Source organism: Azolla caroliniana, unplaced genomic scaffold, assembly GCF_043228905.1.
Source record: "Azolla caroliniana isolate FFs.n. ecotype wild unplaced genomic scaffold, voAzoCaro1.0.p SCAF_15, whole genome shotgun sequence".
NCBI classification, from domain to species: domain Eukaryota; kingdom Viridiplantae; phylum Streptophyta; class Polypodiopsida; order Salviniales; family Salviniaceae; genus Azolla; species Azolla caroliniana.
In genome coordinates this window covers 10476003-10548091 of record NW_028230450.1, presented here as the reverse complement: position 1 = coordinate 10548091, position 72089 = coordinate 10476003, and the positions used below count along the sequence as shown (strand labels likewise).

The 72089-nt window shown below is 42.2% G+C and overlaps 1 protein-coding gene across 3 annotated transcripts; it reads right to left on the bottom strand.

The window, feature by feature from the left end:
• Positions 1 to 26987: 26987 nt before the first annotated feature.
• On the bottom strand, positions 26988 to 53268 carry LOC147854583 (uncharacterized). 3 transcript variants are annotated; one of them, XM_087331081.1, is made up of 12 exons: positions 53173 to 53268; positions 52997 to 53097; positions 52341 to 52406; positions 47481 to 47642; positions 44966 to 45970; positions 41456 to 41680; positions 38886 to 39083; positions 33954 to 34073; positions 33742 to 33825; positions 28745 to 28951; positions 28551 to 28660; positions 26988 to 28440 (listed from the first exon to the last, which is right to left on the bottom strand). In XM_087331081.1, exons 2-12 carry the CDS (start codon positions 53075 to 53077, stop codon positions 27243 to 27245), a joined length of 3456 nt encoding a protein of 1151 aa, XP_087187207.1. In that variant the 5' UTR covers positions 53078 to 53097; positions 53173 to 53268; the 3' UTR covers positions 26988 to 27242. The 3 variants fall into 3 exon arrangements, with proteins under 3 accessions (XP_087187207.1, XP_087187208.1, XP_087187209.1); XM_087331082.1 differs by lacking the exon at positions 53173 to 53268 and having other exon boundaries at positions 52997 to 53147; XM_087331083.1 differs by lacking the exons at positions 52341 to 52406; positions 52997 to 53097; positions 53173 to 53268 and adding an exon at positions 48985 to 49107.
• Between the last annotated feature and the right edge of the window lie 18821 nt (positions 53269 to 72089).

Sequence of the window (72089 nt, the reverse complement as noted above, 5' to 3'; positions counted from 1 at the left end):
AGGTCAAAATCTAGAAGTAGGAAAGACTTCAAGAAAGATTTCTCATGTCGTTATTGTGGTGGTCCAAATCACTACAAAAGAGATTGTAGGAAGAAGAAGAGGGACTAGAAGAATGGAACCACTAACGACAAGAAAAATGACCTTATAACAGCCACATGTGATGGCTATATTATTATTGTTTGAGATGATCCTTGTGATAGTTTAGCATGTCAACAAACCGATTGGGTCATTGACTCGGGAGCCTCGTATCACATTACCCTATATCGGGAGATGTTTGAGTCATATACCGGTGGTGACTTTGGTAAGGTCAAAATGGCCAACCAGGGTGTGACAGAGGCTGTTGGCATAGGGGATGTAGTCTTGGTGTTGAGAGACAAGCTCAACATGAGCCAGATCGGCTAAAGGCCGATGGGTTGAAGAAGTCTATATTCCTAGTCTTAGTATTAGGAATATTTTAGGGAGTTAGTGTCGTAGGCTCTTTATGAGCATTCAAGTACTGACGATACTTGTGTCAACCCGTTGTGAGGGCTTGTATAAAAGTGCTCTCTGAGCACACTTGTGTATATAGAGAGTATTATTTTGAATCTAAGTTTTTTATCTTCTGCTCTCTTTGTCTCTCCCGTTCTCGCTTACTGTATTTCTGCTTTTCTTTGTGTTTTACCTAACTATGACTAAGCCGACTGTGTTGTTCATAAGCTTCTGCATACGAAACTCTTTACATGGTATCAGAGGACGAGGGTTGAATATCCTCTGTTGTCGACAAGCGTTTTCAACACAGACAAGCCTTTAATCTCCGGACAAGATTCACAGGAACATGGATAGAGGAATTGGTAGCTCACTGCCGTCAGAAAAGCTAGATAGGAGCAACTATGAATCTTGGTCGTATAAGATGCATTAGTACCTACTAGGCCATGGTTATTGGAGTTACGTGGAAGGAGTAAACGAGGTACCACCAAAGCCGACACACGGAGACTTCCCAACTTGGCAGCAAGCAACAAGTCGAGTCTCATATTGCTTTGCCTTGTGTGTTCACGATCAAATGCTCGGGTATATAAGCACTTTCAGACCCCTCATTTTCATTTGTGCTAAGAGCACTTTGGCCACTTTGTCTTGATGTATGATGGTGGTTAAGTTCCCAAAAACCGGAAACTGGCCGGAAACTAAAAATAGATGTAACTAAAATTAGAGGCCATGCAACAAAAAGTGGAGATGCATATGATCAACAGGAGAACTCCATATAATTTTTCCATTTTTTTTTACACTCATACTCTCTCTCCATAATTTTTATTTTATTTTCCTTCTTAGCTCTCTTATCTCATCGAAGCCATATCTCTCAAAAACCCTAATTTCCTTACGGAAACCAAAAACACTAATTTTCCCTACGGAAGCCAAAAAACCCTAATTTTCCCTACGGAAGCCAAAAACCCTAATTTTCCATACGGAAACTATTGAACTGGTAAACCATAATCTCTTAGAGAAGCCAAAGACCCAAAATTTCTATTGAATCCATATTTAGTTTCTTCTAATCTATTAATCTAGTAATCTCCATAAGCTAAACTTTTATAATTCCGATCTTGGGATTAATTGTAATCTTTTTTTTCTATTTATTAATGAAATTTGTCAATCTTTCTCATTTTCCATTAATTGTTTAATATAAACATACGTATTTGATATCTTCCGGTCGGAGGCCTCAGGGTCTTGCCTCAAAGTTCACGTATCCTCGTCGTATTTTCGCGACAACGGAACATTGCCGATGTGCCGAATCGGGTGCATAGTGTCGTCTCCGGTTTCAACATAGCCGGGTCGGTCCGACTCTCGAAGTTCTCTGAACAATTCTTGATGCGATGTCATATGGTTCAAGGCACCGGAATCGACGAACCATACGTCTTCCGGACCGGAGGCATTAGTTGAGGTAGAGGCGGACATAGAGTTTGCTCTATGTTTCATCATGAACATTCCACCACGGTCGGAGTTGTGTGCATACATTCCGCCACGATCTTCGTAGTCGGAGTTGTGCCCGTACATTCCGCTATACTCTTCGTAGTCGGAATTGTGCGCATAATTTGTGAGTTGTCGGCTTGTGGAAGCTGATTCACGCATCTTCTTTTGACACTCTTCTTCGTGGTGGCCGAGCTTTCCGCAATATCCGCATTCGGTTGCGTTTTGACGGCTTAGGCCGGAGTGGAAGCTCCCCCTTCTTGCGAAGGTTCCTCGTTGGCTTCCGTTTTGCGGCCGAAATTGGGACTTGTTGTCGTAGGTCGGACCTCGTCCGCCTTGTCCTTGGCCGAATCGGCCTCTCGCTCGTTCGCGTCCTCTTCCTCCGTTCGAGTGCGTGTAGAGAATGTGGCCTTCCGACTCATTGCTCCTTGTACGCATGTGGTTTTCTTCGACCAATAGCATTGATTGGAGCTTGAAGAAGGAGGGAGATTTCTCCCTTGTTAGAACGGCGGTTTGCATCGCGCCGAACCGTGGTGCGAGGCCGCCGAGGCATATTTGCACCATCTCATCATCATCTATACTTACGCTTATCGAGCCGAGCGAGTCACAAAGCTCCTTGATCTTCAAGGTGTATGTCGTGATGGTCATGTCACTTTGTTGAATGTTGTTCAACTCTTGGCGGAGTTGAAGCCTTCTTGCGGTTGTGTTCACCGCGAAAATCTTTCGTAGATTTTCCCATGCCTCCTTCGGCGTCTTGGCTTCGCGAATGTAGCTGAGCATGTGATCGTGAACACATGTCGCCAAGCAATACATCACGCGGCTTGTGGCTTGCTCCCATGTCGCGTATCTGGGAGCCGCTTCGGCGGGTCGGTCTTCGTGCTCTCCTTTGATGTAGCTCCAATAGCCTTGTCCGACAAGGTATTGGTGCATCTTGTACTCCCAAGATGCGAAGTTGTTTCGATCCAACTTCTCGGTCGGGAGAGCGCTCCCCATTTGAGTATTCATTATGTCGATTCTTCTTCTTCTTCTTCTTCTCTTCGAATGGGAGCTATGTAGCAAAGCTACGATAGCGATGAGCCGGTTCTTGGTCGTCGACGTAGAGCACAACACACGATCACGATGAGGCGAATGGGCTAGATCGAGCTACCAAATCGCTCTGATACCATGTAAAGAATCAGGTATGATTCTTGTGTAGTGGAATAGGTGTGAACTGTGTGTGTATGAGAGAGAGAGAGAGAGAGTGAGAGAGACAAGGAGTAAGACACAGACAAAGTATACGCAAGGTAGATTATATTAACAAAGGAGAAAGACTCAACTAAATACAAGGTGGGAGGAGAACTAAATACAAGGTGGGAGGAGGGTGCTTTATATAGTCACCCTCTCTCTTCATTAACTACAAGACTCATGGAGCATGGGGAATGTGAAAGCTCATAAGTTATGTGTCATAGAATATGATTCTATGACTCATACTAAATGCTAGAATACAAGGAGGTGACATAATGGTGACTCTTGACCGTTGGAGTGTCTATTCACTCTCAAGGTGAGTTCACACACTAGACCAAGTTGAGCTTGATTCTCAACAAAGACTTTTCTTAGTGTGTACAAGTTTTGTTTAATTTGCTATGAGTGTGAGCACTTGTACAATGTTCATTGGCCCATTGAGCAATAATAGTTTGCTATTTGGTATTGCCCTGTTGTTCAATGTGATTGGCTTGTTCACATGTGGTTTTAATGTGAGTAAGTTGGCTTTCTTAGTTCCGACTCAATGTGGTTGCATTGAAGTGGCCAAAGTTGTTAGTCTGAGGTCATTTCTTGTAGATTTGAGTTGGCATGTGAGATCTGCATTCTACATGTGCATCTCTTGTATGAGTGTTGATGTTTCATGTAGGCGTAAACTAGGGTGTCTAGCTTATGTTGGAGCGATGTAACCACTTTGTTGATTGCATTGACAATAGGCAAGATTGCAAGAGCTTATGTATGGATTGGAGCGATGTAACCACTTTGTTGATTGCATTGACAATAGGCAAGATTGCAAGAGCTTATGTATGGATTGGTAAAGGGGTGGCCAATAGTACTATTATCATATCAGTAGCGTGTGTTGTGGTATCCTAAGCCAGTTGTGTTTAAGTGGGGGAATGAGGAATGGTGCTTCAACATTGGAGCATCTTGTGAAGACATGTCAAGGTAGTGTCATCAATTATGAGTCTTGGCAATGAAGCATGGGTTTTGGTGGCAATGGTTGAGGCGACGATGAGTGGAGATGTAGGGTGTGTGGCAATACCTGGACTAACATCAATATCATCACACAACATAACTTCAATGTGGGTGGCGGGTGGCGGGGGTCTGAGTTCCATGAACGGAGTGGGCATAGGTTCTTCGTGGGTGCCATGATATCATGATGGTCATGTCCTTGTTTGGACTGGCATGCAACACTCAACACTCGACATCCAATATAAAGTCTATGATACAAACCCATTCAATAGGAACCTATAATGATTGATCAACACCCATCCACAAAAAATGTACAAGAGTGAGAACTAAACTATTCACTAAAGACTAGTGTTGAACTAGAATGTTTCTAACAATACAATATGTCTTGTTTAATATACGAGTAGCATTTGCCCATTGGAAATTTATAGCCCATCATGATACCCTTTGGATATTTGTAGGGTCACAATATCAAAGTTACAATAAAGTAAATTATAATATTTTTATGTATAATATGAATATCTCTCTTAGGAGGGTATGGGTTCAAGTCACCCATAACCTCCTTATCAGGAAGCTTATTGACCTATATTGAGATTGTTAATAAGGAGAGACGTAGATGGTGTTGTGCAATGGAAGCGAGCTATGTGTGGGTGTGTGAGTGCACATAAGGCAAGACCGAGTGAGAGAGTGAGAGAGAGAGCTTGAGCAAGAAGACATATTCATAAAAGGATAGATTACATCCAACAGGAACTAAGTTACAAAGAGTTGGTTTAAATACCAACTAGTCTACAAGAAGTGCCCTTTCTACTAATTACAAATCTAGCCTAGTATGATGTCCACTGGCTAGTGTGAACATTGTCTCTATGGGAAGTTGAGTTCGATTCTCAACAAACCCCTCGAACACAACTTCTGGATGTTGAAACGTTGGTTCGGTTCGATCTTCAAAAAACCTTCGATTCGGCTGAATCGGCTTCGACTTTCGAGTTGTTTCGGTGTTCGGCTTTCAACTACTCGATTACTTCGTGCTCCTTGTTCGGCGCTCGGCTTGATTGTTATCATACTTTGACTCCTTTGGTTGGCTTCGATTGACTGATCGACTGTTGTTCGACATCGAAAATTACTATTGTTTTTCGGTACTCCCCCTCAAGTGCAGCTGGTCAGTGATCGAGAGGCCAAGGTTTGTTGCTAACTGTCGCAGCTTGTCGACCCCTAGGGTTTTTGTGAAGATGTTGGCTACCTAAAGATTCAAGCTGATGTGTTGTAAATCAACATCTCCAGCCTGAACGTGCTCTCGGTTGAAGGGATAGTGCACTTCAATATGCTGAGTGTGTGCGTGTTGTTGCAGTAGAGGAGAATCAGATCCTTGATGAGAATGCCTAGATGCTTCAATATGTGCTTTAGCCAGACGGCCTCGCATGCGGCGACTGCCGTACCCCTGTATTCTGCCTCTATACTCGAAAGTGCGACTGTCGGTTGCTTTTTGCTGCTCTAGGAGATCTCTACACTGCCAAGGGAGAAGACGAATCCAAAAGTCGATCGTCTATCGGCCTTATAGTCGGCCCAGTCTACGTTCGTGTACGCTTCGAGCTGAGTGATCGTCCATCGTCCCACAGACGTACCTAAGTACCCTCTTAGCGCAATCGAGATCAACATTTCGAGGATTCTGCATGAATTGGCTAAGTAGGCCAACCAAATAGCTGAGGTCGGGTCTTGTGATGGTTAGATAGATGAGGCCACCGATCAGTTGACGATACTGAGTCGACTCACACTCTTCTATTCCCGAATCGGCATTGAGTTTGAGCTTTCGATCGAGAGGGGTAGACACAGGTTTGCACTCTGTCAATCCGAACTTGTAGAATAAGTTGAGGATGTAGTGCTATTGAGAGATCAATATCCCGATTGGTGTTCGAATTACTTTGATATCGAGGAAGAAATGGAGCTCGTGCATATCTGTCATTTCAAATCTGCCGGTTAGGAATGATTTGACCTTATTGATCTCGGCGAGATCCTTTCCTCTGATGACCATATCATCTAGCACGTACAAACTGATGACCATCGAGTTGTGTGACTCATTTCGGATGTATAGGGAGTTGTTTGATTTTGACATTTGGAAGCCGATTTGGTGCTGATACTGGGTGATCTTCGAATGCCAAGCACGCGGGGCTTGCTTGAGGTTGTATAAAGGCTTCTTGAGTTGGCTGACTGCTTTCAGGTGTTTACTCGATTCAAAACCTAGTGGTTGAATCATGAAGACTTCCTCTTCTAATTCGCCTTGCAGGAAGGCATTCTTCACATCCATTTGGTGGAGATGCCACCCTTGTGCAGCTGCAAGAGCGATGACCATCGAACAGTCATCATCTTTGCCACTAGGGCAAAGGTCTCCTCATAATTGATTCTGTGCGTTTGAGTGTATCCCTTAGCTACGAGTCGTGCCTTGTAGCAATTTACCGAGACGTCGGCATTGTATTTTACCTTATATATCCATATTCAACCGATCACTTTCTTGTCTGTAGAATGGGGAACAAGATCCCATGTCTCGTTTTTGTTTAAAGCCTACATTTCTTCATTCATCGCTTTTGTTGGCCGGTGGCTAGAGTATGAAAAGTAGTTAGGGGGAGAGCCGGTTTCGTAATTATTAAAAATTAGTATTTAAGGATAATAGGAATGGGCAAACCCGGAAAGGATGTATCGATCCGGATCCGGATCGGTTTGTAGCTGGTTGCCGGTTTGGCACCGTTTTGTAAACATAATCGGATACCTATAAAAGGATCCGAAGAACGATGTATATGGGAGTGGAACTAGTATAAGAGAGGTTTGTTACTATTGTGTATCTGTCAATTCTGTGTTGTGCTTATTGTCTTTATCTTACGTGTGTAATCAACCATATGTGATTGTCTATTCGGAATCGATCTGGAAGTGCCGGTTACGATCAAATCGGAGTCGAATCCTTACCCCGCAACCACCCCTTTGGTGAAGTGATCCGGAAGGACACCCTGTGTTAGTGGCTAGTCCAGCCCAGGAGTAACAACTTTGATCCATCGCGGATCCTTGGCTGCCTCGGAAAAGGTTTCTGGTTCTCGGACAGTCGCCACCTTCATCATAAAGGCATAGTGGTATGCCATATATACTCATCGTAGCCGAATCAGATAACTGGGTTGTAGAGTCTAAGGCTTCTTGTTTGTAGAGTCTAAGGCTTTCTTCGCTCCATTCGTCCGGATGATTGGGATGTCTAGGCCTTCGAACTCATTGTCAGGGAGTGAGTTGACTCGTTGTCGATTGGATCTTCGTATTCCGACATCTTGGCCTTCCTTTTGTCGAGTTTCAGACTTAGCTGAGATGTGCTTTGGTCACTCAGGGGCTCATGTGGTCCATGTCGAATACGAGTGTATAATGGCCGTATTCACACTGTCCCTTTGGACAACCCAAGTTTGGGCTATTTCTGTAAATAGCATAAAGGGCAGTTGCCCTAAGATAGTCATTATATAAAGTGACTTTGTAACCTTTAGTTGAGGTTGGTTGTCATTCTTTGTAACTGTTGCTATTGGAATATAACATTGGTTTGTGTGTGTGTGTGTGTCTCTCTCTCTCTCTCTCTATGTGTCTATCTTGTTTTATGCGCATACCCAGGTTCTTCTTCATCACGAATGTTGCTTGCACTTCCGCATTGACGGCCTTGTCCCCAACATTTGGCATCACAACGTTGGAGGTTCTTCAACCCATTGCCGGCCGTCATAGTACACCACACAACATTCCATTTTCGTTTTCTTTGAAGAATAGAGAAGGGAGAAGAAAAACAAAAAGCTCGCATCTCACTGTATTAAATCACAATTTGGAGTAAGCCAGTCGGCTGTACTCTGTTCCTGTGATTGTAACCGCTTGAGGGGATCTCCTTGAGCAACAACCAACCCAATCGTGCTTCATTCGGTTAAACAACATCCGAATAGGTCACCGGACGCTATTCACCCGCTTGCTGTAACCACCCGCTGCAGATTGGTCTCCAAGTAACAACCAAATTCGTGCTTCACTCGGCTGATCGACATTCGGGAGGATCAGTTGGATCCGTCCCTCTCATCGCTACAGTCATCCGAAGCAGAATCGGCCCAAACGATCAGTTTTTTGTAATCGGTATTCGGCATACAATCAGAAGCTAACCGGGCTCACTCCGACTCGGCAACATTCGGGAAGACCAACAGCCGGTTCTGTCCCTCAAGTTATCGGAGTCACTTCGAGCAAGTTCAGCAACAAGTATCCGAAACCAAACCAACTCGGGTTCAAAACCGACTAGAACGATATCGGGTGAGCCGACCAGCTGCACCCCACTAAGGTTCGTAGTCAACTCCGAACCGAGTCTTACCAACCGAAACCGAAGCAGATGGCATCAACATTGGGCTCATCAGAGATGAGTCTAAGGAGGTTCGACGGTTCGAACTTCAACTTCTGGAATGAACAAATGTAGGACTATCTCATAGTCAAGGGTTAGATAGACCCGATTGAGAATGAAAATCCTCCAGAAGCATACAAGGCAAACAAGTGGCTAAAGCTGGACAGAATTGTCCACGCCACGATTCGGATGCACTTGTCGGAGTCAGTGTACTCCACAGTGCAATCATGCATGACAACTTTTGAACTTTGGAAAACAATGTCGGAAACGTATGAAAAGAAGGTCGCGGTGCAACGAAGATGTATCTAATCTGGCACCTCTACAACTTGCGGATGAAAGAATCCGATTCGGTTCAGGCACACCTCAATGAGTATGAAAGCATAAGCTCCCAAATCTCGTCTCAGGGGACGGTAATCGAGGATGAACTCAGACCAATGATACTCATGAGTAGTCTCCTCTCTTCATGGGAAACTTTCGTTACAACCATGTGCAATGCTTCAACAACTACCATTAAGTACTCCGAAGTCACGAGCGCAATCCTGACTGAAGCAGCTTGGAGAAAGTCTTTTGCCAAAGACTCGGCAAATGAAGCTTACGTAGTACAAGGTTTGACCGACCGATCGAACAACCGGGGAAGAAGTTCTTCCTGACCGCCGAACAATCAGTGAAGCCGGAGCAAGTCCCGAGACAACCGAATCTGCAACTACTGCAAGAAACCGGGACACATCAAAGCCGACTGCCGGGCACTCAAAGCAAAAACCGACAAAGCTCAAAGAGCGGATAAGAAGAGTAGCCGGCATGAGGAGGTCAACTACATCGGCTCTTCAGCCAAAATTTTGACGACCGACCCGAACATATTGTCCATAGAGAACCGACTCGAATCAGAAGTTCTGCTTACGACCGAGGAATCGAGCACATGGATCCTGGACTCGGGCGCATCATATCATGTGACACCTCACCGATCTCAGTTTTGGCAATACTCGGACCGGCACTCCGACTCAGTTCGAGTCGGAAACTCGCAACACTGTGCTATAATCGGGATTGGCATCGTAGAGCTCAACCTTCCAGGCGGCTCTACACTCGTACTACACAACGTCCGACACGTTCCTGACCTCTCAAGACCCTTGATCTCAGTCGGACAACTTGACGAAGGCGGCATCCGTGCCGTATTCTCATCAGGAGGGTGGACACTCCACAAAGGGAACCTCCTGCTTCCTCGAGGACCAAAGGTACATTCCTTGTATCCTTTATATGTCACACTCAAAGAGGGTGACTTATTTTTGGTTGATATCCCCGTGTCATCGTTATGGCACAGACGACTTGGACACCTCAGCAAGGTCGGCATAACGCACCTATCCAGAGCCGGTTACATCCCCAAACTCTCCTTCTTGGATCACCAATTCTACGAGCATTGCCAGTACGGCAAACAGGTAGCCACATCACACCTGACATCAACACCAAGAGAATCGAGTCCCCTCGATTTGGTCCATTCAGACGTCTGTGGCCCGATGCCACATCAGTCTCTTGATGGTGCTTCGTACTTCGTCAGTTTTATTGACGACTCGACTCGGAAGGTGTGGGCTTACCCCATCAGAACCAAAGATCGGGTGTTCTCGATCTTCTCTAAATGGTTTGCAATGGTAAAAAATCAGACCGGTCGGAAACTGAAATGTCTCCGAACCGACAACAGAGGGGAATTCAAATCTGAAGAATTCGTCAAATTTTGTCGGGATCGCGGCATTCGACGTGAATATACGGCACCCTATAGTCCGGAGCAGAATGGAATTGCTAAACGCTGAATCAGACGATTCAAGAACGCATAGTATCCATGCTCCAACACTCTGGACTGTCGGATGGCTTTTGGGCGGAGGCTCTACTTAGGGTAGTACACATAATAAATATGTCCCCAAGTAGACCTCTTGGATATGGATCTGATGGCGAGATCAGATACCGACTCTGGGACCCCGAGCATAGACAAATCGTCCAAAGTTCGGACGTCGTGTTCAACGAGTCGGCTATGCATAAAACGGCCGAAAAGCCTATTGAAGTCCGAAGGGTAATATTTTCCGAAGTGCCAACCCTTCATGACAACCCAACCCACAACATGAGATCGGTTTCACGGGTAACCCACAACTCTCGCACCGAATCCACCGATTCGGCACAGTTGAATGGCTCGGCTCCCAACCATCCGACATCAACACCTGGTGCAACTAGTCCAGTCATACCTCGTAGATCCGAGAGACTGTCGCAACCTTCGGAGAGGTGCTCTCCCGGAATTTTCTTTACCGACGCTGGCGAACCAACATCTTACGAAGGAGCATCAACATCTGCCGATTTAGCCACATGGCATCTGGCGATGGAGTTGGAAATGCACTCCATTCGGGCAAACAAGACTTGGGACTTGGTCGAATTACCGACGAATCGACGTGCTCTTCCATGTAAATGGGTCTATCGACTAAAAGAGACGTCTGACTCGACCACCCCAAAGTACAAGGCCAGATTAGTTGCGACGGGATTTTGACAAGAATATGGCGTTGACTTCGACGAAATCTTTTCACCAGTGGTGAAAATGACAACCCTTTGTTTGATGCTCAGCGTCGTGGGCGCTGACAACTTGGAGCTGGTTCAGCTAGATGTAAAAGCGACATTCCTCTACGGTGACCTACAGGAGGAAATCTATATGGAGCAACCGAAAGGCTTTGTGGCATCCGGTTAGGAACATCTAGTCTGCCGACTCAGGAAGAGTCTATACGGCCTGAAACAGGCACCCCGACAGTGGTACAAGAAGTTCGACGACTTCATCTAGTCAGTTGGCTTCTCCAAGAGCGATGAGGACCACTGTCTCTTCACCAAAACAACTCAAGACGGGTCTCCCGTCTTCCTCATCATTTACGTGGACGACATGCTACTCTCCGGTCGATATGCCGGCGAGCTCACCGGACTCGTTCGGAGACTGTGGTTGAAGTTTGCCATGAAGGACCTCGGTCTGGCAAGACACATACTTGGTATGAAGATTAGTCGACATCGCGATAAACGACAACTTTTCTTGTCTCAAACTGACTACATCAGACGTGTCTTTGAACGCTTCAACATGCACTTGGCCAAGTCTGCTTCGACCCCACTCCCCATTAACCTTCGGCTGACTTAGCGAGACTGCCCGACATCCAGTCCGGAGGGGGAAGATATGAAGTCGGTACCGTGTGCACCGACAGTCGGCTCCCTTATGTACGCGATGGTCGCGACATGGCCTGATATTTCTCACGCCGTAGGAGTCATCAACAGATTCATGCACAACCCAGGCCGATCACACTGGAACACAGTCAAGGATGTGTTCCGATATCTAGTTGGCACAAAAGACCACGTCATTCTTTTTGGCCCGAACTCAACCCCAGGCGTAGTCGGTTACACTGACTTGGACTTCGCCAACTACGTGGACAGTCGGAAATCAACAACCAGATATTGCTTCAAATTCAACAATGGAGCAATCTCGTGGAAGTCGAAACTCTAGGAGTGCACAACCACCTCAACGACCGAAGTAGAATATGTAGCTGCGTCCGACGTGGCAAAAGAAGCCTTGTGGCTCGGTTGGCTGGCGCACACGTTTCGACAAGTCGACTCCGACTCGGCTCCAATTGTCTACAGCAACAATCAGGGTGTTGTTGCTTTGTCAAAGAATCTGGTTCACCACAACGCCTCCAAGCATATCTACGTTCGATATCACTTCGTTCGGGACTGCGTCATTTTAGGGAAAATCGGTCTAGAGAAGATATCCACAACCGATAATGTCGCAGATGGAATGACCAAGTGTCTTTCGACGGATCGTTTCCGGTCCCTTCGGCACCAGATGGGTGTAACGAAAAATTATTCTGGTTAAAGTCAGACACACAACACAGGATGGTTTCTGACCACCGACATCGGTTCTTTGAGGATCGGCTTCAGCTCTTCCGACCCGACCGGTTCGGTCTTTTGTCTTCAGATCTTGCCGACTCTAACAAAACCAATCTGTCTGATAAACCTTGTATATACCTGTAATTTTTTAGATAACCCATGTATACGCCCATTACGGGGGAGTGTCAAATACGAGTGTATAATGGCTGTATTCACACTGTCCCTTTGGACAACCCAAGTTTGGGCTATTTCTGTAAATAACATATATAAAGTGACCCTAAGATAGTCACCATATAAAGTGACTTTGTAACCTTTAGTTAAGGTTGGTTGTCATTCTTTGTAACTGTTGCTATTGGAATATAACATTGGTTTGTGCCTCTCCCTCTCTCTCTCTCTTTCTTTGTGTGTCTATTTTGTTTTATGTGCATACACAAGTTCTTCTTCATCACGAATGTTGCTTGCACTTCCACATTGACGGCCTTGTCCCCAACAGTCCACTAAGCCATGCCGTAATCATACTTTCTTCAAACATGTGTTCGAGTCGAAATTCATCTTCAACCGATTCCGGGTCGGCTAGAGTCAAAATCAGAGTCGTCTCTAGGTCATACCAGGATGCTGACTAGTTGAAAATGACGTCTCGATTTACTCGAACTTTTTGGGTAGAAGGATTGTAACATTTGTACCCCTGTTGTTCGAGTGAGTACCCTATGAGGATACATTTCTCTGACTTTGGGTCGAGCTTTTGTCGCTTCTCCTCGGGAATATGCACGTATGTGATCGAGCCGAATATCCAGATATGTGATAGATCCGGCTTCTTTCCGAAGAACTTCTCATGAGGGGTTACGTCGTGTACCCCAGAGGTTGTACATTTGTTCATGAGATAGACGATTGTGTAAGCCGCTTCTGCCCAATACAATTTCGGTAGGTTCTTCTCATTCATCATGGCCCTTGCCACCTCTATTATGTGCCGATTCTTTCTTTTGGCTATTCCGTTTTGCTGAGGTGTGTGTCGGCATGAGAATTCTCGTCGAATTCCTTCCTTTCGGAGGTTCACCGTAAAATTGTCCGAGAAATACTCCTTTTCTCCATCGGATGGAAGGCATCAGACATGTCAACTTATGCCTTTTTCAACTTCGTTTTTAAACCTTTCACTTTTTTGTCGCATCGGATAGATCCAGACCTACCTTCAGAAGTCGTCGATAAACGTGACATAGTATGTATTGGTCCCCATAGATCTAAATGTATGACATCTAGGATCCCTTTGCTCACATTACCTTCTTTTGGGAATGGTTGTCGGTGTTGTTTGCCGAATTGGCAGGCTTCACATACACCCGTAATCTCCTTCTTGGTAAATGTTGGAAGTCCGATTATGACTCCTTTCGACTGCATCCTTTTAAGATTTTGGAGATTAATGTGGCCGTTTCGCTTGTGCCATAGTTTCAAGTCGGTTCGACTTTGATGGTGTTTGCGAACATGGTAGACTTCACATCGCTCGACTCGAGACTTGAGGATGAACATTTGGCCTTCTCGACGACCATGCGCTATGATTTGATCGTCTTTTTCAATGAAGCACCCTTCATTATTGAACCACACTTGCATGCCTTCTTCTACTATCTGGCCGACCGATTTTTCGTGATGGTTGGGATATGCAAGACATTTTTGAGGTAAGTTTGTTTGCCATAGTTCCCGAATGGGACATTTTCGATCTGCCAAATCAAGTGAGTTGTGTCATCTCCTGTTTTGATATAGCCAGGCCGATCGGGCTTTCGTAATTCTCGGAACCAATCTTCGTGGGACGTCATATGATTGGATGCTCCCGAGTCGACAAACCATACATTATCTGAAGGAGAGGTTCTTGTCTCACCTTGTGTCGACATTGAATGTTCGTTGTGCCTCATCATGAACATTCCGCCACGATCGTCGTAGTCGGAATTCGAAGCATAGTTAGTGAGTTGTCGACTAGTCGAGGCCGATTCTCGTCGCTTCTTTTGGAACTCCTCTTCATAGTGTCCAAGTTTTCCATAGTACCCGCATTCAATCAGGTTATTGTGATGGCTCGGTATGGCAGGATGGATCCCCTTTTTGCCGAACTCTTTAGGATTGCTCCTACCATCTTGCCATTGGTAGGAGTTGCATTCTCGGGTCGGCTGACTATGTCATTCTCAGTAAAATCGACCTCTATTTCCTCGGCTGAGTCCTCTTCTATCATCCGACTGGGAGTAGAGCATTTGACCATCTGGTGCATTGCTCCTTTGTTTGGCATGATTTTCCTCCACCAATAGTATCGACTGAAGGTCGAAAAAGGAAGGTGGATTCTCCCTTGCTAGAATGGCCGATCTAATCGTGCTGAATCGAGGTGCCAAGCCGCCGAGGCATATTTGCACCATCTCGTCATCATCGATGATGACGTTGATCGATTCGAGGGTGTCACATAGCTCCTTGATCTTCAAGGTATAGTTGGTGATCGACATATCCCTCTATTGCATGTTATTCAACTCCTATCGGAGTTGGAGCTTTCGTGCATTTGTATTGACCGCAAAGATCTTCTTGAGATTGCCCCAAGCTTCTTTCGGCTTTTTCGATTCTCGAATATAGCCGAGCATGTGATCATGTACGTATATTGCAAGGCAATACAATACACGGCTTGCTCCCACGCTGGGTAGTCAACGTGTTGGGTTGGGTTGCGTTTCATGAGCTCCTTAGATATCGCTCTAGTAACCTTGTCCTACAAGGTATTGATGCATCTTGTATTCCCAAGATGCAAAGTTTGTCCTATCGAGCTTCTTCATAGGAAGAGCGCTTCCCATTTGAGTATTCATTATGGCAATTTCTTTCTCTGTTGCTTGAATCGGTTCTGTTGATCGTCGGTGTTGTGATCACAACACAGTTGAGCGAGATTGATCAAACAATCACACGCTCTAATACCATGTTAATAAGGAGAGACGTAGATGGTGTTGTGCAATGGAAGTGAGCTATGCGTGGGTGTTTGAGTGCACATAAGGCAAGACAGAGAGAGAGCTTGAGCAAGAAGCTATATTCATAAAAAGATAGATTACATCCAATAGTAACTAAGTTACAAAGAGTTGGTTTAAATACCAACAAGTCTAGGGTGTGAAGAATGGAGCTTTGCCACAATCGAGCCTTACACTCTATGAAAGAACAAAATAGAAATGGAGGTTCGTATGCTTACGCAGAAGAGATGACACGGGATGTTTACGTGGAAACCCCTAATTGGGCAAAACCACGGGAGCCCACAGTCTCCAACTATCACTACAAGAAGAGGGGGTACAATAGGAGACTCAGAGGCAACGACCTCGAGCTCTATGTCTTCGTCAACCGACGGTTACATCAGAAAACTCTCTCTATATATACAACAAAATGATAATAACTAACAACCACAACTCATAAGAGTGATTGACCTAAATCATATTTATACTTATATGACTTTAAGACTATTTACAAATATAGCCTTTATAGGCACACCAGAAAACAGATTTGCAGATTTGCTGGACCCAAATCTTCATTGAGAAGGTTCGATTCAAGGCCTTCTTCATATTTCCGATTTTGGTTTGTTCTGGTTTGACAATCAGCATGTCATCCACATATAGCAGGAGTATCAGGAAGTCTCCTCCGTCGAAATTCTTCACGAATATGCAGTGGTTAGCTTGGGTCTTGTGGTACGCTTGGTCGGTCATGAAGGAGTCAAACTTCCGGTACCATTGCTAGGGAGCTTACTTTAGTCCGTATAGGCTTTTCTTAACTACCGGGGCAAAGATCTCTTCTTAACTACTGGGGCAAAGATCTTGTTAAAATCCACTCCTTTCTTCTATTGAAAACCCTTCACCACGAACCGAGTCTTGTACCTCGGTGGATTTTCGGCGTCTCTCGGTTTCGGCTTTTACACTCACTTGTCCTGGAGTGCCCTCTTTCCTTTCGGCAACTTCGTCAGTTCATATGCGTGGTTCTCATGCAGGAAATCCATCTCGTCCTGCATGGCACTCAACCACTTGTGGCTGTGGGTGTCTTTCTTTGCTTCTTCGAAGCTTCCCGGCTCCCCTTCATCGGTTAGCAACACATGCTCTGCATCCGAAAATCTTCGGGGGGCTCTTGTCTCTCTGAGAGGATATCTTCTTCCTTGGTTCTCGACTACCGGTTCCTCCGTTTGTTCTTCATCCGAATTTGATTCAGGATCTTCTCCGGTTCCGGTGTCCTAATCTTCTTCTTCTTCGATCGGTTCGGTCTCTTGTCCGACTCCGGCCGGTTCTTCGAGCATTGTCCGGCTTCCGGCCGGATGAGTTCTTGTGTCTTTCGACCGATCTCTGTTGGTCAATCCGGATTCCGCTATCGTCTTCTATAATCTTGTGTTCCATGAAGACTATGTCTCGACTATGGAACACCTTCTTGTCGACCAAATCCCACACTCGGTAGCCGGATTCATCATCACCCTATCCAATGAATATGCATGGCCGGGACTTCGGATCCAACTTTCCTCTCGTCCTTTGCAACATGCACATAGGCGAGACACCCGAACACCTTTAGATGCCGATAAGACACGTTTGGCACCGTTTTGTAAACAGAACCGGATACCTATAAAAGGATCTGAAGAATGATGTATATGGGGGCGGAATTAATATAAGAGAGTTTTGTTGCTATTGTGTATCTGTCAATTCCGTGTTGTGCTTATTCTCTTTATCTTACGCGTGTAATCAACCATATGTGATTGTCTATTTGGAATCGATCCGGAAGTGCCGGTTACGATCAAATCGGAGTCGGATCCTTACCCCATAACCACCCCTTTGGTGAAGTGATCCGAAAGGACACCTTGTGTTAGCGGCTAGTCCAGCCCAAGAGTAACAACTTTGATCCATTGCGGATCCTTGGCTGTCTCGGAAAAGGTTTTTAGTTCTCGGACAATCGCCACCTTCATCATAAAGGCATAGTGGTATGCCATATACTCATCGTAGCCGAATCGGCTAACCGGGTTTTTCTCTCGGGTGGAGCGACGGAGCTTCTTGTTTGTAGAGTCTAAGGCATTCTTCGCTCCATTCGTCCAGATGATTGGGATGTCCAGGCCGGTTCCTCCGTTTGTTCTTCATCCGTATCCGATGCGGGGTCTTGTCCGGTTCTGGTGTCCGGTTCTTCTTCTTCGATCGGTTCGGTCTCTTGTCCGACTCCGACCGGTTCTTCGAGTGTCGTCCGACTTCCGGCCTGATGAGTCCTTGTGTCTTTCGATTGATCTCTGTTAGTCAATCTGGAGTCTGCTATCTTCTTCTCTGACTCCCAGTCGGCAATAGTCTTGTGTTCCATGAAGACTATGTCTTAACTACGGAACACCTTCTTGTCAACCAAGTCCCACACTCAGTAGCCGAATTCATCATCATTGTATCTAAGGAATATACATGGCCGGGAGTTCGGATCCAACTTTGCTCTCTTGTCCTCTGCAACATGCACATAGGCGAGACACCCGAACACCTTCAAATGCCGATAAGACACGTCTTTACCGGTTCATACTCTCTGTGGTGTGTCTCCTTCCAAGGGTGCTGAAGGTGATATGTTAATCACGTACGTTGTCGTCATCAACGCCTCAGCCTAGAACGTCTTGGAGAACTTTGCATGTGCTAGCATTCTTCAAATCTCTCCATTATGGTTCGGTTCATCCGTTTAGCCAGTCCATTTAGTTCTGACGTCTTTAGCACAATGAATTCGAGCCGGATCCCCTTCGACCGGCAGTACTCCTCGAACTACCCCCGTCATTCGCCTCCGTTATCTGCTCAAACCGCCTTTAGTTTCCAACCGGTTTCCCTTTCTACTCTCACGTGGAAGTCCTTGAAGATGGAGAGTACCGGGTCCTTCGTCTTCAACAATGAGACCCACAACTTCTGGCTGTGGTCGTCTATGAACGTCACGAAGTACTACAATCCGGCATGTGACTTCGTGTCCACTTGACACGCATCGGTATGCACCAGATCCGGTGGTGCATTTCGTCTCATCGGGGGTCTTGACCGGAAGGAGGTTTGGTTTTGCTTGCCGGCCAAGCAATCAGTGCACTTCTCAAGATGCACGTGTTTCACCTCCGGAATGAGGTTATATTCAGCAAGTCTTTTCATCCCCTTCTGGCTTGTATGGCACAGTCTCTTATGCCACAGCTCACCGGCAGTGTTGGATGCTACGTTTACTTCTTCCCGGCATATCCGGGCATGCATCAGCTACAGGGTGTTGATCTTCTGGGCTCTAGCCACTATTAGGATTTCTTTGCTGAATTTCATGACTCCCTTCCGGATGCTACCCGTGTAGCCTTCATCATCTAGTCGACCGGTTGATATCAGGTTCAACCGAACCTCCGCAACGTGTTAGACATCCTTCAATAGCAACTTGCATCCGGTTGATGTCGTCAACAACACATCTCCTATGTCGACAATTCGGCATGTACCTTCATTCCCCATCCGGACACAACCGAGATCTTTGACTGTGTAGGATGAGAAGCATTTCCGGTCCGGTGTTCGGTGGAACGATGCTCCAGAATCGACAACCCATGTTGTCTTGTCACCGACAAGGTTTAACTCATTCTCCTTGGTGATGAGCAACAGTTCTTCTTCACTCGTTGCGATCGCCGACATTCCTTTCTGTTGAGAGGCAAGCTCAACCGGATCCGGATCGACTGAATAAGCCTGAGCCGAATTGGCATCCAGAAGGATGAGCCGGATCAGTGAGCCGGTGAGTAAGTGAGCCGGTGAGCTGGATCAAGCAGTAACCAGAGGCCAAGTAAAAGCTAGTCTACTAGGGATTTAATATCTCGTAGTTAGTGTCAGACGCTCGTGTGAGCATTGAAGTACACTGTACTTCTGTCAATCCATATGGACTTGTATAAAAGTGTTCACTGAACATAGACTGTGTACAGATTGAGTAGTATTTTTTGAATTAGGTTTCTCTGTGCTCTCTCTCTCTTTGTCTCTCCCGCGTACTGTTAAGCTCTCCATTAAACCTGTTCTCTGTTTTCTGTTTTCTATTGCTTCCGCACGCTATTTGTTCTACATGGTATCAGAGCGCGAGGGTTGAGAACCTTTGCAGCCGACATTCGCTTTCGCAAGAAGAAAACCTAACCTTTGTAAAGAACAAAAATAAAATAAAATAGATAGAGGAATGGCTAGTTCGCTTCCGGTGGAGAAGCTCGATAGATCCAACTACGCATCTTGGTCATACAAGATGCACCAGTACCTGCTTGGGCATGGTTACTGGAGCTATGTCGACGGAGCTAACGACACAACACCTGATGTGGCACACAAGGACTTCCTGGTGTGGGAACAATCAACAAGTAGAGTGATGTACTGCTTGCGTCTAGTGTCGGAGACCAGTTGCTGAGCCACATCCGAGATGCCAAGACGCCGAAAGAGGCTTGCAGAAACCTGAAGAAGGTGTTCACCACAAGCACTACAACCCCGAAGCTGCAACTCCGACAGGAGTTGAGCAATGTCCGACAGAAGGACATGTCGGTGGCTGATTACACGGCCCGAATCAAAGAGACCTGTGACTCGCTTGCCTCTATCAATGTCACAGTAGAGGAAGAGGAGATGGTACAGGTTTGTCTTGGAGGCCTGATGTCTAAATTCCGAGCTTTTCGGATAGCAATATGTACGAGGGAGAATACACCATCATTTTTCGACTTACAGTCGATGCTCCTTGTAGAGGAGAACCACGTCGGTGCGTCAACAAGTGCACCCACTGACAACCGGATGTTGTATACAGAGGCGGATCGGCCCCGTGGGACGAGGCGGGTCGGCATGCAATGGAGGTGGCCGACAAGGGCAAGATTGATGGCACAGAGATCGTGCCGACAGCAGTTCTGGGACCTCCACAACCAGGGGGAGTCAAGGCGGCGCCGGAAGCCGGCAAGACAAATCCGCCACGGAATGTTGGTACTGTGGTAAAAAGGGCCATAGAGAAAGCGAGTGCTGGAAGAAGTGCGCCGATTCGGACAAATCCAGATCTGGCAGAAAGAACTGGCAATACTCGCACTACACAGAAGGATCCAAAACCGGAAAAGCCGGTAAAGGGCCAACCTTGGTGATGAAACACGAGGCTTACTCGATGAAGAAGACCACTTCCAAATCAAAGGAAGTGTGGTACGTTGATTCCGGTGCGTCGAACCACATGACGAGCCATAAAGAGTGGTTCTCCTTCTTGGAGAAACTGGAACAACCAGGAGTTGTCGAAACCGGAGACGACACTCCACACCCAATCGTGCATATCGGAGAAGTCCCTTTGAGCCATGTTGGACAGAGGGGGAAGCTGATGAACGTATAACACGTTCCAACTATCACGAAGAACCTAGTGTCAGTCGGACAGATCGTGGACTAGGGAATGCAGGTGCAGTTTACGCACCTCGGGTGCTTCATCGAGGAAGAGGGCCAGGCCAGATTATCGCGCAAGGGCGTAGAGATGGGAGGATGTTCATCCTCGACACCAATGACGTCGGCACCGCCTTGTTCGCCAAAGGACAGAAGGTCGAATCAGACATCGACCTCTGGCACAAACGGATCGACCACGTCAATTACCGGAGGCTTCAAGACTTGCAAACGAAACAAGTTGTTTTCAGTTTGCCGAAGTTTAGTGGCCGGAAGGCCCAAGTATGTGAAGCCTGCCAACTCGGGAAGCAACACCGGCTTCCATTCCCCATCGAACGAAACCGTAGCCGTAACAAGCTTGACCTTATTCATTCGGATGTACTATGGGGACTGGCACAAAACGTGAGTCTTGGCGGGAGTCGATACTTCGTCTCCTTCATCAACGACTATAGCTGACACACATGGATCTACCTCATTGAGAGGAAGAGCGAAGTCTTCGACTGTTTCCGGAACCTCCAAAGCATGGTGGAACGGGAATCGGAGAGGAAGATCAAGTGCCCGTGGTCAGATGGCGGAAAGAATATTTTTCCGGCCAATTCAACAGTTATCTGTAGCAAATAGGAATTCAGAGAGAGTTCATTTGCAGATACACACTGGAGCAAAATGGTGTGGCCGAAAGGAAGAACCGGTCACTTGTCGACGCGGCAAGGGCAATGCTGGAAGAGAAGAGCATGCCCCACTTCTACTAGGTGGAGGCGGTCCGAACGACCGTCTACATCCAAAACCGGATCGGTGACAAGGTGTCTGCGCATGAGTTGTACTTCGGGCGCAAGCCGAATTTGAGACACCTTCAGATTTTTGGCAGCATAACATATGTGCATGTGCCGGAAGAGAAGTGGAGGAAGCTGGATGCAAAATCGGAGAAGTGCATCCTCGTCGGCTACTCACATGAGCAAAAGAGGTATAAGTGTTATAACCCCCGGACGAAGCAGGTCTGAGTTAGCCGCGATGTTGAGTTTGATGAGACGGCATCATGGTATGCCTTACCAGCTCTGACTTCTGACCTCGACCTAATACCGTAGGATGAGGCTAGTGAGCCTGAACCGGTCCAAATAGAAGATGATGAATCCGGGACTCAAGAAGAGAGTCCGAAATCCTTTCGGTTGAGTGGGCCGAATGAGAGACTGGGTCAATTCGACCAATTAGAAGAGGAACCGGTGGGTACTGAAGACTCTGTCGTGCTCTCCCCGCGCAAGGAATCGAGGAGACGACTCACGCGCAAAGAGAAAGGGAAGAAGAAGATGCCGGATTATGAAACTGGTAATGATGAGTCAGGTCAGAGCGGATCCGACTCTAGAAAGGAAAATGACGGTTCTTCGGCACTGAAGACCGAACCGGCCAAGAAGGGCCTCAAACCGGGTAACGGTGGGTTACACCGGTCAACCCGCCAAAAGGAACCTGTTAAGCGGTACAGGTACAATGAGTACATGGCGCATCACTATGCGTACATGACCAAGGTGGCGGAAGTGCGTGAGCCGGAGAGCTACGCAGAAGCAGCAAAGGACGCACATTGGCGTGCCGCTATGGAAGAAGAGATGCGGGCACTTGATGCCAACGAGACATGGGACCTGGTTGACCCTCCCCGTCACTATAAACCGATCGTATGCAAGTGGGTGTACAAGGTAAAGTACAATGCCTGGTTCAGTTAACCGGTACAAGGCCCGGTTAATGGCGAAGGGATACACCCAGACCCACGGAATCGACCACGACGAGACCTTCGCTTCAGTAGCAAAGATGACGACAGTTCGTGTGGTGCTGGCGGTTGTTGTGGCAAGGGAGTGGCATCTTCACCAGATGGACGTGAAGAATGCATTTCTTCAAGGCGATCTAGAAGAAGAGGTCTTTATGACCCAGCCTCCCGATTTCCAGACAGAGATGATCAAGTTGGCGGTATGCCGGTTGAAGAAGTCACTTTATGGCTTCAAGCAAGCCTCCCGAGCTTGGAATGCGAAGATCACACACCGGTTGCGTAAGATGGGGTTTGTGGTCTCCAAATCCGACTCTTCACTGTTCATCCGGCAAGGTCCGGACGGTCCGGTTTGTATCTTGTTGTATGTTGATGATCTAGTCATCACCAGACCCGGACTCGATGAAATCAGCCGAGTCAAGTCCTAGTTGTCGGACGCATTTGAGATGAAGGACCTGGGGGACCTTCACTATTTCCTTGGGATCGAGGTGATCTGAACCCCCGACAGCATATTGCTCTCACAAAGACACTATGTGTTGAATATGTTGTACAAGTTTGGCATGACAGAATGCCGACCTATCTCTACACCCTTGGACCGGAAACAGAAGCTATGTCCCAACTCCGGACCGGCCTGCGATGAGAAACGGTTCCGACAAATTGTCGGAAGCCTTATATATTTGACCATCACCCGACCCGACATCAGATATTCGGTCGGTGTGATTAGCCAATTCATGCAGAAGCTGACTGTAGAGCATCTTCAATGCGTGCACCGAATACTGTGGTATGTGAGAGGCACGAAGGACTGAGGATTGTTATACCGGCATGGTATAACCGAAGAGCTAGTCGGCTACACCGATGCCGACTGGGCCGACGATGTATCGGATCGCCGATCCACCTCCGGATATATGTTTTCCCTTGGTAGCGCAACTGTTGCGTGGAACAGAAAAAAGCAGCCAACAATGGCTCTATCGAGCATTGAGGTTGAGTATCGGGGTGCTACCGTTGCCACTTGTGAAGCCATTTGGCTTCGGCGTTTGCTGCAGGACCTGCGGATCGAGGTGCCAACCCCGATCCTAATCTACTGTGACAACATCAAGAACCCTGTATTCCATGCTTGCACAAAGCACATAGAAGTGCACTACCACTTCGTGCGTGAGCGTGTCCTGAGCGGTGCAGTTGAACTTCGGTATGTTCATACGGATCGGCAAGTTGCCGACATCTTCACCAAACCACTCGGATCAGACAAGTTGTAGCACTTCACCGAAATGCTTGGTGTTCAGCATCTCGACATGCCACACTTGAGGGGGAGAACGGGTAAAGACGTCGGAACAGGCAAAGGCAAAGAGACTGCCGATTGTGCCGGTGAGGGAAGAACCGATAAAGGGAGAGACAAGAAGAAGAAAGGAGCCGAGTCGACAAAGGAAGTTGACACATCCGAACAAGTCGGAACAAGTGGCAGCGGAGGCAGAATCAACAAGGATAGAGCCGACCGGAAGAAGAAGGCCAAGACCTGGACATGGTCAGATATGGAGAAGGGTCTGGAATCGGAAGAAGAATCGGGAGCAACTGATTCGGACAAGAGCTGGAACGAATCGGAAGCAGCCGATTCGTTTCTATAGAAGGATTCGGAAGAACCAGATCAAGTCAAGGCCAAGAGGACGAGATGGCAACAAAAGTCGACGCCAACATGAAGGAATCGGCGGGTCGACAAGCGCCGAAGTCGGGGTAGCGAGGGAGCTGAATTGGGCATGTTGAGTAGACAAGTTGACCAAGGAAGTCGAGGTGCGCAGGAACAGAAGGGTCGCAGCAAACGGGATGGGACCGGACGAGGAGCGCGAATAAGGCGGAGTGACGCCAAAAGGAGCCGGGTGGATGGACCGGCTGCCATGGAGACTGACACTACGATCCGAACTCAAGTTGAGCTTGAGGAGGAGTGTTGAGCGGCAAGCTCAACCGGATCCGGATCGGCATCCAGAAGGATCAGCCGGATCGGTGAGCCGGTGAGCTGGGGAGTCGGTTAGCTGGATCAAGCAGTAACCGGAGGCCAAGTAACAGCTAGTCTACTAGGGAGTTAATATCTCGTAGTTAGTGTCAGACGCTCGTGTGAGCATTGAAGTACACCGTACTTCTGTCAGTCCGTATGGACTTGTATAAAAGTGTTCACTGAACAGACTGTGTACAGACTGAGTAGTATTTTTTGAATTAAGTTTCTGTGCTCTCTCTCTCTTTGTCTCTCCCGCGTACTGTTAAGTTCTCCATTAAACCTGTTTTCTGTTTTCTGTTTTCTATTGCTTCCGCACGCTATTTGTTTCTACACTTTCCAATCCGGAACTCTCTTGTTCGAACCATTTCAGTCCGAACTCTTCTTCAAATCAGTGGTGTCGCCCCCTTTTTCTTTCCGAAAATGTCGATAGTTCTTCTGGAAGTGCCCCGACTTCCCACAGTAGAAGCAAGTAGGCCTCCCCCTTGACTTTGACCTTGTCCTGGCTTCCCCCTGGCTTATCCTAGTATTGGGGACTCTGATTTCGGCCTCTTCCCCGATTTTGGTCATCTTCCGTGACCAAGGCTTTCGGATCGGTTCCGGACTCCTGGTCCTTTCGGCAAGCTTCTTCATTCAGCAAACTTGATTTTACCCTTGCTAGGGACAATTGCTTCCTTCCAGCCCAGCGTTGCCCAAAGTGACAACTAGCGTCTCCCAACTATCCAGGAGGGAACCGAGAAGGAGTAATGCAAGTACCTCATCGGCCAGAGGTACTTCAAGCGAAGTTGTTTGATTTATGAGTCCCTGGAATGAATTCATTTGCTTTGCCATGCTAGATCCGTCCTGGTACCGGAGTCTCACTAACTTCCAGAATATCGAAACCCGATTGACGACGTTTTTACTCTCTAGCATGGTGCCGATTTTCTCCCAGAGCACATGATCCTTACTTTCTTCATTAAAGTTGTTGTACAACCTCATGTCGATGAAGCACTGAATGTATGCCGTTGTCTTCATGTGCATCATCTCCCATGTCGTGGCATCGATCTTGTTTGATTTCTTATCCCCGAATTGTACCGGTAGGCAGAGATCGTTGACCACGAGCATGTCCCTCATTTTCGACTTCCACACTGGGTAGTTGGAGCCGATGAGCTTGAACATGCTTCCGAATGACTCTTCCATTTTCTTGTTCGCTTTGATACCAGATTGTGAAGAATGGAGTTCGGCCACAACCGAGCCTTACACTCTATGAAAGAACAAAACAGAAATGGAGGTTCGTACGCTTACGCTGAAGAGACGACAAAGGATGTTTACGTGGAAAACCCTAATAGGGCAAAACCACGAGAGCCCATAATCTCCAACTATCACTACAAGAAGAGGGGGTACAATATGAGACTTAGAGGCAATGACCTCGAGCTCTATGTCTTCGCCAACTGGCGGTTACAACAGAAAATTCTCTCTCTCTATATATATACAACAAAATGATAATAACTGACAACCACACCTCATAAGAGTGATTGCCCTAAGTCATATTTATACTTATATGACTTTAAGACTATTTACAAATATAAAGGCTTTATAGGCACACCAGAAACATATTTGTAGATTTGTCCCTGGAAGAAATTTCATTATTCTTATTTATTAGTTAGCCTCTAATTATTGGTATTAGAATATACTTTTTTTTTCATGTTTTCTGTTATCTCTCTTCATATCTTTTCTTTAATTATGAGTTACAATTACATGTGTACTACCCAAGCTCAAATTTTCGTTCCTTTGTGTGTCATGTGTTGGCATTTACGTTTGGTGTGGTTGTATTTCTATGGATTCATCATGGCATCTTTATGGAACGTGTCACCATCTTAACATGTACTTTTGTGTTGTTTTATAGGTGACATCGTGGTGCAACACCATAATGTATTATAGGCATATGGGTGCAATCATACATGAGCTTCTGTATTCTTGTCGTGATGCGACATCTCTATACAACGCCATTATGTGCTACTAACATATATGTAGTTGTGTGTGCATGTATGTGCTCTAAACATAGAAACCATTATATGTATCTCTTGAGAGCAAAACCGTTTACATTTACTTGTAGGAATTGACAATCATTTGGCCAAATCGGTTTGCTAGTGCTCAAGCCAAACTGAACCAGGCTCAAATAGGTTAATGAAGCTCATGCCTGAACTGAGTTGAGTTGAACAGTCAAACTCAATTCTAGCTTGAGTTGGGCCGATGCTGACTCCTACTTGGCCAGTCAAAAAGTGTGATCACTCGATAACTTCTTTTGTTACGAGAACGTATATCAGAAATGATTTCATATACATATCATAGTGAACCATTTGATTTTTCTCTAGATAGTTACATAGATACATATCCATCTTGATGTAATAGTTCACAAGGTTCTTGGTCAGAATTTGTAGTTACAATCACATGGGCTTAAACCGTAGCAAAATATGGGTACATGTCTCCAACTTATCACATTTGTATAAATTTAGGGTCCTCAAACCACCATATTAAACATATAAAGAAACACTTAATACATCATGATGTGTAGTTAGTAGCAAGTGACAAAAAACTGAAGACCAAATACTCTAATGTTGGTTATACATAGAAGACAGAGATGATGGCCAAAGAAATTCAATAATATACAAGCTATTTAAACAAGTTTACAATAAGAAGCGGAGGTGGTGTTTATAGCGTTTATAGCGATACCCTTTTAGGACAATGTATCCAACAAATCCAGTGTCACATAGAAAATCAGCTGTTTGGGTGCTTATGATTAGAAGGCGGGCTAACAAGGCGATCAAAGACGGTGCGTTTGATAGGAGTACTGAAGCATGAAGATGATTGAGAATTAATGCTTATCTTCTCTAATTGAGACTGCATGTCCTTTTCCCACTCTGCCCTTAACGTTTGCTGCTCTTCCATTTTGCATAGAAGCTCAACCTTGTCTACAAGAATGACTTCAGAATCTGGAAGCACAGCTCGGTAAGTTTCTTTTAGCTCATTGGTGAGCTCCTCTTCCATCTGCTCCATCATAATCAAACGATCCGTTAGAGTATCCAAGGCTTGCTGAACATCTGAAACTATACACCCTCCTGAAGGTAATGTCTGAATCAAATTATTTGCCCTTTGCAGTCTGCTCCTGCTTACTTCCCTTGCATTCAGAAGGCTTTGCATCATGCTTTCGAGCCTCGTACGATTTGAGGTAGCATCTTCATAAGCTTCATAATTAGTGTACATACTGTCATTATGCTCCTTCATGTCTTTTAAATATGTGTTTTCACTCCCATAGAGGAACACATCCATTTGTTCATCAGAAACTTGTCCATAAAAGTCATCGCATGATTCTTGACATGGTGATTCCAAAGCTTCCGAACGATGATGATTACCCGTATATAGACTGTATCTATCATTTCCAGCCCTGCAATCTGAAAAACCTGTAAGCTCTAATTCGTTAGATAAGTTCTTTATTCCTGATGTCTTCATTTCATCTTGACGCTGGTTATGCTGCCTGCTTATCTCATCCATTATCATCTTTTCTTCTCTCTCTATTTTGGCACACTCCTTGTCTCTCCATAGAGAGATCATTTCCAGACCTGACGGAACCTTTGAATGGTGTACACCTGTGCTTAGATTTTGGCGTACTTTTAAACATTGCTCACTCAAAGGATGATTATATTCTCTCCCATGCATTGCTTTAGCTACATCCAGACGTTCTGGATAGGTTGCTCCGTTCCCGTTCCTTTCTACAGTGTCTACAAGCTTTTTCATGTGCTCAGCTTTATAGATAGTTTTCAAAGCATGTTCTCGCTCTTTCTCCAGGAAATGTTTTTCTTTCTCAAGATTTCTCTCTTCCATGGAAAGTTTTGCTTCACGAGCTGCCAATACAGCCTCGATTTCTTTCTGAGCATTTCCTAGGCGCCTCCTTTCTTGTTCTAATGCCTCTCGTTCTCTGTGTGGTGCAATTGCGAACGCATTAGCAAGTTTCTCACTGTTCTCATTGGAAAGCAATTTAGCACACATAAATGAGTGGAGTATTAAGATATACTGTCAATAATCCACCTGGAAGCTCTTTGTGCTGTGATTGATGCATCGACTACCATCTCTTTTGTAGCCCTCAATTGAGCAGCTAATGTCAATTTGGCATCCTGAACTTCATACTTTGTCTGTTCCTGAGGTAAGAAAAAACACAGATTTACAACATTATGCATTTCATGTCAGGATTTGTACTCTCACACAGCCAGTGCTTCTCTTACCAGTTCAAGCTGTTGTACTTTAAGATTATCCCTTTCTTTGATGATTCGTGCAAACTCCTGTTGAAGCATTTCTATTGTTAATATTTCTGCTGAGCTTTCTGTCTTAGAGTTTTTCTTTCTCTCGAATCGAGGTTCAGTAGCCAGATTGCAAGTGTGTCCCGTAGTCTGTCTATTGAGAAATTCTGCATCATTACTACAATTTCCATGCTGCAAGAAATCAATTGTTTATGTTGAAAAGCATGTAAATATTCCTGTTGAACTTGGATGAAGAACTTTAAAAACATATATGCACATCTATTGTACCAAGAGAGCAGGAAATTACTCATGGAACCAAACCATACAAGGGCTGATACAAAGGAACTAAAGGGAAATAAGCTTTCAGACACCATTCATGAAACAAAACTCCTGGTACATTGATTTACCATCTTTAAATATTGTTCAACTCCCCACTAAAATCAAGGGACATGCTACATCTATGGTACATCACGCTTACATATAGCCAGACCGTTTGGTTAGAGTGCAAAAGTAGAACTCATGTTACAGGACATCAGCCTGGTGAGATGGATAGAGAAACTAGTCAATGCATGGGCTTCTGCTCAATTGTATTCAGTATGACTGATCATGCTAATTCAGCTGCACAAGTGAAGTTAAGAACGAAAGAAATAAAGAGGCCAAAATGACCTCTAAGACCAAACTAGAGATTACATCTTCCAATGTTTTCTTGTCTTTGATATCAAAAAACCAGATTAAATACAAATATGTTACTAAAGAATCTACATATATAAGACCTTGATTCTAAACTTTAGACCTAAAATTTTGTATTAAAAAAATCTCCAACATTCACCACTGCAAAATGAAGAGATATCTGAAACAAGGGAAGAACCTTTGGTGCTGGGTGACAATGGCCTTTATTTGTTGGTGAGAAGGGTGACATGACCACGGTCTAACTAGTCGTGATCTGTTGGGAATAAAGGGCCATCATGCCTTTTATTAGTGCACAGATGTGAACATATCCTTAACACACTTTAACCTCCTATATATATAAACCTAAAGTAAAGACACCCCAAAAACAAAGAAAAGTTTGTGCATCTCTCTATAGCTGCCAATGTAGTTGTCTGTCTCTTGTGTATGTCTTTGTGTGTATGTGTGTGGTCTAGTGGTGCCGTAATCTGCTGTCAGCTCCCTTCAAACTGGTATCAGAGCAGGTTACAGTCAGCATGATAGGTCACGTTTCTTGTGAAGGTCACCTTTCTAGTGCACTTCACAGTCATCACAACAGGTTACATTTCAACGCAACTGAATGTCAGCCTGGTGGGCCACATTTTTAGATCAGGTGACAGTTAGCACAGCTCACTAAAGTAACGCAGGCAGGAGACAGGCAGCGTGTTGCAGTTCATAACGTTTTGTTCCCATAGGTTCTTTGCAAGCAAGTCCGTTACACATTGACAAGAGTTATGGGGTCGGGGCCTGCATTTGCTGATTTTTTAGTCACTTTCATGCCATCTCATGCACATCAAGAAGCTTGAGGGTGCACACAATATCCTACAATGCTATAATGGCAAAAGAAGTAGGCAAAGCCAATAAAGGAAAGGGAGTAATGCCTACAGATATGGGTGAAGTTGACTGGGAGGAGTTGAACGAGCTTGCACTGGGATCTTTGATGCCTTGTTGTTTAATATTGAAGGTTTGGACTCTGCCTCTGCAATCTCAGCTAGATTCAAAGAATTCTATGTCCAGAAGAATGTAGATAGCAAAGTTTATTGGATGAAAAAGCTTATGGATTTGCGCATGAAAGAAGGCATACCCATGTCAACTCACTTAGTCGGTTTAATTCTATGTTTCGCCAGCTAGTTGCCCTCAAAGTTCGTCATTGATGATGAGTTAAAAGGCCATTTTTTTGTGCACTTTGCTAAAGAGTTGGGATATCTTTAGGACTACCACGAGCAATTCAAATGCTATGCTTTTGTATGTTGATGTAAACAGTTTTCTACTCATGGAAGCGATGAATTAGCAGAAAAATGCAGGCAGTACGTCCTCCCCTGCTTTGCATACTAGGGCCAGGTCACAACAAAGAGGCAAATCCGATAGCAAAGGCCATAGTAATTCACATGGTAAAGATGTTAAATGCCATCATTGTACCAAGAAGGGTCACTTTAAATGTGACTGCTACAAATTGAAGAAAGAGAAAGGAAACGGCAAGGCAGATGAGATAAGGACAGGATATGAAAGAGAGTCAACCTAAGAAGAGCAGTGTTAAAATTAGAGAGTTGAATGTCGTTGTGGGAATGCCATTCTCTTCGTCTCTTCATACTATAACATGCTTTACTTGCAGATATGAATGGTGACATGCACACTTGGATTCTCCATTTAGGTGCTTTTCACATCACTCCTCAGCAACAGGTCGACATGGTGTTGTCAATCCTGGGGAGAACTGATGCATGTCACATTGCAGGTATTGACACTGTGAAGGTACACTTCTAGTATGTTTCTATCTTCACACTTCAGCATGTATGGCATGTACCTCGGCTCAAGAAGAGCTTGATTAACGGCACAGGAAAGCTAGATGACATTATCTTTTATATGGAGCACTACTAGATGAGCAATCAATAACAGTCTAGCAATCTATCTAGGGCACTACTTAGCCAAGACAGCCGTAGGGAAAACATTGTGAAGAAGATGATAATTGATACCTGTTATTGATTACTCATCTCTTCCTCTCAGGAACAGAGTCACCTCGGTTTCTACCCCTCTTCTTCCGCTGCTGCTGCTTTGCTCATCTTCGCAGCGCCTTCATCTTCCGTTTTCCATCACCTTGGGCAATGGGAAATGGAAGATCTGTAAGTTATCTAGAGTTATTGCCGGTAATTGTAAAAGTGATACTTTGTATCTCCTCCATGTATTGCCTTGTTGGGAAACATGTTCAGATTTCTCATAAAAGGTCTCTTTTGCTAGAATCTTCTCTTCTAGAGTTAATACATTCAGATGTATTTCAAAAACCGGAGTTATCTTTAGAAGCAAAAAAATATTTTGTCACTTTTGTTGATGATGCTACACGGAAGGTATGGCTTCACCCTATTCATAGCAAAGACAAAGTGTTGGACAAGTTTAAAAAAATCTTGGTTGGGGATATGTGTCCAAGGCCTTGCAGGTATTTTGTGACAGCAAATGGATAAAAAGGAAGCTTACATACAACCCCTGAAAATCGGCCCCAAAATGGAGTTGCAGAGCCCATGAATTGAGACTATACAGCGCAAAGCTTGTACTGTGCTCTCTCATGCTGCATTACCCCATGGTTTTTGGGCAGACCCTGTTATGACAGAAACAGGTCTTTGGGGGGAGGAATCACTCAAGAAGCATGATTGAGCAAGCAAACTTCAGATGCTCACCTGTAAGTATTTGACTGTGAGGCTTTTGTGTACATTGATACACAGCAAACTTGAGCCAAATTCTTGTCAATGTATTTTCCTTGGATAGGGTGATGAGGGTGAGATGTGGCATAGATTATGGGATCCCCCGAAAAGAAAAATAGTATGAAACTCAGTGCAGAAGACAGCCCTACAACTGATGATGAAAAGGTTAACATGGCCAAGATTCCATATGCTTCAGCTTTTGGCAGTTTGATTTATGCTATCGTTGCTACATGTCGTGACATTGCTTTTGCAGTGGGAGTGGTTGGCATGTACGTGAAAAACCCTGGCAAAAAGCATTGGGAAGCAATGAAAGGTTATATGATATACGTTAAAGGTGCAAGGATTTGTGCATCTACTTTGGAAATCAGAAGGCATCTGCCATTGGCTTTACGGATGCAGACTATGCTGGTCATTTCGACTGCAGAAAGTTCACTTCAAGCAGTCTCTTGGATCGCCAGGCTACAGAGGCAGAGTATGTGGCTGTCATTGAGGCATGCAAGGAGGCTTTATGGATTTATCATTGTAGAGAAACCTGTTCTTCATTGTTACAGTCAAAGCGCTATCATGCTAGCATGGAATCCTGTCTTTCATGCAAAGACGAAGCACATACAATTGAAATATCAGGTCATCAGACATGTACTCGACAGCAAGACCATTGAGCTTGTCAAAGTGCATACAGATGATAATCCAACAGATATTCCCACAAAGAGGCTTCCAGCAGAGTGGTTTGCTACCTGCCGACAAATGATGGAAGTTGAATAGATATATGTATTTCAATTTTGTACACGCTTAAACTTCGTCGATCCTTTCTCCTCTCAAAGCATGTTGCCTTTCTTTAGGTGGGAGGTTGTTGATTCCTATTGTAGATATTGATTGCGAATCTCTGATGTGGATCATAAAGGGAACTCCATCTTAACTTCCTCAAACAAGGTGAGTCGTAGGAGAATCACTGAGATGACAATTGACACTGATACAATTTTCATTACCTGGGGTGGTAAGGTCAGGATGCTAGATTATGTACTTTTCGATTCCTAGATTTATCATGCATTTAAAATAGCCCATATCTGAGGTTTGATGATATACAAACATAAAATATTCCAGTCCTCAGAGAATCATTGTGACAACAACAGACACTTTGATTACAATGGGATTTGGTTAGATTATGTATTTTTCTATTCCTCGATTATACAGTCCACAAAGCACTCCATTTCTTGATGGAATTAAATTTTGAACCTAACATCAAACGAATGTCATATAGAGGTGATGCCATTGATCATTCTAGTGTCAAGTATCTGGATACGATAGGTGGACTATGTATAAATGTAGGACTGTTAATTTGCTAGACTCTCCATGGGGAATTGTTTTAACATTCCTGTACTAAACACAAAACATCATACCAAGGCTACAAGCAATGTTCATATTTTATATTGCATTCCCGCTTAAGAAATAAACGTGATGTCTCCTTGGTATCTGTCATTCAGTTAATTCATAACCACAATGCAAACTTGATGCATCATTAGTATCTATCATTAGTAAATTGATAACCAGAATACATAAAGCAATCTAAAGCAATATTCATATTCTCACCATCTCTTTGATCATTGCTGGGTGCGAATTTACTGCAGAATCATGTTTTTGCCCGTTTCCCTCGTTGAGGCATAGCCCTAGTTGCTGTCATACCAAAATTAGTACTCACTATCAAGCCCACAATTAAACTCTCATTGATTTGAATGCAGAACAATAATCTCATTTAGAACCCATGCATTTAATTCTGATCGTAGTTTTGGGTACAAGATTACTTTGAAATTTTCCTCCCTTGACTTGAGTGTTTGCTCTTGGAGGTTCAGAATTTCTTCTCGGGCAATAAACTGGCCATTTTTTCTTTCCCATTCCTTGTGCAATACTTCAAACTGTCGTTCCTGCTAAGATTCATTTCTAGTTAAATCCAGAAGCAAGAGCAGTCTTAAAGTTCTATATAAGTATGGAATGGAACACATGTCCATTTAATCAAATGAATCTGCGATCTAGAGGTGCCCAAAATTATTTGAATTAAAATGAAAGGTGTTACATAAGATAGATTAGACAGAATATACAGAATCACCCTGAATTGATCTCACACAAATATCGTGATATAAGGTATTGTGAAAGGTTGTCTTCAAAAGGTTTTCTACAAGGTTGAAAGGGAATATTTAGCCCAGGACAATTGCACTTGTCACTTGTCTTTACGTTAACTAATTTCTCACAGTTGGTGAAAGTTGTTGAGAGATCAAGCTCAACTTACTTTAGTTTGTTAGTCAACCATGTAACTTCGTAGTTACCTAGATAGAATCTAGTTAGAAGGGTTGACTATAACGCCTTAAATAGGACCTTATACTTACATGGGATATTCTAGATCCTCCACTCTAGAGTACATTTAATATATACACTTTTGTACCTATATTATCCTCACACATGTGCACCTTTGCACATGAGATCTATATATACCTCAATATAGGTATTTTTATATTTGATGATGATAATGCTAATTTAATATAGTTACTCATCCCCCATCTTGTGTTGTACATAAGTGTATCTTCCTCTCTCTCTTCCTCTCACACATGGTATCAGAGCGTGTGGTTTAGCACATCCACTAAGCCCATCCGCCTCTTCATAATTGTGTGTTCAAAACGTCGATGACAAATTCCGGCTATCCGGTACCGTAGTGCCGCTACGTAGCACGAGTATGTGATCGAAGGAAGAAAAGCAAAACGGAAGACACTTCATTAAAATGAACACACAAATGGGTAGCTCGCTCCTTAGTGAAAAGCTAGACTGGAGCAATTATTCATCTTGGGAGTACAAGATGACCCAATACCTTGTTGGCCAAGGGTATTGGAGCTACATCAACGACGCACAAGAAAATCGACCCCACTCAAAGAACGCTGACTACACAACATGGGAGCAAGCGGCGAGTCGAGTCATGTATTGCTTGGCAACATGTGTCCACGACCACATGCTTAGCCACATTCAAGACGCCAAGACGCCTAAAGAAGCGTGGGTTAATTTAAAGAAAATGTTCGCCGCCAACACAACCGCCTGAAAGCTTCAACTCCGACAAGAGTTGAACAACATTCGGCAAAAAGACATGTCTGTGTCGGACTATGCCGCAAAGATCAAGAGCATTTGCGACTCGCTTGGCTCCATCAAAATAAACATCGATGAAGACGAGATGGTTCAAGTATGCTTGGGTGGCCTTGCACAACGATTCGATCAATTACGGACGACAATCTTGGCGAGAGAAAACCCTCCTTTTTTCGACCTCCAATCAATGTTATTGGTCGAAGAGAACCATGTCCAAACCAAGACGAAGACGTCGGAAGGACAAATGTTCTTCTCAAGTTCGGACAGTAGATGCGAACGAGGTCATGGCGGTAGAAGAGGCCAATTCGGCCCATCACACGAAGGGACCAAAGCCATCAAGGAACCTTCGGAAGAAGGGGGAGCTTCCATGCCGAACAAGGTCGGCAAATGAAGCCCGCAACTTGCAACTATTGCGGAAAAATCAGCCATCGCGAGGAGTGCCGAAAAAGAAGAAGCGAGTCGGCTTCGACAAGTCGACAACTTACAAATTCCAACGCCAACTCCGAATACGATGACTACGACAGACTATTCGTAATGAGGCATAGAGCAAACTCTATGTCTGCCTTCGACTCCGCAAGCACCTCCAACTCCGCAAGCACCTCCAACTAGGAAGACGTGTGGTTCGTCGATTTCGACACCTCACATCATATGACGTCACACCAAGAGTGGTTTCGTGACATACGAACGACGGACCGACCCGGCTTCATAGAGACGGGAGACAACACCACACATCCCATTCGACACATTGGCAATGTCCCATTCGGGAAAGAAGGCGAGCAAACTTGCATCAAGAATGTCTAACATGTGCCCACAATAACAAAGAAATTGGTCTCCATCGGCCAAATTGTGGAGTAAGGCATGCAAGTCCGCTGCAACAACGAAGGATACTTCATCGAGAAAGATGGCCGAATCATAGCTAAAGGGCGGAGAGATGGTCGAATGTTCATCCTCGATTCGAACAAGGTGAAATCGGCAATGTACGCTAAAGGTCTCAAAACCGAGACAAGCATCAAGTTGTGGCACAAGAGAATTGGCCACATAAACCTCTAACGGCTCCGAGCTATGCAATCAAAGGGAGTGGTTATCGGACTTCCGACATTCGAGTCGAAACGAGTCGACCGAGTATACGAAGTGTGTCAACTTGGCAAACAACATCGACTCCCATTCTCGAAGGAGAGCCACGTGAGCAAAGGCCTCCTCAGCATCATACACTTAGATGTATGGGGACCGGCTCAAACGTCAACGATCAGTGGATGCCGATTCTACGTCACCTTTATCGATGACTACTCGTGCTACACGTGGATCTTCCTGATGAAGAAGAAGAGTGAAGTGTTCTCCCACTTCCAAAAGCTCAAGGGCCAAGTCGAAAAAGAAACCGGTCAGCACATTCGATGCCTACGATCGGATGGAGGCAAGGAGTACTTCTTCGATGAATTCACCTCCTACCTCCAAAGTGAAGGCATTCAGAGAGAATTCTTGTGCCAACACACCCCGCAACAAAATGGAGTAGTCGAAAGGAAAAATCGACAAATACTCGAGGTAACACACACCATGATGCATAAGAAGCACATGTCGAACTTCTATTGGGCCGATGCGGCATCCACGACTGTCTATCTCATGAACCGGTGCACCAACAATGGAGTCCATGAGCTAACTCCCTACGAGCTCCTCGTCGAAAGGAAGCCGATCCTGTCGCACCTCAAGGTGTTCGAAAGCATTGTGAATGTACGCATCCCGAACGAACAACGACAAAAGCCCGACACGAAGCGAGAGGAATGTATCCTCATAAGATACTCGTCCGAGAAGAAGGCATACAAATGCTACAACCCTTCTACTCGAGCGGTTCAGGTAAGTCGAGACGTAGACTTCGACGAGTCCGCATCCTGGTACGCACCAGAGACAACATCGACTCCGACTCCGCTCGACCCAGAATCCGCCGAACGAGAGGTAGAAGATGGAGATCGCTTCGAACACATGTTTGAAGAAAGTTTGATTACGGCAAGGCCTAGTCGGCCACAAGAACCCCCACGCGACCCAAGCATGTCGCGACCAAGTACGAACTTGGACAAAGGCAAAGGTAAGATGCCCGAATACAAAGTCAATCACCCCGACGACAGTGATTCAGATGTGTCGGCTCCCTCACTAGACAATGAGTTCGGTGTACCCATCATGCGAACACCCGGAGCAAAGAAGGCGCTAACATCGGCGAGCGAAAAACTTCGACGCTCATCTAGAGCTAAGAACCCCGTCACTCAGCTCGGCTACAAGTATATGGCCCATCAGTATGCCTTCGCGATGAAGGTAGCGGCCGAACAAGAGCCCAAGAGCTCCACCGAAGCAGCTCGTAACGGACGATGGGTAGAAGTAGTTGACCTTCACCCACACACTACAAGCCTTCGTCACTAGCTTGAGGGGAAGGAACCGAGATTGTCACGACAAAGAAAGCCGAAGGGCAGACGGAAGCACACAAAGCCGATGAAAGCCAAAGCGAATGTCGGACGCCTCACACTTGAGCTTGAGGGGGCATGTTGAGAGATCAAGGTTAACTTAGTTTAGTTTGTTAGTTAACCATGTAACTTCGTAGTTACCTAGATAGAATCTAGCTAGAAGTGTTGACTATAACGCCTTAAATAGGACCTTCTAGATCCTCCACTCCTAAGTACATTTAATATAGGACTTACACTTTTGTGCCTATATTATCCTCACATATGTGCACCCTTGCACATGAGATCTATATATACCTCATTTAAGTATTTTTGTATTTGATGATGATAATGCTAATTTAATATAGTTACTCATCCCCCATCTTGTGTTGTACATAAGTGTATCTTCCTCTCTCTCTTCCTCTCACACACATACACACACATATCACTTAATCTTCCACTTATTAACTTAATCACATAATTAGGTATAATTAACCCTTGCTTAATTACCTAATTCTTAACAAAAGTTTTACCTCAAAGTTGGTTACCTCCACAGAAGTTTAGAGAGGAAACCTATTGAAGTGTTAGCTTCAAGCAAACCTCTTGTTATTGGTTTAAGTTGTTGGAGACAAAACATAAAGGGGTTCTAAGTGGATAACTCCCAAGTACAGCCACACATATGCTATGTCTCTACCATTTCTTCTATATGCCTTGTAAGGCCCAATATTTTATATTATGTGACGATGATAACGGAATGCTACATCTAAAGGAACCACGGCCTCTTAAGGAGTATATATCAGAATCTATAAAAAACTGCTCAACGTGGCAGCAAAGAAAGGAAATAAGTGCTGCAGGGCCATTTTTCTAACATGTCTTCTGCAGCTAGCATTTTTTACTCTCAGCTAGATCTTCTCCAAGTTTCCCCTCTGATGCATAAATGTAATCAGACATTGCCTGATACTCTAAGAATGAAAAAGCTACCCAGACTGATCACGGGACAATGGGCAATTTAACAAATAGAGATCATGACAAAGAATAGTACACAATGCAATTTGCCACAAGAGAAACATTTAGAAGTTAATTTAGGTAGGGAAAAGACAAATTATGCCTGTCATATGCAATGTAATATTTGCAAGACACAAAAATTAGTTAGTTCTAAACATGAAATGGTTATAAATCATATATGACCTTTGCTATAAGAGTCTTTTCCTTTTCCTTCAAAAATTTCTGCTGTTGTGAAATATGATTCACTAGAATCTGCAGCTTCTTTTCTGACACATCAAGCTTTTCATGCAACATATCAAGCTTAGCTAAAGGCCCATCCAAAGCCATCACATGATCCATCAACTTGTTTCCTGCCTTTTCAATCTCCTGTTGAAGATTGATCTGAAGTAAAAACAAAACAAAAGCAGATTAAATGTTTCTTCAGGAATATTGCTGATAACAAAAGAAAATCTTCATTAGAACACAAATGAGAGAATGAGAGAAGCCACATTATATCAAAATAAACTGACCAATATCCAAACTAATGAACACCATCAAAATAACTCCATGGAGCATTCTGAGGTGAGAACAAATGAAAAGACGGGAATGCATGTCTCCCCTGACAGAAGGCAGGAAAGAAAGTAAGGAATATTAACGTCTTTTAAGAGGAAAAAATGATCTATGAGACCAATCAAGAGATTACATCTTACCATTGTCTCCTTATGAAGAACAACAAATCAAAATAAATCTATCAACATAAAAAAGTAAATAAAAAGTGACTAATGAATCTCAGTATGTATATGTCAGATAGATTATAATGTCTTTCTTTGAAAGACCTCCACCATGGGTGGATCCACAATAGAGAGATCTTTGAAGCAAGGAACGCACCTGACATGGCAGAACATAATGACTGCCGATGACAAGGGTGACGTGATTGTGGTTCTCAAGGTAGGGGCCTACGTCCATGACAAATTGCTATTGCCTGATCTATTACCCTGTCTACTTAAATAAGCCATTATTCACTTGTAGTATGAATCGGAGTGATAGGGCTAAAGAAAGTTATGTGCTTTGTTGGTAAACTTGTGTGGTTGTATTGCTCTCCTGCAACAATTTCTCCTTGAGTCTCTTGGGTTCTAAGAAGAACAGTCCCAAGAATTATAGGTCCTCATTTTTTGTTCCCTTTCATTGGGGACAAAAACCGTGGTTAAAAGAGGCAATGGTATATCACTCTTATTTGATAAAAAAAAACGGGGTGGGAAACAAAGTGTTCTTCATATTCCACTACCTGCTGGCACAATTGGTAGATTCTTTCTTCTAAGGGGTGCCTGCATATCTGTCTACCTCATTGACAACTGCCCTACCACACTGCGCAATGCATGCAATAGATATATATCAATATAAGAGGACCTGACAATGAATCCATCCTCAAATGTGTGTATAAAATATGCCTCTTTGACAGCCATCTTGCTACCAAGAGATTGTGGGGCTAATCCATGTTTTTCTATTATTCAATTTAATAAATCAGTTTGGATCACTCTATTCTTTTCCTCTTTGGTCATGTTTAGATGGGAATAATCCAAACTTATATTGGAATGGGGCTAGTGCATTTACTTACGCATATGCCATGTGACTCGAACTATTCTTGCATTTCAGAAAATTGACAATGATCATCTCTATGTTCAACAAGTTGTTTTGATCAATTGCCAACCTTGAGTTCCTATGCAAAATGAGCTCCAAAGCCGCTGGATACTAGTCACTGATTACAATAATGCCTTGGTGATTCTCCACCCGAGTTATTATCATGAGCCAATGATGCTCTGCAGCTTATCATGTGGGCAAGGATTGAACCTAAAGGTCTCTCCAAATCTCTCCCATGAGTCTTGGAACTGTGTCTCTGCACATTGTCTTTAAAGAGCACCAAGAGCTGCATATACACTATAAAGTCAACCACAGGCACTCTTCCAGAAGGAGAATCAAGGCCCTGTGAATATATTCCTAGGTATGAGAGCAGGTAGAGTGAGAATGAACAAATAAACCTAAGCTTGTCAATTCAACCCTGAATTCCTAAAAGTCATAAAAAAACTTATATTTGTTGAATTATCTGGTAAACAAATAGTCACAGCCTTGTCAAATGAACAATATATATAGTGACTAAAAACCACAATCATTATGGTTGTGCTTGTCGCTAGATGGAAACATCCGAACAACTTGACATTATGCGCAACTGAATGGTCACGCATCTCAAATACCCTCCCAAAAATAGCATTCATCACTCCAAGGCCATAGATATTTCACCACATAAAATCCTAGAACTATCACTAGAGATGGGAAACGTTCTTTTGATGCCTGGCCAGAACTAGAACACCAAGTTACTTGAAACAGGGATTGCTGATGCGACTTAGTTGAACTTCTACAGCCAAATTGTTTATTTCTTTCAGAATGGGTATGAAACATCACTGCTTGTTTTAACTCTGGGTAGCACAGTTGTGCTTGAGATTTTTGTTCATTTCCAGATTAATTGTCAGCCAGTGTATATCTACCTATATAAAGCAAGCAGTAGATAAACAAGAGTATATGGCATCTATAGAGGCAAAGAAGTGAAAACTTTGAATATAATGTAGTTATAATGTTTGGAAGCAAAGATGATGTTACATTAGGATAGTGCTGGAAAATTTCTTAGCATCACCAATATTTAATTTCCGTGCTTTCTTATATTTCCGTTCATATAACAAAGCTTGCACAATTAAATTCTAATGAATAGAAAAGAACATTACCACGTTTTGTTTCTGAGTTTCTAGGTTTGCTTTATCCTTTAAGAAAACTTCCATCTTATCATGGAATTCCTTTTCAACCCTTTTTTGGCATTGCTTAGCCTCCTTTTTCATAGCTTGAACTTCTTGAAATCTTCGATCGAGCTCAGCACTCTTTTGTTGTAAATCATGTTTTGTAGTCTCAAGTTGTTTTAATTCAGCCTCATATTGTTTCGCATGTCGTTCAACCTGTTTCATATTCTCTCTTTTCTTCTCCACAAATCCACAGATATTCTCTCAACCTCTCTTTTCCTAAGATAAAGCATCATACTTAATGTCATTACCGTACAGGAAACAAGACAACTGAAACACTCAATATGTTGGCAATATTATCTTATCGAGGAAAACCCAGTATCCAGATGGGAAGATATCATGGAGGACACAGGTTCCAACAACAACATGGCGGCCCCTAGATCCTAGCAATATCATACTGCTGAGAAACAAAAACAGATAGTCACATGTGGAATTCCCCTGCAGAGAAAGAACAGCTGTGCAGCATCCCAATCAGCTCAATATGTGTACACTCAATATGTGTAGCCTATCTCTAGCAATGCTGCCAATCAATCTCTACATGAAGCATTGGTTGATGCTATATAAGGTATAACTATCAAGACCAGCCAAACTCTTCATTTGTGATTATTAGGGTTGCCACTAGCAAAGGCCCAAAACATGTCTTCCTTGTAAATTAACCAAAACAGTTCCAACATAAATGTGTACAAGGGCACAAAATCCATGTATAAAGACATGCTCTTAGTACCTCACAACAGAGGTAAATAAACAAAGTTCCAATAGTAATAAGAGAAATCGAAATCTTGGAGTTCAAAGAAGGATTGCAAAACAAAAAACACTAGGTGCATAGAAAAGATCATGATCTCTTTTCTTGAGAATGACCTCTACGATAAGAGGTTGTCATAGAGCACATGAAGAGAGACGTAGTCCAAGAGTGACAGTTATACTATCCCAGTCAGCTTCTTTAGAATATATTTGCTCCTATTAATTTCTTACTTATTTCTGTTATATTCAACTTATTTATAATGTCAACAGTCTCTGATTTCCTCATAGTGTTTGTGTTTGAGGGTGATTACTATTGATACATAATTTATCAGTTGGTAGTCTCTATTTTTTGTGTCTTGTTTTATTGCTTCTGAGATTTTATATCTATATCTTTAAATCAATACTTTCAAATAGTACTTCCGAAGGATTGTTGGTATTGTGACATAAAATCGGTGAGATATTTTTCTATATTTCAATTGGCCTCTCCATTCTTAATCACCTCATCATGAAGAATTTCAGAGGGCAGCATTTCACTCTTCCGAGAAACTATTGCTCTTGATTAGTTCTGGTAACTGATTTATCATTCTTCTTGAGCTTCTGCAATATTTACTAAGTTAGATTAGTATACCTTTATACACCACCGACACCTTGTTCCTGCTTCTTGCTCACGTATTTAATTAAGCTGTGTATAAAGGTTTCCCTATTAGCTAGATAGAACGTACCATTGTACCAATCTCCAAGAGCAGAGATTCCATGATACCTAGAAATTATAGGACTATCATAATTGGCCATTACTAGGCTAAACTATATGGCTCAATCATAGATTCAGATTTGAGTGTGTCAGCAGAGAGAAATCACTGCCATTCAACTATAGAGGTAGGTTACTTTCACAAATTTTTATCACATATTGACCCTCCGTTCCTCATTGAGAGGGAAGAGAACATAAAAGGAGAATCTATTGTTACATTGGGGATTTCCAGAAAGTCTTCAATACCATTCGACATGCTAGGCTCATGCCGCGACTAGATGCCCTTGTCATCCCACTAGATATCCACTGGGGAATCTGTGCTCTATAAGGACAGTGTCAAGAAAACTGTGCAGACCTACTGGATTCACTGAGATCATGACTAGCACAATTACAAAAACAAAGGATGCCTACAATCATCCACTCTCTTGAGTCTTCATATAGATGAGATATCCAATTACGTAGAGAGATGGGGTGTGCAGGAGCATACTTAGTAGAGATAGCCATACTGAGATTACGAACTGTTCATGACATCGTGTTGATCTCCAACTCTCCAGCAAACTACGCAGACAACTATATGCTTTAAAGTGATGTATATGTCAATGTGTACACAAAGATCTGTTAGTAAACCTTGATAAAATGAGAGCGATGGTGTTTAAAACCACTTAAACATGGGTAATGAGAGCAAAACAGAATTTTTTCTGGGAAGAGGAAAAAGTCGCATACACGCAATCCTACACATATCTAAGAGCAACATTCTCAGAACCTTGGCTTTCGCTATGGAGGCATGATGTGCTCAACTTTCTTGTAGAAAGGCAGCCCTTCATGCCCTTAAAAGGATTTCGCACATATAAAATTCCAAGAAGTAAAACTACATTGTGGTGGTTCGATAAACTTGTGAAACCTACTCTTTTTTGTGGAGAAGAAATTTGGGGACTGATCACTAGTTTCAATGATTGCCTACATGATAAGGTGCACTATGATATAATCCAGACAGAGATGGGAGCAACCCCGATAGTGACCATTGCATATTCTGATCACCGACAAGTCTCCGATAGATTTGGAAACTCCTTAATCAAAGCTACTCAAGACAGCATTTATGTCGCCAAAACAGCTTGCTGAACATGGAGATAATCACTGTTTGTATGCTGAGATGTAGGAATGGTTCCAGTCATCTGGCATAAGTATAAATGCACTGCCCCATTCAAATATAGCTTGGACTCTCCACACCTTAGCATAACCAAAGTGGCAAGAGAAGTGAGTGATCGGAACCAATGTCAATAAATTGTTGTCTCATCTTTGAGAACAGCAAAACAAAACAAATATATGTTCTAGAGAAGCAAATGGCTCAAAAATATGAGATCATTGGTTACTGGTAACATGCCCAGTGTGCCTCTACAGCATGTGGAAGTCAACAAAAGAACCCAGTATATATTCACACCGTTAAAACAAATGTGAATTCCATGTCTGCATCCATACTCCCCAATAACTGCACTCATGTATGTAGTTACTTAGAACACATTGAGTGACCAGGTAGAAATGTGCATCGATTGTCTAATGGATAGTGCAGATGTCTTCTAAACCTTAAGTATAGGTTTGTATCTTTTTGGATGTAGCAAGTATCCCACCAAACCAGGTGAGCTAAATGGATTAACATAAGAAATTTTTGAGGGACACTACGACCCCCCATATGTTAATCACATTTTGGTACAAGTTCATATACTACTGGCTGGGACTGGCGACTATTCTCAATCCCTGAAATGGTTCATGAACATTTATCAAACATATATTATTGTAAGAAACTCATTTTAATATGTATATCCCTATGCTTACTCATAAACATTGTATTTGTTTGAAACAGAAAAAATGTGCAACTGCCATGACTCTGAAAAAAATAACTAAGAAGTAACAAACTTATCTTCTAGGAAAATACAAAATGCAGACTGGAGATAGACCTTCTGAAGGTGATCCTGATGTCGATTATGGAGTTCATCTTCTAATGATTCTGTCCGTGTTTCTATCTCCTTTAACTGCTTTAGCTTCAAATCAACAAGGTTCCTCTTTTCAACCAGCTTTTGAAGGCTCTTTTTCACATCTTCTTCCTTTTTTTCTAGAATTGACTCTCGTTTTTTAAGGTTTTCCTCCTGGATGGCCATTTCTTCCATCATTTTTTCCTGTTCTATTTGGATCCTAGAATGCAAAATATGATTCTGATGTTGCTCATTCTTTACTTGAGCTTCAAGAATTTCCACTTTTTTTTGCTTCTGCATTAAATCATGTTCTTGCCTTTTGATTCTTTCTTCTAAAGTTTTAATCTTTTCATCTGCTAATTTCATATCCTGGGCTGATTGTTGCTGCTCTTTGGAGAAACGTTTCGAAGCTTCCTCTAAGCGATTCTTAGAGATCTCCAACTCCTTTTTAGCCTCTTCATTGGACTTGTTTTCCGCGTCCATTTTAGCCATCAAATCTTGAATTTGAGTTCGTTCCTCTTCACACTGTTTCTTTATGTTCTTTAGCAGCTTTTCTCTTGCATCAAGCTTCTGAACAAGATTATCAACAGCAAGGAGTTTTGTCTCAACATCTTTTTCTTTTGCCGCAATCCTTTCTTCCCTCTCCTTGTTTTCTCTCCTTTCCTTGCTATCCATTACCCTCTCCGCCCCAAGTTTTACCCATTCAGCTTTTACCTTTGCTTTCTCTTCCTCGCATTGAGCAAGATGTGACTCTATAGCTTTCTCTCTGGCACGAATCTGAAGATCTTGTTCGTGGAATTCTAACTTCCTTTTGTTCAAAGATTCCGTTTCTGTCTGCATCTCATGCATTGCCTTACCTAACTGTTTTTCAAAATCCTCCAAATGCTGTTGTTTTTCCTGAATAACAGAATCTTCTACAATAATTTCTGCAGACCTTTTCTGAAATTCAACCAAGGAAGCAGTTGCTGCTCTTTGACTTTCTGCAACAGCCTAAATTGAAGGGGAATTGATTAATTAAACTAAAAAATAATGTTGTGGTTCCTAACAGTATCCAGTTAAATAAAACAAAACATAATATAGAAGACTTTCTTAAACCAATCCATCAATGCACAGCTATTAGCATGTTCTATATACAAACAAAACCTGTGGGGCCACTTTTCATTTAACTCTCTGAGGTTAAAAGTCATTGATCTTACAGAGGAAGAATGGCTAGAGTAGTACACAAGTGTCGACAAGTCATATACAGACACATTTACTTGGTCAACTATTTCTCTGCCTCTGAAATACAAATATCCCCTTTCCTCTATTGGGCCATATTACATGCAAATCCACCATGCAATGTCACATACTTTTCTTTTCAGCAATGGACTCCCTTGCACAGTTACAGGAATTCTGTTCTACATTAAACAAAACATGAGTAGTACGCATTATGCATAGTCAGAAATTTATGTGGCTTAATGAAGATAACATAAGGTACATAACCTTCTGTTAGAAAATAGACATGCTCAACAAAATTACATGATTCACGTAAAGTTTCATTACAATGGTCTTTATAGACTCTATAGACCCCTGATGTATAGTTTACAAATCCAAATGCATATCCTACAATTCTTAATTCAGCTAAACACTCAGATTCAAGGGATTCTTGGCAGTTTTGTAAGCCTCGCAATACTGTTAACACGAATTCCAGAGAACAGTAGTCATGAGTATGATAGAAGCCATGAAGCTCACAAAGATCCAAAATTTATTGAGAACAGTTCATCTATTCAATTCTTACACTGCTGAAATAATTTGATATAGGTTTTCAGTAGAGAATCCTGTGCATGGTCCATAGCTCATATCACAAACATAAGAGATCTCTTGCATCAGTAAGAAAACTTCAGGAAGGCTAAAAATATTGCTAGAAAATGCACTTAGCGAATCTTAACCAAGGTTCATAGCAACATGAGAAAACTTACAGCTGCCCAGGAGCAGTAGGATTACATTATTTCCTCCTGAATTGAGTTCAAGCCTAAAAACAAACTTGAGGAAGACTCATAATTGTGCATACTAAAAAATAAAACAAAGTTCAGGGCATCATAAGAAAACTGGTTTCCCTAAGTGCTGAATATTACATGATTTCCCTTTACATGAACAAATTTTCATTTACTTTGAGCTGATGTTCCTTCATGATAAGACAATTTGGTGTTGGTTTTCTGTCAAGAATCTGGAGAACCATGCATAGCTAATGTACTTTAAACATAAGAGATGCCATGCATTAGTAAGGTAAACTCGAGTAAGGCTAAAACTTTGCTAAATTCTGTGCTTGACAAATTTTACACACGCTCCACAGGGTCAGAAACCAATTCTATGGCTGTCCAGGAATGGTAGAGATAACATTGGTTCCGTGGGTTAAAGGAAACCAAAATCCATGATATTATTGACAGAACTTGAATTGAGTTTAAGCTGGGCATCCTTTGGGTATAGAAAGAAAAAATCCATGATGAAATTTAGGGTGTACCTGCTCCTGTTTCCGCACCAACTTTTCCCTTACAGAGAGGGTTTCCTCATATTTAAATAAAGAATTCCACGCCTCTGAAAGTTTGTTTTGCTCCTCAATTAGCCTTTTCTCAGAATTCCTCAGCTGCTCTTCCCTTTGTTGAAACAAGGCATCTGCACTCCCCTGATACAGTTTAACGCATTATCTCAATCCAATATAAATCATGAAAAAAGAGCATCCTCCAATAAGTCTATAAGTTTAATTTAACATATTTATGCCCAGTGCCTTTCATGTACTTTGAGTCCAAATTGATGTTAGTATGCATTATGTACCAGGACACGGCCTGCTTCTTCAGTGCATATAGCCTCATAAATCTAGAAGCTGTCTTATGAATCATAAATCATAGTAACCAAATGTCAAGAACTTAACATTTCACTGCTGAAAACGTTCTAGTAATTGGTAAAACCAAAGTGCATCAATACAGTCCTATACATGAATTTCATGACAGCCACATTAATGACATTAGATAGAGTAACATACATTAGGCTGGCTGGTGGTTTAATGTATTATTCGCATCTAAGGGAATTCGGGATAAACTTACGTGATTAAATTTAACATAAACATACAATGGCTACAATTAAACTCATTATGATGCTGCTTGATGGAAAAATAGGAGAGATAGGCACAAACAACAAAATGGTTATAATATTGTGAATTTCTTCATATAGATATTCTAATGATGTATAGATATGCATTATGTACCAGGACAGGGCCTGCCTCTTCAGTGTATATAGCCTCATAAACCTAGAAGCTATCTTATAATGCATAAATCATATTCTCCAAATGTGAAGACCTTAACATTTCACTGACAAAAAAGTTCTAGTAATTAGTAAAACCAAAGTGCACCAATACAGTCCTATACATGAATTTCACGACATCAGATAAAGTAACATACATTAGGCTGACCAGTGGTTTAATGTATTATTTGCACCTAAGGGCATTTGGGATATACTTACATGAAAGGATTCTAAATTTAGCATATAATGGCTACAATTAAACTCGTTATGATGCTGCTTGATAAAAAATAGGAGGCGAGATAGATACAAGCAACAAATGGTCACAACATTGTGAATTTCTTCATATAGATATTCTAATAATTGTATAGTATTTTACTATTTAGTTATAGATAATGAAATAGGTCAAAATAAGAGGCCTTTCCTGTTCTTCCAGATTCTCTGGCAAGATTTCTATGTCAGACAGCTTTTGGCATAGATCATTCCTGCATGGAATCACAAATTTTAAAATATTGTTCACAAATTTAGGATGATATTCCTCTTTTTGTACGGGTCTCCAAGAAGGGGGAGAATATGTTATATCATGATTCATGTGTCTATGATTTTTAACATTGTCTGAACGATGAAATAGAAGAGATTTTGAAATCTTATGTCTCATTATATCTAATCTACCAAAAACGTTGAACCGTGTTCTCAACTTCCAAATTTCAATTCCATTACTTGAAGAGTACCATGAATTTTCTTCAGATTGAGCTAGGTCTTGTGCATTCTTATCAGAGGCTGAGTTTCCTAGCTGGGATGATACTGTTGATTGAGGTAGTGATTCAGTATCATCCAGTATCACTTTATTCAAACATTCTTCTTCATCTACCTGCAATTGAATTACCCAGTTATCTAGAGTTTTCAAAATAGAAGTGACTGATGTAAACAGTTATAGATATATGATGAACAGAAAAGAAGTATAAAAAGTACAATCTCTGTACTAAGAGTGGCACACGCTATGTAGCATAATTAGTCTCCTTTATCCAATGATTAGATCAATAGTCTTCTTCCTCCCAAGATTACAGCAATAACCACATTCTTCCCAAGATTAGATCAGTATTGTGGCATGCCAATAACTCATCAAAAAACTCCAGACTACAAAATTTGGACTCATTTCGTTGATGTAGATGACATTGAGAGAATAGGGCATACAATAAAACACACACACACACACACACACACACAAATATATATAAAGTTTAAACATTTTTTAAGAGCCCAAAAGACCTATCAGGCTGACTGAGAGATTGCCTTTCAAATTATTGTCTCATCTTGGAGAACATTAAACCAAAATAAATATAACTAGGTTAGTAAAATGTTTTGGATACCAAATATTTTCGTTAACTAAGTACTTTGACATTGTAAGCTTACTGAGACATATAGCTCTCTACGAGCCTCTGTGTGACTTACATATCCATATAAAAGATGCATTTACGTCCTTGTGCACAAAACACAGCAACTCCATTGCACCATGGAGTCTGGTGAAACAGCCAATGAACCTCAGGCCCGAGACATTGTTCGAGCCTCTGTATGACTACATATCCATATAAAAGATGCATCTACGTCCTTGTGCACAAAATACAACTCCATTGGAGCACCATGGAGTCTGGTGAACAGCCAATGAACCTCAGGCCCGAGAAATTGTTAAGAATCTTTTACTAATCAATAGGCCAAAATAAAGTAAAAAAATGGTGAATACGTTGGATAGAACCCAATGCTCCTAGCCACCCCCTAGCTATGGTCAACACATAGCCAACCTACCACCGACATCCCATTCAGACAGATATTAGGATGATTACTTCTTTGGAAGAGGTAACATGATTGACGTGATGAAATCCTAGTCCGCACCAGTACTGTCTCAAGACGTTAGCCTTCTAACTAGGCCTCATATTTATACTTCCTCCTAGGCCCAGATGTGCTTTTTCTAGAAGACTCTTCTCCATCTGCTAGTTGTCAAGATCATGATAATGCACGAACTACCATTCTATACAATCACATTAGTTCTTTTCTAACGTTAGCGAACATACCTTTACTTATGTTTTGTAAATATTCACAACCTACCCTCACCTAAATTATGCATACATACCATACTCCCTTGCTTCAAAACGTTGCACTCTTACACTGTAAAAATGAGGAAATTGTGCCTTAAGAGTTTGCTCTCATTCCATGGTGGCATCATCAATAGGTTTATCCATCCATTTGGTGCCGAGTTGATGCAACTATTCGTGAGAAATTGTTCTAGAACATTGGGCTGTAAGACAAATACTCCGATGTTACAAGACCATTTATTGTGATGGTTATCACGAGAGCCTAAAAATAGGTTTAGACAATAACGTTGATGATGGGAAAATGATCCCACTCAAATCAAGATATCGACGGGGCCACAATATCATCGGGAAAACTTAGTGCACTTGCCTGTAGATAATGACTTAGAGTTGCTACATACACGTAGGAAAACTTTTGACCAACAACAAACAAACGAGGACGTCTATTATGATAGACATAAAATCAGGCACACCCTTGAGCAACCTTAACATTCTCCTTAGCAATATGTAGCATTTGGTTCATGTAATGCAAAAATTGTGTGTATTGTCTAATGCGTCATGATGAATCATGACATCAACTAGGCACACTGCATATCCACGAGAAGGTCAGGCACAAGCAGCCTCATGTTAAGAGAACCATGGCCCTTTAAATGTTACTCCTAGGTATGCGTAGGAGCGTGTGTTGTCTACCTTTTCCTCTTCCAAGAAGGATGGTTACTACTCTATAGTAAAAGCTCTCTTATGTGAAAAAAATGCACGTACATAAGTGCTCACTACTCTTGCTGGAGATTTGACTATGAAATTTAAATTATTATGCCTTCTAATAAGTCATCAAACTTCTCGTTAATTACCTTACAAGTTGAGCACACAAGAAGTAAACAATATTCATGCTTACTAGGTTTTCAGTGCATACCTTGCATATCTCCATACTAGGGTGATGATGCCATGATGCAACCTCGACATATAACTTACATGAGCATGTTCAGAGAGATGCTAAAGCTGTCCAAGAGCCAAAGCTCATGGCGGTGGTAAGACGTGGTGGATATGTTCTGGCATTTTTATGTCATATTGGTGCCAACATTGGAGGTTAACATTTGCAATGTAATATTCCAAATTTTACAATTTAGCATCTTGCCACTTCATCCTTAGTGCCTCTATTAATCTATTCTCAATGATCACATACTTCATAGAATCACCTAAGAACTCCAATAGAACTTTTACCCCCCACCTTTTAAACCATGTCACAATGTCACCCAACAAATGAGAAGATTTTGCTCTCATTCGTTTTTGTAGCTTGCATCCTATGTTCCAATCTTGTTTTGGCAATCAGTGGTCAGGCATAAGATCCTTAGAATGTGTGGTATCGATCCAATAGGGTTGGACTCCCACCCGCTGATCAGTAACATATCACTGGGTTCAGTTTTGCATGATAATTTATCAATAACGCACATTCCGTAGGAGCTTCACACCTAGGAAGATCATTCTCAAGTCGCTTCCATTAGTTATTGACAGATAGACCCCTGTCAATTGGGACTTTACATAGAAAAACATATCTTTGTACAGCCAAGTGAAAAACTATCAGTTTGAGCTCACTGGTATTGGTGTGAAAGCTTCACTTCTTGGTGTGCAATGGAATGAAGAGGAAATTGCAATTAAGTGATGACTTTTCAAAAGAGTTCAAAGAACTCTGTTCTCGGCATTGGAATCTGGTTTCTACTTTCCATCAAGCAAAGCATTTCAATCAGCTATATATTACAGATATGTGAGGGGGGATCGTGTTGGATAAATGGGAAAGAACACATGAAACAAACAAAATGTCTAAGACTTTAAAATGGTGTTGTGATATGAAGCAGGTATTTCTCATTTTTCTTTACAATTACAACAGTGAGAAACGTTTTCATAATGGAGCATTAAGATGCATCTTGCTAAAAAGTCTCGTGGCTATATATATAACACAGAGAAGGAGATGTTAGTATAAGAAAAGGTTGGAGATGGCTTACAAGATTGCTACATAGAGATTCTCTTTTAGGTACTGAAAACCCAGCTCGCTGCTGGAAATTGGACCACTGCAGATAAGAACACAAGAAAGCCTCAGTAACTTTCATACATAATCACAAAAACCCACGTCCTTCATAAAACTCAAGGAATAAAGTTTGCATCTATCCTAAGGGCATACAAATGTGTGTGTAAGCATAAGTACATGCAAAATGCAAATGGGTGCAATCTATATGCATACAATCACAAAAATTCCAATAACTTAATACATCTGAATGATCCCATGTTGTCCATCCTTGAGGCTTGAACAGTCTAGGCATGCAGCCACTATTTCATCAATCATAGTTCTTTCTCTTACAAGACTACTGGATTAAGCATCCAAAAATAGCATGTGTATTTTAATACCAGTGCAAAGAACCTTGCAATATACAAGCTTTTCTATGTAATTGATAATAAAAGTTGGTTGTAAAGAATCTAAATACAAGGGGTGTTTCAATGTCTATTCTTTGATCGTCATTTCAGATTTATCATTCAATTTCAAAGACAAGGAGTGTTTCAATGTCTAATCTTTGATTTTCATACTTGGAAATTGGAATGTTTCAATATCTAGATTTTGTTAACCATTTTAGACCTATAATTGCACAGTATAAAATGTGAATACCTCGTTAACTAGATGTTGAAATCGCTTCTCTATGTCCTCTGGTATGGCCACATCTTCGTTAGACGACTCCTGCTCCTCCATTTCTTTCTTCTTGGTTTTATGTTTCAAACCTGACACAGATTCTCCTTTGATTGTCTTCGTGAAATCTTTCTTTTACAAAGAAAACCTTCGCAAAGATCGCCTTACTTGACTAGGCTGAAGATCTTCTTTCCATCTGATTTTCTGAACAGATGAAACTTGTGCTCAAACTGGTCACATTCTTTCCGGCAAGGATATGAACTCTGCAATGCATGGTGTTGAAAATCTCTCTCTCGAGAGAGAGAGGTGACAGAAAAGGAGCATGAAATGGAATGAAGGGGTTGTTGTGATGATCTTGACGTGGCGTGATCTCGTGTTTGCAGAAAATGGATCGAACAAGATGAGAGCTCCAACTTGTAGGATTAGCAAGAAAGAACCCTCACCTCACCTTCTTTACTGAAGGAAGATAAAAGACGTAGAGAAGAAAGAAGAAATCAAGAAGAAGAAGATGATGATGATGAGGAATGGATGAAGAAGAAGGGATAAACGAGGCGGTTGGATGATTAGATATACTGATGGGATGAAGCGAGTCAGAGAGAGAGAGAGAGAGAGAGTGTGTGTGTGTGTATATATGTATGTATGTACATAGAACAGAAGGGAAGGGATAGGAAGGGAAGGGAATTGTTTGTGGAGGTTGAGGAGAATGGCGAGACGAAGCTGCAACAATGACACACACACACACACACACTAAATGCTTCAGGCGGAGGTGGCAAATCAACAACTCTCTCTCTCTCTCTCTCTCTCTCTCTCTCAACAACAACCGCCCGCTTCCAACGGAGAAAAGAAACCAGAGAGAGAGAGAGAGAGAGAGTAGTAGTAGTAGTAGTAGTAATAGTAATAGTAATAGTAGTATGTAGAATGTAAGTACTATTATAGGGATCGGCAACGGTTCGGTTTAGGCTTAGCCGGTTTGGCATTATCCAAGCCAAACTGGCTAAGCCTAAACCGTTTAGGGGTTTTCAAACCTGAACCAAACCAAACCAAACCGATCCCTAAACCGGTTTAGGGTAAACCGGGTTATCCCAAACCGGTTTATGAACCAGCTTGTAAACCGGTTTGTGAACTTCATTACACAATTCTATTACAATTTATCATTGAACTTCATAACACAATTCCATTACAATTTATCATTGAACAATCCCCCTCCAATATGCTCCAAATGTAGAATGGTTACCAGGCTTAGAGAAAAACAACAAAAAAAACGTAAAATGAGAAATGCAAGGCAAATTTAACTAATAGATAATTAAAGAAAAACAACGAGAAAAAATTGACTATTCCAAAAATGTTAACTATTCCAATAATTGATCGTCATAATTGTCCCAAGCCATAATATTCCAAAAAAAAACACTTGTCCAAGTATCAGTATTCAATAACATCATCCTCTGCAATAATCTCTTCTAAAAACACGTTCGCGTTCACAAGTGGAAGGATTGCGCATTCCACTTGTAGAATCTTCTTAAAACGAAGCAAATACACCCTCTCTACAATAATTGGATGCACTAGTATCACATGTTCCTCAACTTGATAAGAATTTGCAAATATAAAAATACATGATAGATCTACGAGTGGAGATCATTAGAAATCATGCAAGTTTAGACATGTTGATAAGTTAATGTATCTAAATAAAGTTCAACTATGGCTCAATATGGCACTATTGTGCGACAAGGGAAACACTAACTTAAAGACTTATATTAATTAGGTAGGTTTTACAAAATTATGAGGTGTACTTGTATCCATACTAATAAAATGAGATATAATTTATACTTTGACCCATACGTGCATGTATGTAATTGTCGAAAATGTAGGATAGTGCACATTAGGATAAGTGATTGGAATAACTAACTTATTAAAGTATTCAATACTTATATTAAAAGTTGATCTAATCTATTCCTCAGTTTGTTCATATGGGATCAAACCATATGTGTATATAATTGTGCACAATGTAAGGCAGTGAACTTTAGGATAATGTCGTGGAAATAACAAACCTATTAGGCTTTCATACCTATATTTAAAATTGATCTACTCTATTGCTTAGGTGATTCACACAAGATCAAACTCCGAACGATAACGCAACTGGAACCATTATCAACACACTACACAATCTAAGCAGCAATGGAATAGAAACTAGACCTGTTTTAACAATATAAGACAAAGATCCATAATAACAACATGGACAGTCATGGCAATAATTATAGGGCCATGTTCTGTTAAGGTTAGCTTGGACCAAAATCAGCCTCCATTTAAGCTAGTTCATGTTTCTCCATAAGTTTGGTAGTCAGCTATGCACGCGGTGAAACCAATATCATAAATCTACTAATGAGGTATATAAAAATAAAATTGAAACATATAGATGATTATAAAGAATAGAATCCACCAGGTAAAACCCAAAATTTGTATTAATAATGTGAAATCTTAACAAATCGTCAGTGTCATATTCTTTATAGAGTCTATTACATAGCAATCAATTCATCTACGTCATTTTCTTCATCATCTTGTGTAGAACTGTCTTCGGCTATACGTGCATTGGTTTCCCCTGTTAGCCGGGCCAACGAAATATCTTCTATAAGCTCATCATCAAGCTCTATTAGCTCTCCCGGTTCGCCGGCTAACGGAGGAATAGGCTCTCGCGAAGCGGGTTGAAACCTTTCTGTATTGGCGAGGTTCTTTGCACCGACCTCCTCATCCTGGTCTGGGCACTCCCACAAAGCCTTAATCCGCATATTAATAAATATAACTTGGTCCTCGTCCTTCTCCAATGCAACTGTATTCCTAAACAGCTTCAATGCACATGCTGACGTAGTTCCTGTGATGTAAGTAACAAGAAGATTTAGTTGTCAAACGAAAAAAAAGGGATTGGTTATCTCAAGATCGTTACCCTAGTTCGAGGAATACCTGTGCCAGAAAAGAGATCTAATATCCAGTCTCCTTCGACAGAAAACATCTCGATCAAGCGCATCATAAGTCGTTGAGGTTTTTGGTATGGGTTGACAAGTCCCCGTTCTGTCGTGGTGACATGTCGCAATTTCCGAGTCACTGCTGGATATACCAACAGATTTGAACCTCCCACTTCATTAGAATGCTCTTTGATTCTCTGTTTTTTAATTTCATCGAAGTAGCCAACCGTTATGTATTCAATGGCATTAACGAACCGAAAAGTTGGCCCTCTATTTACATTGGTCTTGATCCTATAAAAAATAATTCATCGAGTTAAAAATAGATTCAACAACCTTAAGAATTGCTATATAATGAAAGACACCTATAAATAATCCTTACCATGCAAGGTTCTCGATGCCATGGCAACGAGATCTCAAAGCTTGAGCTACCGAGTACCCTTGGTCCATACTATGAAAGACAACTATTCGCCACAAGGATGCGGTCGTTAGCTCAGCGAAATCCTTGACCATCTTCTCCAATTGTTTAAACCTAAACGGTTCATCGTCGTATGATGACCCAGCCATTCGAAATCCGTAAGGAATATCCGCAATCATTAGCGTATATTCCTTCTTTGGCACCTTCTGGATCAAGTCGATGACATCACCGCAAACCACATTGTAGTAAAGATCTCTCGTAATATCTTTCTTGTGGCTAAATTTTTTAAACGAGCCATCTTCCTCCATTTCGTACGCCTTGACTAAGCGACGATCCTTTTCTTTTCTAGCTCGCTCGAGATGTGCAAGGAAGGATGTAGGGAAATCGTGTATATCCTTAACTTCTCCTTGTTTCTTGCCTCGACACGGTTTCTAATAGAAGCAATAGGACATCAGGTATTATTACGCAACCTCTACATATGATGAAAGGGTAATGAAAAAATATCAATACTAACCCAATCCTTGAATGCAATAAAATACTCTGATAACGCCTTATACGAAGACGTTAGAGGATAATCCTCGGTCACTTGTTCCCAAGTTATACATCCAAGTTGTTTCATCATTACTTCTTGGATCTTCATGTACACCTTATGACTGTAAAATTAGAAATCAAGATTAGAACTTTGAATTACACCAGATAGACTACAATTTCAGTATTTGAAAGACTTACTTATTGAACTCGGTGACCATTTCTTCAAGGCTTAAATCTTTCGCCACAACCCTTGACAAAACGGACACAAGAAGCTGCTCGTCCTTAATACCTTGCATCGCTCTCCATAGAGACAGCTTCATGTCGTCTGCCGCTTCTTCAATTGTCAAGTCAATTCTCTTGGCGGCTTGTGACTTTAATTCTAGTTGAGGGTCAACCCTACATTTCTTTTGTCGTTGACCCTTTACCTCCTTATTCTCCCACATTGAGAAGATTTGATCTTGGAGGTCCCATACTTCTCCATCTCTGAACGCCAATTGAAACCAAGATTCATACTTTCGAAGACCATCGGACCTAACATTATCATCTACCACAATGCCGACTTCATGCAGACATTGACGTCGAAGGCCTGGATGTAACTTCACACCAAACTTTTGTTTCACATCTAAATACTCGTGGTGGAAGAACCGGATTCGCTCAATAGACGACATTTTCTGCCTATAGTCATTATCATTATTATGGTCCCATGCCAACAGCTTAGCCTCTTCGGTTGTGAGCCCAACATATATTTTGCACTCGGCATACTTGAAGAAGAAAGTGGTTGGATGTTCTCTGACAAGTTGTCGACGTGCCTCTGCTGAATGCGATCCACCAATGACAAAATAATTATATTGATCATGCTTTCTGATATCAAAATCTTCAATGGTTTCACATTCTTCAGGATCCACCATAACAATAAAAGGCACCACTGTGGCATGAGGATTAATTTTCATTTTTTTCTTGAGATTTTGAACATGCATGCGATGAGGCTCTCTAATCTCAAGTGGTCTTCGACCTGTTTTTTCATCAATAGGGGGCCGATGGATGTGTGTTATATGCAAATTAAATACTTGCCCTTTCCTGACCAGCTTCCGTTGCATTAACTCTCTTCTTATTTTATTCTGCTCGGATGACAAAACACCCGAGGCCAGCTCAGCTCCTGGCGTCCCCTTATTATCCTCTTCTTCATTGTCACTTGTCGAATCCGTATCCGACATTTTCGTTGTCTTCTTCTTGGCTGGTCTTGACTGGACTTTGGATACCTTTTTAGTGGCCTTCAAGTGGGAGGGCTCTTCATCTCGTAGAGTTACATGGCCTTGTATATAAGGCCTCAAGGTAACAATCAGGTTTTGTGAGTTATCAAGTGCTTTTTTGAACACTTCAGGCCCACAAGATTCCTTTACTAAAAGGTCTTCTGAAAGGAACACTTTGCGTACCCCCTTGGAGCACTCTATCATTACCAGTATGTTGGCCGAATCTGCATCTTCGTAGTCAAATCGTAGAATTCGGCCATACATAAATGGAGTTTCTTTTCCTAGCTGCCCCTCACCCTTCTTCTTTGCTGTATACAATACGACTTTTTTCTTTGAGTCGATATATTGCATACACCATTCCTTGTCCGTTAGATCTCGGTCAGGAAGGTCTTCGCCTCCAGTAGCGGCGACAATTTTCTTTTGGCTTACATCACTATGGGGCTGAGATTTTGTCTCTTCGTTAAATAGAAGCTTTTTTCCTCTCTTTATGGACTCCGGAGTTACCTTGGTCTGGGCTTCGATTGGAGAACCTTGTATGCGAAGCTTAATTTTCTTCACGGGTCGGTCTGACAGATTCTCAAACGACCTATTTAAGAAAGTATATGCAAAAACATAAGTTAGACAGTTACGTAGATTGAAGTTGTTATTATAATGAAGAACAGTTTCTAGGAGCAGTAACATATTCAAAAATCTATTGTAGGCATGGCTATTCAACCTAGAAAATATATATCGTAATAAGTAAAACGGGTTATATATTCTTTTAAATAGTAGATATGACTTATATAGATTCTAAACCTATATTGATGAGAATTTGCCATAGTGAATGCAATTTGTAGATCATTTTCTACTATTTTAAGCTAAAGTAGGTCAAAAAACACCTATAATTAGAGCTTGTATTTGTTTAGAAGTAAGTAAACTCAACATAGAAAGACTGATTTTGACAGACAATTTGATAACATTTCCACCCCGTAAACGATTTTTCTCTCTCAAAGGCTACACTTTAAACACGAACTCGATACGCCGTATCGAGTTCGTGTTTAAAACCTATACTTTAAACACGAACTCGATACGGCGTATCGAGTTCGTGTTTAAAACTTACCTTTTAAACACGAACTCGATACGGCGTATCGAGTTCGTGTTTAAAACTTACCTTTTAAACACGAACTCGATACGGCGTATCGAGTTCGTGTTTAAAACGTATACTTTAAACACGAACTCGATACGGCGTATCGAGTTCGTGTATACAATACAAATATTTACACACGAACTCGATACGCCGTATCGAGTTCGTGTATAAATATTTGTATTGTATACATGAACTCGATACGCCGTATCGAGTTTTTCGGGAAACGAAACATATTTACAAAAATGTCCACAGTGTCAGAGGCCTACCTGGACTCCTCGCGCTCGACTCTCTTGGAAGACATGGTTGATCGTGTTGTGTGGAGGCGGAGATCGCGCTTTCGTGCTTTGTGCCTTGAGTGCTCTGTGTGCTCTGTGTGCTCTGTGTGCTCTGAGTGCTCTGTACGCTCTGTACGCTCTGGTGAGTGAAATATGATGAGGTCTTCCTATTTATAGGGATTGAACCCATGGTTAAAGTAACCATAGTCATCTTAACCAATGTTGGTAACTTTGAGGATAGTTAGTTTGTAACCATAGTCACATTAACTATAGTAACTTATGATTGTATTAATGATTACAAAGTCAAACTAATATATTGATCAATCTTTTATACTCATAACAACCTACAATCACTTCAAAGGTTATGAAGGAGACAATGATAGAGGTTCATGAATGTACCAATGATTGATTACTAAAAGCAAAAATTTTTATGACTCTCAATAGTTATGTATTAAAGATGTGGGCATGAATTAACCAATGATTGATAAGTCTAATAATTAAAATGGTGAGCCTTAAAGAATCAATGAGTGAGACGTTCTATATCAAAATGGGTGTCATTAATTAGCCAATGATTTTAACATGAATCCAACATATTCAAGGCTTGTTAATGATTAGTTTTATATTTTACTTGATTTAACATCATTTAGATCTAGTTTATATAATGATTGATAATTTAAGTTAAATTACTTTATTAAAAATAATTTTTAGATGTATTGTATTTTAATAGAATATTACATAATATAGACATTCTAGTGATTTGGCTTTTGTTTAGAGAGAAGTTTATGTTTAGGGAGGAGTATATGGTTAGAGAGGAGTATAACTTAGAGAGCCCTATCTAGACCTTAAGCCATGAGTGAAGATTCACCGTTCTCGATTGAAGAATATTGTTTGTCATCAGACACATCGTTTTCTACTGAAGAGTATTGTTTATCAACAGAGTCACCATATTCGATTGAAGAATATTGTCTTTCGATCGACTCACCATATTCTATCGAAGAATATTGTCTGAGCTCATCTACAGGGAATGCAAATAATGACACATGTGAAGAGTTCTCTATTGAAGAATACGATATTAATAAAGATACCGGGAATGAAGGAAGTGCCCAGGAAACATTGAATAACATTGGCGATGGTCAGAACAGAGAATTAGACTGTAACAAGGTTACACCAACCTCTATGCAGGAAGAGAAATCTGGGAGCCCTATGCATATTAGAAGAATCCCACGAAGAATTCGTCTGGCTAGATTTAGCTTGGTGACATCAGATAAACAGATTGGATTTGATGTCAACAAAATATGTTGTGCCCGTGGTTGTATGTCTATGATTGGAAAATCAAAGTTGCGAGAATTAAGGCGATACTATTTTTCGATGACCGGTGATGAGCAAGACACTTACCTCGGATCACATATGCAACTAGTATCTGACAAATGTACGGGGATCAAAGTATCATTCGAGTATTATATCTTCCATGCGCAACAGATATGTAGAGTTGCATTCAAAATTGTGTTATGTGTTAGTAACATGCGGCTACATAGAGTACAACAACGTCTACTTAGCGGGGATCAGATGCTCAATTGTAAAGAGGTTCCAAGTATGAAAGGTGCAATTGGAAGACTAGCTATTGGCTGGATGAAAACTTACTTTCAGTTAAATTGTGAAGTAATGCCCACTACAGGTAGGATGCATCTTTCTGATAATTATACCCGTCGGGAAGTTTATGATGTCTATCGATCTGAAATGCTGGGCTCACGTAATAAGTCTATCACCTATAGCCAATTCACAAGATTATGGAGAGCTCGGTTTTCAAATGTTATTATTCCTCGTAAAGTACGTATGGGTTATTGCTCCATTTGTGCAAATCTTAAAAGTTTGGCTAAAGGTGCAAAGACATCAATGGAAAAGGATACGAGTAAGAAGTTACTACAAGAGCATCGCGAGGCACAATCCTTAGAACGAAGGAAGGCGATGCATCATAGAGAGAAGTGTTTGAAGAGGCCTGAACAATACATGTGCTTAATGATAGATGGCATGGACCAGAAGAAGACATGCTTGCCGCATATGCGGAGGCTCCCCAAAGATGTCAATGATGAGTGCCTTGTTCAAATGCACTTGGTGGGATGCTTGGCTTATAATAGGTCTGTTCGACCTCACGTCTTCATTACTTACCCCAATGTTCACAATGACCCTAACCTAACAGTTACAGTGATTCACCGAGTTTTGATGTCTTGGGGACAACCTTTCCCCCCTGTTCTATACATTCAATTGGACAATACTGCTAGAGAGAACAAAAATTCAACTGTATTTGGCTATCTAAGTATGTTGGTCAACCTAGAATTGTTTAGGAAAGTGAAAGTCAATTTCCTTTTGGTTGGCCACACACATGACCATATAGATCAGATGTTTAGCACATTCTCCAGACAGTTGTCTCGGCATGATGCTTTCACTTTACCTAAACTATTTGATGTCATTTGTGATGCATATACACCACGCCCAAAAGTGTTACACTTGAAGGAGGTATATGACTTTAAGAGATATATATTAGATGGGGGTGGTGGGAATGTTAAAGTGCTTGCTCAGTTAAACAATATAAGTTTCAATCACATTTTTTTGATAAAGAAAAATGGAATAAGTGGTTCTACACTTTTGTATGCTAAACAATATTCATCTTCTACAACATGGGAACCTGAAGGTGGTTGCCAGTTATTACTTTGTATGCCGAGTACAATTGTCCATGGAGCTAAGCAAATGCCAATTGAGAAGAAAGGACAGTTGCAGAGCGACTTGGTATTAGAACAAAAACGGTCATGGCTCCAAGCCTTAGAAGAAAAAAGAAAACATATTGAGGCCGCCAAGAAATATGCCGCACAACAAGACACGTCATGGTGGGATGTATTTTATAGTGATCAGAAAGAAATTATAGACAATTGTGTATCTGTTGATAATTGGAATTTGGAAACGCCATTCACATGGTCGCTGCAACATGATCGCGTAAATAGAAGTCCGGAGCGACTAGTAAATGCGATTAATGACAGCTTGGTCCATCCACAACAAAGAGACATTTATGTGGGACCAAGGATGACCAAAGCAGCCGAAGCTAGATGGCAAGGAAATTTGCAAGAGCTCACCGCGGGGATGTTGATTGCAACGCCGGCTGATGAGAACTCACATGGCCACCAATTTTGGGTTGGTAAAATTCTAGAAGTGCTAATGCATGAAATAGATAACACGATCAAGTCTATAAATGTTCATTGGTACAACACTAGAAGTGCAAATGCTTTTACAGGTAAGTATACATTGGAGATGATTGAATGCCAAACAAGAAGGGGAGGTAGGAAGAGGAAGCGAAACATTCGTAACACCTCGACCCTTGATATCTCTGATGTGGATATCATCGTGTACGACTTCACACTTACAAAAGCCGGACGATTAAGGAAGTCAACAATAGATATAATAAAAGAAAAATTACCAGGTCTACAAGGTGGCTCGAGTCAAAGGCAAACGAGATCTGCTACATATAATCTAGAGTCAAACCATTTGGTTTATGACGAAGATAATGCACTGATTGGTACATCCGAGGATGATGAGGAGGAATCGTCATTGTATATTAGTTATAGTAGTGATTCTCCGTAAAGGAGTGATCATGAATGTATATTTGGCTATTAAGTGTAACTACATTCCGCTTGTAACAAATCGAGTAATATAAAATCATGTGTTTTGAATTCTTATGATTTCCCAAAAATCGTTTCTTATAAAATAACATTGGTTGTAAAGTTTGTGATATAAATTGAGAATGTATGTTTTTGAAATTCGTCTTTTTTTAGTTACTTCTAAATCACGAAAATAGTGGATTTTTAACCTTTTTCATAGTATGTTTGAACTTGTATGATACTGGTATCAATGTGTTTTGTAAAATCATTGAAAAACCCCTAAAATTTCCCTTATCCTTCCATTTATGCGCGATCCTTCCACTTGTGAACGCGAACGTGTTTAAATTGATATTTAAAGTATCATATGCATCATTAATATCTTTAGCAATTGGAATATTAACACTATCAAGTAGATCTATCCAAGATTGTATGCACATCTCTGCCTTGAAAGTGCATGAATGCAACCGTTGCTTATCTTCGAAGTTATCACGAGCTTCGGAGTTAGCTTCCTCTGAAGGCACTGATGAAACTGGAATAGCCAAATAATCGCATGCCATTTTATACATCCTTGGAAAAATGGATCTATTAACCACCCATCCAACAAGGTTACTGCAAGAGATATGGAGTGAAAGTGTAGCCACTCTGAAGAGCCAATATGATGGCCTTGAGGGCGGCTCCGAGGGAGTTGAAAGACAACGCATAACCTTCATCCAACAATGGTCGTCCTCTCCCTTTCTTGAGTTAGTGGGCATCCACATAAGATGGAACTATCGCGTCCCTTTAGGGATTTGTACATAATCGTCTCATTTGCAAAATTTTATAACTAATGGAAGAAGTTTTTTTTTGGAAAAGAAAAAGAAAAAGAAATATGGATTTGTTTCAAATCATAAAAGAAGATACTATCAAAATGTGTTCATTAATTACCAACAATAACAAATTTGTTTAATACAACATGATGCAATATAGCTTGAAACCTGTTGGTAGACCACCAATGTAGAGGGTCTACGATACTCTTCACTCGTGGAACCTTCAAGAAACCTTCAATTTTTGTCTGAGTTGATGATTCATGAGATTTGTCATTGTTCATATCCCAAATATCCAAAAAATCAAACGGAGATCCTTCACATACATCTTCGAATAGAGAATCTTCGACATTAGGATCATGATATTGGGTTGTCAAGAAACTTTGCACCAATTCTATATCGAGGTCTCTCTCAAATGGATTAGGTGGTTTTGGAATTCTGCACTCAAACAAAAGACACTATTAGTAAGAAAGAAAGATTAAAAAAGGGGAATTTTCAATTAAAAACATTAGTACCTCGGGTCAACAAACATTGCGATTCGAGATGGAATAGATTTCAAGGATTCTTGGTACTTGATTAGATATTGTAAGCATTTGTTACTAGCCTCTTGTTGCACTTGAAGTGTAATCTTCTCGGAGGATGAATCAACCGAGTTCATATCCATAGAAATATATTTATTACAATGTGCTAATAAGTTGTTGAATTCATGCACGACTATTGAGAGGGTCGGATACTTTGACCCACTCAAGTAATTACAAATTTTAGCAGGCACAAGCAACCATTTTTCCATACTTTGTATATGACTCCAATCTTCTATGGAGAGTGTATGGTCCACAAACTCATTAGTAGTGACATTGTCACTTGTGGTACAAATCAAGACATCTCTTAATTTTAGGGATTGTTGATACATTATTAGGGTTGAATTCCATCTAGTAATGCAATCTACACATGGTGGTTCATGTTCTCCATTCTCATGCATGGTTTTTGAATATTTTTTAAATATAGCTCTACTCACTTTACTTGTGCGTAGGGATCGACAACGGCTCGGCTCAAGCCTAAGCCGTTTGGCTTAGCCGGCTTGAAAACGGCTTAGCGGCTTAGCGGCTTGGCTCGGCTCGGTTTAGGCTTGAACTTGCCTTAACGGTTTGAGCTCGGCTCAGCTTGGCTTGAGCCTCGCCAAACCGGCTCAAGTTGGCTAAGCCGGATAAACTGTTTAAGCCATTTATAAACTTTAGAGAGGGGGAGAGAGACAACAGACAAGGGGAAAGAGAGAGAGAGAGAGTGAGGGAGGGAGAACTACATAGACGAGGAGAGAGAGACAGAGGGAGGGAGACAACATATAAGGAGAGAGAGAGAGAGAAAGAGAGAGGGAGAGAGTCGAGACTACAGACGTGAGAGAGAGTGGGAGGGAGAGCTTGTACAATGTATAGTATATAGTGGATCATCTGAGAGAGAGAGGGAGGTAAGGAGAGAGAGAGAGAGAGGGAGGTTTCTAAACCGGTTTCCAAGCCGTTTACCAAACCGGTTCACAATGCTAAACCGGTTTAGCCTAAACTGGTTTGTGAACCGGCTTGGCTCGGCTCGGCTCGGCTCAGAGGTTTGAGATCCTGTAAACAGTTTAGGCTTAGCCGGTTTGGCTTGGATCAGGCCAAACCGGCTAAGCCTAAACCGAACCGTTGTCGATCCCTACTTGTGCGTATAGAATGTAATGTCTTCCTTAACTTCATAGTAGGAGTAATAACTTCTAATGTAGACTTTACACCTAGTTGATATGTATGCACCATGCATCTTAACATATGTGATGATTGTAAAATGTCTTGTCCATGATGACAAAGTAATAACCTAGCTAATTCTTTTGATGCAACTAGAGATTCACTAGCACCGTCAGAAGTTGTAGATAGAAGACGTGAAGAGATATTAAATGATTTTAGACGGGAGAATAAAGCTTTTCCGACACGTTTTCCTACCCCATCTCCTGGAAAGACATCTAGGAAGTCTAAAAGCACACTAGCCGGCTTAGTAGACTCGAAACAAACAAAATGTAAAGTCACGGGATAAAATCCTTTCAAATTGTTGTTTGTCCACCTATCAAATGTTATAGCATATCTAAAATTTTGTGAGGACAAATAAGTAATAACTAAATGGCGAAGAACAACATACATTCGTAACACTAATCTCTTAAGTGTACGAGATGATTTAAGTTGATAAGTGGGCAAGACTTCATGCATTAATCTCTTAAAACTAGAAGACTCAATATGTGCATGAGGTAGCATTGATGTGACTATGTATCTAACAACAGTACTATCAAACTTCTTCTCTAGAGTACGAGATATAGTTAATGTAGATGAAGTAGCATCTATGTTACTTTGGACAAGAACATTGCTAGAAGTTTGTGGTTGTGATGTGCTATTAATATTATGCTTATCTAATAAATGCTTGGTGATAGAACTTGTAGATGTAGAGCTTGCCCACAATAAGTGACAATAGGCACATCGACGCTTATATGCATCTCCGTCCTTAATGGAGATCATGTGTTGCTCGGTCCATGAAGTTCTTTTTCTTGCCTTTGTTTTGCCTCTAGGGGCTGATATTGATGTTACCTCTTCCATATCAATGTATGTTACTGTACCTATAAAATTTTGGGTATAAAAGATAATGAATTCTTTTGAAATGTCCTACAGTCTAATAATGAGTTATTACATTGTGCCACATTGTGGCTCAATTTGACTATATCATTATTCATATATGAGCATAATTATATTGTGAATCTTACTTCATATATGTCTACATTGTAGTGACAATGATTGTGGGTATTACTTAATACTTCATATGAGCCTTGAGGTAAAGTAATTTTAAATTGACTATAGTCTATATCATTATTCATATATGTGCATAATTATATTGTGAAATTATGTGAATCTTACTTGTAGGCTTTGTCAAATAGATGGAGATATGCACTTTGTAGGCTTGGAAGTTGGGGGCTGGGGTTGCGCAATGCACGCAGGCGGCAACAACAAGTTGTCGTCTTCCACTTTCTAGTATCTACTATGCAGCAGAGTCGCAGACCTCTCTCTCTCTCTCTCTCTCTCTCTCTCTCTCTCTCTCTCGCGCGCGCGCGTGCGCACCTGTGTCGATGGACTGGTCACTGTCTATGTCGAGAGTCCTATTACCTAAGTCTGAGTCATCTGTCTGTGTTGAGAGACTAAATTCTTATTACCTAATACCTAAGTCGTCAGTTTGGAGTCTGTGTGTACACAGTACACTGTAGACAATAGACTCATGACTCGTGACTACTGACTACTGTTAGGAAATAGGTCCCTCCGGATGGGAAGTGAGAAGAATCGTGTTGATGAGCAACTCGGCCGAGGCCGAATCCGGAAATCGTGGAGATAGCCAACACGGAAGGCTAAACTTGTAAATAGTCGAAAGGTATATAAGTACTTAGGGCAATGATGTTAGATATGTGCGTTGTTGAAAAGTTACTGTTGACGAGGTTGTTGCCTCCGTAACTGTGAGAGTGAACGAGTGTGAGTGGAAGTGTGTGAGCTCCATAGCCGCCGGTTGGCGAAGTAGGATCTCGAGGTCGTTGCCTCTGAGATCTCTGATAGTATTCCTTTCTCTCATAGTGTTATGTTCGGAGTTTGTGGACTCCACGTGGTTTTTCCCAGTTCGGGTTTCCATGTTAAAATCTGTGTCATTCTCAGTTTCTGTATTCTATGTTTCCTTTCCATTAGATTGACTATTATTCCGCACACGTACAACCGATTGTGGCTGGCAACGATTTTAACTTCAATTACTAGTTAGAACTTAGACTCTTGACTAATTAGAAGTTAGAACTTAGACTTTAGTAATAAACTGTAGTTACTAGTAATTACTAATTAAATCACTTAAACGGCTTAGCCGGCTCAAGCCGGTTTGGCGAGGCTCAAGCCAAGCCGAGCCGAGCTCAAACCGTTAAGGCAGGCTCAAGCCTAAACCGAGCCAAGCCAAGCCGCTAAGCCGCTAAGCCGTTTTATAAGCCGGCTAAGCCAAACGGTTTAGGCTTGAGCCGAGCCGTTGTCGATCCCTACAAGTACATACACTTAAAAAGTAACCAATATGAAAGAAAAAGTGAAAAAATACAAAGACAAAAGCCCTCCTCCTCGTTATCCTTCATTTACATACCATACTTCGTTAACACATAGACACACTCTTCCCCTCCCTCGTGTCTATTTGCACCCAAATCATAACGAGGCTTGACGAGGGAATCACGGCCATAAACGGTGCACCATCCGATCTTTAGCCAAAAAAAGTACGCCATCAAAAAAGTTGACCAAGAGCCTAACTATGACAGCCTCTATCACTAGGAGCAGGCACCCAACCGATGAAGGACAGGAGCCTGACTCAAATCCTGCAATCAAAAACTTCAAAACTCTTCTAAGTGCAATTTTTTTTTTTGACATCAAAATCTCTGACTTTGAAATATATAGAACTTCCACCATAAAATTTAAAGCTCTCTCAAATCTTTGTCTTCCCAATGTATTTCAACAAGGTGTCATTTCGAACATCAAAATTTTATCCACCAAAAATTTCAAGCATGATGAAAACACCAAAAACATGTTTTGAGCATATGCTTAAAACTTTAAATTACACAAATTTCCATCCACAAAATGTTTCTAAGATCACAAGCTATGTGATGTTGATTTCGGTGACCAAAAATGTCGTACATCCAACACCAAAAACCTAGAGATGCTGAATCCATATGTAAATTGAAATTATGGTGCATACGGGGATGATGGAAAAATGCAACCAATTTTTTTGTAGCAACCCACATTTGAGTTCCTTGAAGTCAAGGTCAAGCCATTGTAGTGCAAACACCGAACCTTCTCAGTCTCACATATTGGCAACCGTTGTAGGGAATGAACAAAGCCGTCAGTGCGGAAGAGATCACACAGTATGAATCTGTGAGGAAGAAGTACCTGCGTATGAGAGAAGCAAGAACAAAATACGTGCAGGGAGAGAGAGAGAGAGAGGCACAAAGCATATATCTATATTCATAAAAGGGCAACAATTACAACAATGAACAACCAACCTTTACAAAAGGTTACAAAGTCACTTTATATAGTGATTCACATAGGGCAACTGCCCTTTATGTTATTTACAGAAATAGCCCGAACTTGGGCTCTCTAAGAGAATAGTGTGAATACGTCCATTATACATTTGTATTCGACACTCCCCCGTAATGGGCGTATACATGGGTTATCTAAAAATACAGGTATAGACATAGGTTCTCGGACAGGTCAGGTTTGTTCGAATTGGCCTGATCCGTAGACAGAAGATCGAACTGGTCGGGTCGGAAAAGCTGAAGCCGATCGTCAGTGAACCGATGTCTGTTGTCCGAAACCATCCTGCACTGTGTCCGGTTTCAACCAGACCAATATGTTGTTACGCCCATCTGTTGCCAAAGAGACCGGAACCGGTCTGCCGAAAGACACTTGGTCATTCCATCTGCGACATTGTCGGTTTTGGATATCTTCTCTAAACCAATTTTCCCAGAAATGACGCAGTCTCAAACGAAGTGATATCAAACTTCGATATGCTTGGAGGCGTTGTGATGAACCGGATTTTTCGACAAAGCAACAACACTCTGACTGTTGCTGTAGACAACTGGAGCCAAGTTGGAGTCGACTTGCTGAAACGTGTGCGCCAGCCGACCGAGCCATAAAGCTTCTTTCGCTGCGTCGGAGGCAGCTACATATTCTGCTTCGGTCGTTGAGGTGGCTGTGCACTCCTGAAGTTTCGACTTCCACGAGATTGCTCCATTGCCGAATTTAAAGCAATATCCGGTTGTTGACTTGCGACCGTCCACGCAGCCGGCGAAGTTTGAGTCTGTGTAACTGGCTACGCCTGAAGTTGAGTTCGGACCGAAAAGGATACCGTGGTCTTTTGTGCCAGCTAAATATCTGAACACATGCTTGACTGCGTTCCAGTGCGATCGGCCGGGATTGTGATGACTCCTACGGCATGAGAAATATCAGGCCGTGTCGCGACCATCGCGTACATCAAAGAGCCTACCGCCGGTGCATACGGTACTGACTTCATGTCTTCCCCCTCCGGACCGGATGTCGAGCAGTCTCGCTGAGAAAGCCGAAGATGAACGGGGAGCGGGGTCGAAGCAGACTTGGCCGATTGCATGTTGAAGCATTCCAAGACACGTCCGATGTAGTCGGTTTGAGATAGAAAAAGCTGTCTTTTGGCGCGATTCCGACTAATCTTCATTCCGAGTATGTGTCTTGCCGGACCGAGGTCCTTCATGGCAAACTTCAATCGTAGTTTCCGAACGAGTTCGGTGAGCTCTCCGGTATGCCGACCGGAGAGTAGCATGTCATCCACGTAGATGATGAGGAAGACGGGAGAACCGTCTTGAGCTGTTTTGGTGAAGAGGCAGTGCTCCTCATCGCTCTTGGAGAAGCCGATCGACTGGATGAAATCGTTGAACTTCTTGTACCACTATCGGGGTGCCTGTTTCAGGCCGTAAAGACTCTTCCTGAGTCGGCAGACTAGATGTTCCTTACCAGTGGCCACAAAGCCTTTCGGCTGCTCCATGTAGATTTCCTCCTTTAGATCACCGTGGAGGAATGTCGTTTTCACATCTAGCTGAATCAACTCCAAATTGTCGGCAGCCACAACACCGAGCATGAAACGAAGGGTTGTCATTTTCACCACTGGTGAAAAGATTTCGTCAAAGTCGACGCCATATTCCTGTCGAAATCCCTTCGCAACTAATCTGGCCTTGTACTTTGGGGTGGTCGAGTCGGACGTCTCCTTTAGTCTATAGACCCACTTGCAAGGAAGAGCACATCGATTCTTCGGTAAGTCGACCAGATCCCAAGTCTTGTTGGTGCGGATGGAGTGCATTTCCGACTCCATTGCCAGATGCCAAGTGGATGAATTGGCAGCTGCCGATGCTTCTTCGTAGGACGTCGGTTCGCCGGCGTCGGTGAAGAAAATTCCGGGAGAGTACCTCTACAGAGGTTGCGACAGTCTCTTGGATCTTCGAGGTATGACTGGACTGGTCGCATTGGGTGTCAATGTCGGATGGTTGGAAGCCGAGCCATTCGGCTGTGCCGAATCTGTGGATTTGGTGCGAGAGAAGTCGGTTACCCGTGAAACCGGTCTTGTGTTGTGTGCTGGGCCATCATGAAGGGTTGGCACTTCGAAAAATATTACCCTTCGGACTTCAATAGGCCTTTCAGCCGTTTTGTGCATAGTCGACTCGTTGAACATGACGTCCGAACTTCGAACGATTTGCCTGTGCTCGGGGTCCTAGAGTCAGTATCCGATCTCGCCGTCGGGTCCATACCCGAGGAAAACGCATTTCCTTGATCTCGGTTCGAGTTTTCGGCGGTTGTCTTTCGGTATGAGGGCGTATGCCTCGCAACCGAAAATCCTCAGCTTATCATAATTCGGCTTTCTACCGGTCCATATTTCCTGAGGTATCTTAAGTCTTAGAGGTCTACTTGGCGACATATTGATTATGTGTACTGCCGTGAGTAGAGCCTCTGCCCAGAAGCCATCCGACAGTCCGGAGTGTTGAAGCATGGATACAACGCTGTCGTGAAGAAAACCATCCCTTAGCGCAATCGGTGCATAGAGCGCGTGAACTGGCTCTTCACGCGTGCGCGCCCTTAATGTATATAATAGGGATTAAGTATGTAGGTATATCCTGGGTAGTTAGATTCGGTAGGTAGGATGTAAATGAGGGAGACGGCTCCCTTCTTGACGCTATAAAGGAGAGGGAGACGCAGGGAGAAGGCATCACACATTTGAGGAGGACGAAGTGCTGTCGGACCGTAACCGAACGCTTCTCCTCTGTTTGTTCTCTATTGCTCTTCCCTGCAGGTTTTCGGGAGGCTCGCGCTGCTTCGAGGAACGCCCGTGTGCTTCCGGCAGCACCTCCATCCTATCCCCTTTCGTACGTAGACGAACAGGCATCGACATCTGTTCGCCGGCCTGTTCGGTTGTAACCGCTCGCGTGCTCTGTTGTGTATTGGTTATTTGTTAATATAGAAACTTTTGTGTCTCTCTGTCTTTG

Coding starts and splice junctions, on each gene's coding strand:
- LOC147854583 (XM_087331081.1), bottom strand. CDS start 53,077: ATGGAGGAGCAGGAGTCGTCTAACGAAGATGTGGCCATACCAGAGGAC. Junction 33,826..33,953: donor CAAGGGAGGAAAATTTCAAA/GTAATCTTGTAC, acceptor TTGGTATGACAG/CAACTAGGGCTATGCCTCAA. Junction 28,441..28,550: donor ACAGCACAAAGAGCTTCCAG/GTGGATTATTGA, acceptor TGCACCACACAG/AGAACGAGAGGCATTAGAAC.